We start from the raw sequence: 72,089 nt of genomic DNA on the forward strand, positions 1-72,089 counted from the left end.
AGTAGTATTTCAATATATATAATGATTAAAAGGAAGGAAAAGTCGGATCCTAACTGATTGTATATAATGTAATCCCTATGAAGGCCCTAACAATTCTTTCTCACTTAAAGTCGTAACCCAAAAAGAGAACAAATTAAACTTCAGATACGTATACAATACTGAATCTAATACAAAAAATACAAAACATAAAAATAAATTATATATGTACGAAACCTAACTAACTATATTGATATTACGTAAATATACGTATGGTAATGAACATTGTATAATAAAGATATTTTATACCATGTTCTATATTTGGTTCCATTTATATATACCTATGCATAGATATATATAATTTAAGGATTATAGTATTAGTTAATACTACTACATATAAAACACAAAAGTGCATCAATAATGTATTTTTCAGTATTATTTAACTTCATTCTTAAATATTTTCTGCAGTCTAGTTTGCGTTATTTTATTCATAAGTCTCAAATAAAAACAATTATCGTTTATATGTCATTAGAAAATTAACCAAAAAGCAGCGACCACAATGTAATTGAGAAACAGTCCTTAGCCGTGAAAAGGTTGAAAGCCATTCGGTTATGACTATTATCTCACATACTCAGCTACTTCGCATACATGGAACATAGCATTCGAAATATAAAACTCAATATTTACTACAAATTCATTCGTGTAACAAATATCTGTCTTTCTACACCTATGGCTTTAAAAAAAGATGTTATTTATCTTGCAGTTTATCGTTAAGTAATACATTTTCATTGTACAAAATTGCATTCATTCGAAGAATTCAATTTGTATTTTCCTCTGTATAAAACTGAACGTAGAGAAGTTAGATGTTTAAACAACCCCCGCATCTTCCCAAGACCAGGAGCAAGATTATCCCTTCCTTTTCAGCACCCCTGTGAAAAAAGGAGTTCTAAATTTACCACCTGACCGCATATGAGGGTATTTCCCTGCAAAGTATTCGAAGTGAGAAATGGATCTGTAAGAGAAAATAACGTTTAAAAAGTCAACTTTTTCAGGGAAGATTTTGAACATAATGATGAATGAACTGTATATTTTGAACAAAATCTTCGCTGCGCATTGAAAAATGTATTGTCCGAAAACAGTAAACTGAATTTATTTTACGAAGAATAAAGTTACAGATTACATTTATTTTACGAAAAGTACTGAATGTGCATAATTCTGAATATATTCAGAATTCTGAATTCTGAATATTCTGAATATAATTCGGCATAATTATCTGAATATCTCACTTTTTGATATCTTTGGCGCACTTTTTCCTCCATATAAAAAGCTTTCAAAAAAAAAAAAAAAAAAAAAAGAAAAGAAAAGAAAAGAAAAGAAAAGAAAGAAAGAAAAAATACGGCTTAGAATTGCAGTTGCCGCCTCTCCTTTCGAATTTTTCATGCTTTGTGCCCAGCGGTTTTATTTAAGCTTTAAAATTCTACCTTCAGTTTTATTACTGCAGCATTGTCCATTTTCATTGGAGAACAAACCCAATATGGTTGTACTGTATATTTTCCTGCGCTCTCCAGATATGCAGTCCATTATTTGTGAAGACAGTTTAGATCACTTATTAGCAATTAGGGACAAGGGCTTAATTTCTAAAATTAGAAGTGCCGAAGCCTATGGAAGCTCGTCAGTAAAGAGGAACAAGAATAAATAAATAAATAAACAACCCCCGCATCTTCCCAAGACCAGGAGCAAGATTATCCCTTCCTTTTCAGCACCCCTGTGAAAAAAGGAGTTCTAAATTTACCACCTGACCGCATATGAGGGTATTTCCCTGCAAAGTATTCGAAGTGAGAAATGGATCTGTAAGAGAAAATAACGTTTAAAAAGTCAACTTTTTCAGGGAAGATTTTGAACATAATGATGAATGAACTGTATATTTTGAACAAAATCTTCGCTGCGCATTGAAAAATGTATTGTCCGAAAACAGTAAACTGAATTTATTTTACGAAGAATAAAGTTACAGATTACATTTATTTTACGAAAAGTACTGAATGTGCATAATTCTGAATATATTCAGAATTCTGAATTCTGAATATTCTGAATATAATTCGGCATAATTATCTGAATATCTCACTTTTTGATATCTTTGGCGCACTTTTTCCTCCATATAAAAAGCTTTCAAAAAAAAAAAAAGAAAAGAAAAGAAAAGAAAAGAAAAGAAAGAAAGAAAGAAAGAAAAAATACGGCTTAGAATTGCAGTTGCCGCCTCTCCTTTCGAATTTTTCATGCTTTGTGCCCAGCGGTTTTATTTAAGCTTTAAAATTCTACCTTCAGTTTTATTACTGCAGCATTGTCCATTTTCATTGGAGAACAAACCCAATATGGTTGTACTGTATATTTTCCTGCGCTCTCCAGATATGCAGTCCATTATTTGTGAAGACAGTTTAGATCACTTATTAGCAATTAGGGACAAGGGCTTAATTTCTAAAATTAGAAGTGCCGAAGCCTATGGAAGCTCGTCAGTAAAGAGGAACAAGAATAAATAAATAAATAAAACGATTGTTAAACTCATTAATAATTTTAAAATTAAATGGTTAATTATTATCAAATTAATTAATAGCTATTTAATTAATTTTTATAAATTGTTATTTAATCAGTAATTATAATTTAATTGATAATTATTACATACTTAATTATTATTTATTGAAATAATTCAATAATTAAAGATTAAAGTAATTAAATAATTAAAATTAAATTAAATGTAAAGAGATAAATTAAATTTAATAAGCGTTTTTTAATATAATTTTATTGCTAAAAATAAAATTTTCGAGATAAAGTTTCTACTGAAATCGTTATTCAGTTACATAAAAGAAATGCATTTAGGAAGTGCTTATTTAGGGCTCCGGCTAGAATTATGATTTATTACAAAAACTAAGAAGCACCGGAGCCGGGCCAATTTTAGCTCTGATCGTAGAGGTAAAAAAGTTCTTTTATCATCACAAAAATTAAATAAACTTTATAGCTGATGAAAATTAAGATAATGTTAAAAATAGAGCAAAACAGAATGAGGGCGTGAGGGTATGAGTGGGTGGAAATATAAAATGAGGAGAATCTTGGTGAGAGAGAACGTTCTGCTTGACCGCGGCTCTCTGTTGATGTAATTATAGCCATCAAGCAGATGTGTGTCAGGGGTAAAATGAGTCCTGAATCTGATTCCTAAGGATGAATATAAAGTTGCTGGTGGTTACACTTTTCACCCCCCCCCACCGTATTTGGTTACATTAGTGGATACTGTGGGAAGACGACGTATAGGACCTGCTTGAGCAGTTTATCTCAGTATTTCACTCTTGTTGTACTTGCTGTCACTTAACGCCACATTTAAGAATACAAATTTTCCTTCCTGCGAAGATAACTAACTGTAACCATCGATAACAATACACTAGATACAATGGCATGGCGAGAAATTTACGCGTTCCTAAACAAACTCACCCAAATTTATTGCCCTTCTTAAAGGAAAAGGTTTCCGCATGTGAGTGACGGGACTTTACTTGAACGTCTCATGTTCTCATGAGTTCATATTTCTAGGGAAATAAAGTATTGCAACGTCTGCTTATTGTTAAAATAAAACGTTAGGAATTCTAAATTTTTTTTCCCTTGAAATTGTGGCTCGGTTTTGTAAAAAGAAATACTGGAGCTCATCTTATTTAGGGGTCCGGTGTGCTCCGGCTAGAATTGTAATTTATCTTAAAAATTGAGAAGTACCGGAGCCGGGCTCTGGCTCAATTTAAGCACTTATTTGGGAAGTGTTAATTACATCTGCGAAAATACATCAAGAAGTTTCGTTACTCTATTTCGCTTATTTTGATTCCTTTCCTCAAATCAAAATGTTATCAAAAAGATTCCATTAGCCACATCGAAGGAGCATACGTAGATGAATTTGAAATAGACTTGTCAGTGTAATATTCTAACAATAGTGAAATAAATCTTCATCGTAAGTGATATAATCGCAGTTCCATATTAACGTGTAAAACGAACTCTTAAGTACTTACAGAGAGCAGAAAAGGACGATTTCTGCAAGTTGATGAAGCTAGGACATTTTTTGTCCATCCTTAAATTATCAGATTTCTGGGAAATGACTCCACCAGTGGACGAGTGATTAAGACCGCTGAATAACAGTAGTTCGAACCCACGCAAAAGGTCTAGCTACATGGCGTTTTTTACAGTTTCTTCCCAAGTTTAATATACTGCAAGTTTTGCTTTTTGCTACCAGAAATCTTTGAGAGTGTGACATCACTGACTCATATTCTCGTAATAAGCAACTAGTACTATTGCCTACTCCTTTTGTGACTTCGTTTCTACCACTTTTGTAGGCCAAGTCAATCAACTCAAGCTTTGGGGAAACGCATAAATTTATTTGTTTGCTGCCCTTTAGTTCCCTGTGTATAACGTGAATACTAGCCAGTTTCCGTTACAAAGTCCTCCATTAAGGCATCTTTTTCCCTGAGCAGATATCCCTCATGTGCTTAGCAATATACATATAATTTAACTTAATCCTAGAAAAATGAAGAAATATTTTTAAAGATAGACCAACTCAAACGTTACTGGAGGTTATCACTAAGTTCTGAACTTCTGTGTTGTCAAAAACTTCGGTCTTGCAATAAAAACTGATGCATTTTAAGGATGTGTCATCAAATTGGGAATAAAATCTGGTAACTTTTTAATTTAACCATATTAAAAGGGCTAATTAAATCCTGGTATCTTTCAGTATCTCTCGGAATTAATCATTAAAGCTGAAAACGCTAAAGCACGGATCCTCAAACTTTTTCTTACATCTTCGCCTTATAAAGAAATGTTTTTTATTCATTGGCCCCCCTTACATTTTTCTTAATAATATACAGTATATAACAAAATCATAATACAAATATTACGAAATAAGTAACTTAAGAATACCAATTAGATTAATGTCAATAAAAGTTTTTTTAAAAAGTCTATTTGATTTATGTTAAATTATTTTTATTGCTATTATTTTTAGTTTTACAAATGTAAGGAGTTTTTTATAAACAAAAATCACAGATTTTAATTGCACAAAATTTCGATTTAATAAATGAGTAATTTAATTAATGCACTTGAGATATTGATGCAATTTTTTTAATATTTGGCATAAAATTGGTTAATTTAACTTTTAAATCACCTCGTAAAAAATATTCAGCCTGTTTCTTGTTTACCATTTTAGGTTTGCATTCTTTATAATTTTTTGGGGGGAGGGAAGGAGTGTTTTCTCGTGTTCTCTCATTTTACTTTCTATTGCATAAAAAAATTTATATATTTAAAAAAAATATAATATTGATTTTCAAAATATATTAAATAATTTTAATGTTTTAATCTATTTTTCTTCTTATGTTTATTTTATACGATTTCTCTCCTTACTATATGACGCAATATTGTATCGCTGAACAATTAATTATCAATTTTATTAATAATTTTTTTGTAATTAATGAGATCTTGGTTATGCCAATCAATTGCTGATACATATTCGACTATCGAACCCCAGTCGACGCTTTGACCATCACTGGCCATCTTTAAAATTTCATCAACCCCATTGGGAAAGTGTGCTAAAGGAATCAGGATTACAAGCATTGGTTAAGAAACGCAGTACGTGAATGTGATACTATGCGTCGCCTCAATATTTAATTTAATAGAAAAATAATACCGAAAATGAAGAAAATATCCTAAAGATATTATTGTTATTCTTTAAAGACATTGCTATACATTCATACAATAAGTACTTACATACACATATCAAATACATAAGTATGGATGAAAGGCACACAGAGCTAGTGGAAGACTTTCTGCATGTAGCGTGAAAGACATCGGGATATCTTCATAGGATGATTTGATTATTTTATTTCTTGGACGTTTCTGAGCATTTCCTAGACGTTTTGTTTCGGAAATATACTAATTTGCTTCTAACCGATGCATTCCTTGGACATTTGTACAACAGTTACTTAAATTTCCAGAGAAATTTACGAGAACTTCTAGAGAGCTATATATATAGAAATTTTACTTCTCTGTTCTAGAATTAACAAAATTCAGTTAACAGGCTCCTGGGCTGTAAATCGAACTTATACATCATGGCATTTTCTTGCATACCCCCGGACAGGGATCGGTAGGTTAAAAACCTGACCCTCTACCGACAGTGCTAGTAAGGCAAAAATAAAGTACAGTATTTTGTTGCAGACTTAACAATAAGAATCACCGAATAGAAGACTGAAAATGGAGGAAGAGTTCTTCGAATTTATCATCGCGTTTTGTTGCAAATGATCGAAGTAAAAGGAAACGCCCGAACAGGGACTCGAACCCTGGACCGTTAGGTTAAAAGCCTAACGCTCTACCGACTGAGCTATCCGGGCTCAAATATTTACCTTCTGATACAAAATATAATTAAAATAGACCTAAAGCTATCCTTAAGCCAGGTTCCTCTGTGTTTTTCAGTTGTGAATGAAATCGTAATTTTAACTGAAACTCAAATGAGATGAGCACTAGTTTTTTTATTTCAGAACCTATTTGCAGTATCACTATAAAATTGATCATTTATCATTAATTTAATTTACTAATATTTTTATTGCTCTAAATTTAATTGTTCATTTTTTAAAATTTTATTAATAATTATTTTAAATATCTATTTTATTCACAGTTTTTATAAGCCCTGAGTGTTTACTCTTGGAATGATAATAATATATTATTATTACTATCATGCTAAGTATGAATTTGCAGAATATTTTATTACTTTTTAAAAAATTTCAATGAATATTCCTATGATCTACAAATGGTATTCTGAAAACTGAATATTCATACTTTTTCATGTACAATTTTTTAATAATAGCGCAAATTTTGTAATATAAAATCCGATATTATTATTTATTAAATTTTATTTGATACATTTAAAAAATAAGTTTAAAAGTTTACAATTTCATGCATTTCTGATATGTGTAAGGTACAACTTTGATAACCCCCCCCCCCAAAAAAAAAATTACGCGCCAAATCTGGCACTCTCTACGGACTTTTTAAGGTTGCTGTTTCTTATTTTGGCGTTGCCAATTTAGGTTTTTAAGCTTTTAGGTTTTTGCTGTTGCCAAATTTAGTATTTTCTTGTATTTTGTACCATTTTTTGAGTTTTTTTTTTTAAAGTTTTGTGGCAACAATTTTTGGATTTCATATATGTTTTACCGCCATTTCATTCATTCGCCATTTCTTTGTGAAGTGATCAAGCGGATTTCTGACTTTCTGTATTTTGCTGCAAATCTGGTTTATTTTCCAATTATTTTTTTTTTTCTATTAATTATTTTTATCTTTTAGCTTTCAATATGCCTACTGTATATAGTGTTGTTGAAAAGTTTCAGGGAATTTTGAGTCGGAAAATTGATAGTTGTGCTTCATTTTCGTCGGGTAGGCCGACAGTTGGAAAACCAGGTATTGTTAATTGTTTATTTTTGCATCATTTGGCTCAGGATATGCAGATGTTAATTGATTTTTTGATGGAGGTTGGATTGTTGAAGGCTGCAGTGTGTAAGAAATGTGGGTCTGGTATGAAACAGAAGTTGAAGAAGTCGTATTCGGATGGATTTATGTATGTTTGTAGCAAAATGGTAGGTGGTAATCAGTGCAATACTGAAATGTCGATAAGGCATAATTCTTGGTTTTCGAAGTCTAAGCTTAAGTTGTTTGAGGATTTGTTGATCACGTATGAGATTTTGAGAGGCACTAAGACAAGTAGGATTACAGAGGAGTATGGTTTCTCTAGTACTACTTTAGTAGATTGGAGGCAATTCATTAACGAGACCATTTTGAATTATATTGAGGAGAATTCTGAGAAGGTAGGTGGTGATGGTGTTGTTGTGGAGTTTGGCAAAAGGAAGTACAATAGGGGTCATAGTGTTGAAGATCAGTGGGGTTTTTGGTGGTGTTGAAAGGGGATCAGGTAAGGTTTCTTTTAGTTGCTGTGCATGATAGGTCTCAGGAGACGTTGTTGTCGGTAATTAAGGAATGGATTAAGCCAGGTACGTCTGTTTATTCTGATTGTTGGAAAAGTTATGATTGTTTGACGGATGAGGGTTTTGAGCATTTAAAGGTAAATCATTCTTTAACATTTGTAGACCCCCGATTCCGGGTGTCATACAAATACAATTGAAAGTACGTGGAGGCATGTTAAAGCTTCTTTGCCTACGTACAATCGCAAGGCAGATTATAAATTTTACCTTGCGATGTACATGTTTCGTAAATCATGTTTAGCGGCTAATGTTGATTGTTTCAATAAATTTATTGAAATTGCTGCTGTGGTAAATTGGGAGGAATTCAAAATTTCTGTGTAAATAATTCTTTTCATTAGATTGCTGACACGTATTTTCAATTGTATCTATTAAAATTTTTGTGTTGTTGTATATAATATGTTATTCAGTGTCATTTATTTGTATTTTTTAGGTATTCTCTTTTTTTTTTTTTTTTTTTGTATTTAATGATTCTGTATTTTTTATGTACTAATTATTTGTATTTAGCGAGAATCCATCTTGGCGAGAAAAAAAAAGGCGCCAAAAACAGGTATTTTGCTTGGCGAAAAAAAAGTCGCCAAATTTTCGTTTTGAGGGGGTATATCAAAGTAGTTCCTAAATTAAAACGAAAAATAAATAAAAAAAAACGAAAAAATCTGAAAGCTTTCAGATTTTACATTACGCCCAAAGGGGCGTTTTTATAGCATTTTGTGTGTTACCATTACTTATTAAATATCTCTCTATTAGATCTCTTTACACTAGTAGGAATTTCGTTGTACAGTCTTCTTATTAAAGCCGTATCAACGAAATCCCAGAAATCGTTTATTTTTATTTTATTCTTTAATATGAAATATAATATTTGTAACCTTTTTTCACTCTTTATGGGACATGGGTGTTTTTCTTATTATATATTCCATATGTCTCTAGACGATAAAGATTAAAATTCGCTTTAAACTCTACAGTTTAAATTTTTGCTTTACCATTTTCACTTTTTTATTTTACAATTACTATGCTGCAATAATTAATTTTCTAAAGATATCGCAAAACAGTTCAGTAATTTTTCACGCGTAATTTACGAAATTTATTCTTGCTTTCACCCATTAATCCTTCACATTCCTTTGAATTTTAACACAAAAGTAATTTTAGATTCATGCAGCTCTGAGAATTTTTAAAATTATTAATAATATAGATTATTCTAATGATTAAAGACTAAACTTTTATAATAATTATATTGCGGTTTTGTAAAACTTCTGCCAGAAATGATAATTTCTATTGGACACTTAGGTGTAAGGAATAAGGGCATTAATGTGTAATGGTTTGTATATGAATACGAGCCAGTTTCTCTTAAAGTTCTCCACAAACGTATACTACCCCTTAGGCAAATATCCCTCGTGTGCTTTACCCTATTCAAATAACCCAACCCAAACTGTGTAGGATATTGACAATCATTCGTCAGGTCTTTTAAAATTTTTAAATTTTAAAGCTGGCTTAAAAAATTCTTTAACATTTACCGTTTGGAACAATATGCTTGCGTAAAGTTGGATTGTTTTTCACATAGCAAGATCCTTTGGTAAACTGCATACTGTCCATTGAATATTTCAACAACGAGAAAATTTACAAAATATTATAAAAAATCATTCACGGCTCTGAAAGCTCAGTTTGTAGATAAATAACAAAATATCTAAGTTTCGATACCGCTCTTGACACAACACTATAGGAAGTTTGAAATTTTCAAATACGAAATCTATTGGCTTAAAAAATATTTCTAATGTTAATCATTCCGAAATGTACTCAACTATTCTAATTGCAGAAAATCTAGAACGTGTTGATAATCTTTTGCACTGTCAACTTTCCTGCGAACAGATACTGATCGGAGTTAAATACTTTTAAAGTTATGAAAAAAAAATTTTTTTACTGTATAGATTAAATTTGACAATAATTATTTGTCACGCTCTTTATTTCAATCATTTTATTATCAACAAGTGACTCATTACGAGTGTTTCTATTAGGCCTACTTTAATTTCTACCCATTTCTTCGCAATATTTTTCTTTTTTGAAATCTAAATTTTGGTAAACAAAAGCAACAATTTTACCATTGTTAATTACTAACCATTCAAACAGTATTTTGAAATAATTTTTGTTTTTCATTCAAGCCAATCTAGTATATGATTTTCTTCCTTTACTCCATTATTTCTTCATCTTCAACGATGATATGAGTAGATACAGAATCACTTTTTCACTGTTTTCCAAAAAACAAGTTAATAAATTTGACTACTTTCTTATTTCTGATGGATAACAATTAAAATAGAAAATTTGCTAAATATGCAAATCTTTTGTTATTTATACGCTTTTATAAGAAACAACTAGTTTATATGCATGTACACAAAGCTAATGAATTACTTTTGAAATCAGATCTGTACCACAAGCAAATTAGACAACTAGACATTCATATTGCTGTCACTTTGTGAAGTTGAGAAATGAATTAAAATTTTTTCAAACTTTTGCGTCAACTACATCGGCAAATTGATGATTAGTCACTTCCTATATCATTTGGGTTAAATGACCTCAGTTTAAATTTTAAATAATATAGTACTGAAATCATATTTTAAAAGAACACAAACAACAGGGTGAAATCATGATCTGTATTTAAATGACGACAATTCAGATAAGTTAATAATTTTTTATGTTTTTTAAATAGGTAAAAAATTATCAAAAAACTTAAATTTTTATCTCGCTGGAAATCATAATGAATAAGCTAAATACAGTCAACTTCCGATTAATCGGAATTTGTAACCAGGGACTCCCAATTTTTATTTTGCATCGACCTCCCTTAATGGTTTTCTTTACAATATACAGTAAATAACATAAGCTTTATATAAATAACTACTCATAAATAACTTAAAGATAACAATTAGACTGAACACTGAAGGGTTTGAAACATAGTTTATTAAATTTGTTTTATTATTATTATTATTTTAATTTTATAAATTTAATCAGTTTTCAGAAACAAGATCACACATTCATTTGCATACAAGTTTGATTTTAATTAATGTGATAGCTGCGCTTGATGTATTGATGCTTTTTTTTTTTAATATTTCACATAATTTTGCGTTTCATATTATTCTTAAATTGTCTTATTAAAAAATATTCAACATGTTTCTTGTTTTCTGTAGTAAATTATTGGCTTGACTAAAGCTTGCTTCCGCTGTGTAAGAAAGGTCAATCATTCTGTTTCTGTAATCACTTTTATCTTGGGAAATTTGTCTCAGAGGATTTTTTACATTCCAAAACTTTACACACCCATGTGTTTCGAATAACATAAACTTAAACATCTTCCTTCAATGCAATAAATTTTTCTTGCATAATAATTTTAATATATTTTCCTTTATATTTATTTTGGGATTTCATTCTCAATATACGATATAGCTTTATATCAATAAATAATTAATTATAATATTTATTAATGATTTTTCTAATTAATAGGCTGCTGATAAATTAATGGAATTACACCAATCAACTGTTGGCGCATATCCGAATATCGCCCCCTTGATCATCATTCACCCCTTTCAAATTTCAACTACCCCAAAGCTACGACCCTTGTTGGTAATACCCGGTCTAAACAAAGCTTATTACAGAACGATGGAACAATTATTATCACAAACCATCAGAATAATTCTATGGGAAACGTGAAAAGAATAAGAAAATGCATGGAACAATAGCAATGATAATAAATCATGTCGCAATGTTTAGGAATTGTTTTTATCCACAGCAGTACGTAATTTCATTATACATAATCTGTAATACATAAATATTGTTAAATCATCTATTAAAAATATATTGCTAAATCGCAAAAATAAATTTCGTGTACAACGTATTTCGTACAATCTTCTGCTTCCAATTTATCGAAATACAAAAACCCTTTAGAATATTTAAATACAACAGCCAATTAAACATTTTTAGCCCAAAGCCGCCTTATCCCAGAATTTTGAATAACGTAGTCTTCCACCTGAATATGGACACTTGGAAGCCTGAGTTAATAATTTCAAACTTGTTTTATCGTGCATTTCATATTTTGTAAAACTTTATCCAATTTGTGATTAACAGATTCAATGATTTCAAAGCGAGCAATGGGAACACTGTATGGAAAAAAACAGGGCACAATATAATAAATCTGAAAGCTCTCATGTTTTTATTTTTTCTCTGTTTTGAACGCTAATTTACATAACTAATTGAGTTTATTCTCTATATTAAACAGCCTAAAAATACAAGTAAGCTGTTAATAGCATGTATTATCTGCTAACTATAGGCCATTACTCTTTCTCTACCACCCGGTCGAACTACCTGTGTTCAACAGCTTTACCGCTCAGCCACTAGTGGGTCACATGACTTGAAGGGAAATCGAAACATAATGGAATGTCGTCCATATTTCTATTTGTAACATTTCAAAATTATACTGCTCCTATATTTCAAGAAAGAATGATGAACATTCCCGTTCAGGCATTTTAGAAATTTTTAAGTCTTCTTCTCATAATTTGCTTCTTATTGACTGAAAAGTGAACAACAACCATCGAATTATTACTATTTAACAGAAGTAATAGTTAATAAGTTTATCTAAAGTACATGATTAAACCGTGTTGCACGATATAGTGGTTGGCAGTGATTGACAATCCGATAGGGGCAAGGTTCGACTACACGTGTGTTGTCCTTTCCCCATCTTCACATAATATTGTAATCCACATCTCCATCATAATATTGGTTTACCCTTGGTCTATGCTTTCGGTGAGAAAACTAGCTTAAATGTCCAAAGAGTCTGGCCATTTACAGGAAAGGGAAGAAAATACAACCATTATTCATACTTCTAGCGATATATAACTGAATTTATATCAAGATTTAAATTAGGCTCATACATGAGTTTTATCTAAATTTTTGCAGCAAAATATTACCTGTAGATTGACTTTTATTTACGTCATCTACAGGTAATATACGGTAAATTGTAAAAATTATGCAAAAGCAAAAAACAGAACAGAATGCAAAAAATAAATAATAATTGAATTTATGATTTTAAAAATAATCTGCTCTCTGAAAAATTTTAATTTTTGGAACATTTTCAGTTCTTCTAACAATTTTTTATGCAAAAAAAACCATAGAAATTATCAAACCAGTATAACTGCTTGTTAATTGCCAAATATCATCCTACAAATTAGATGCGGAAGTTTATAAAACAAATAATTTCATTTGGGAAAGAGCGTGATTGAGCTAGATGTGTGTTCCCAAATGGAGACAAAACATCCAAAGAAACTTTTAGAATTCCACCCATAATTTTTTTTTTTTTTTTACCTCGAAAGTTACACAGTAAAAACTGACAGACACAAAAATATTTAGCGTATTTCTAACTATAACTAATTTCAGCACATAAATTTGGAACTCCAATGCTCCATAGCCAGCTTCCACTAAAATATCTTAGCCTTGAAAAATTAACAAACAATAGATAAATTTTCTGTCTTCAACATACAAAGCTTGTCCTGAAGATATCAACATAGCTAATAATGAGCACCAAAGGAACAATTTGGTAACTACAAACATGAAACAACTGGCATAATAGAAAGTTTAAAATTTATCTATACTTTCTTTTAAGTACAGCTCTATGCATACAAAAATATGTGAAAACTTTGAACATTTATAAATCACGAGGTTACACTAATAGGGCGCAGATAAGGCTTAACTTGGAAATTACAATATTTTTGTCAAATAAAAGATGAGAGTGAAGCAAGTAAGAAGTGGAACCAAATTAGTTTTGGAATTTCTAAAATACAAAAAGAAAAAAAAAAAAAAAAAAAAGAAGAAGAAGAAGAGAGAAAGAAAAAGAAAAAAGAAAAGAAAAAAAGTAAACTATGATTATTAATTTTCATTTTTGACATGTATCAGGAAGCTCCATCCATATCTTTAGCTCATTTAAAGCAAAGAAAAATGTTCTACTTTCTACAGCACTTTTTCATAATTAACCAAACCAAATAAAAAATTTAGTTGTGATTGTCTAAGTATTTAAATATAGACAGAAAAATCATATTACATAACTTATATTATTTTCAGCTTATATAACTTACATTATCATGTATCTTATATTACTTCATATCTGTATGAAATTCAAATTTATACAAGGCATCCAATGCTAAATCCTATAATGGGTTGAAACTAAACCCCTTTGAACAAATTAAAAATTTTTATATATGTCTCTATGAAATTTATTACTGCAAGAAAAAGGAGAAGGTAAATAAAGCCTTGCAGTCGAATAATTTAAAGATTCAAAAACTGTAAACTTAATAGATTAACCTGAATTCATATCCAAGTGAGTGGTTTGACTGCACATAGATGTTTTCGTGGATTACCCCTAATGAATTATCGAAATATGAAGCAGTTTCCCTTAAAACATGCATAATAGTAGACAGAATAGCTTTTTATTTATGGGAACAGAAAATATTCTTGAAAAATCTGAAAATTTAGCTTTAAAGATACTTATTAACAAGAAAATATGAGGAGAATAGAGAGGAAAAAAGTGTTAATAAATCATATTGTCAAGAATCAACTGAAAAAAAATAATTTTTCAGAAAAATACTTTTTTATAACAGAAATGAAAAAAAAATTAATCTCACAACTGAAACAGAGTTTCAAAAATTAAACGAGATAGTTTCCAATTTCTATTTCTCACTGGAAAATGAATATTACTGAATTAGTGTTTTAAAAAGAAGCAGATTTCATTTTAGCACTTGAATATCCAAATGCCATAAATGCTCCAGATATTCCATCAGAAAAGTCTAGTTTTAAAAACCATGCCATTTTAATAATTCTGATTGCTAAAGCAAACCAGATTTTTTCCAGACAATGCACAAATACAATATAATTCAGACATATCTGAACACTGAAACTACATTATTGTATATTCTAAATGTTGCTAATTACTAATGTTAGTTTAAAAAAGCTTCAGGATAATATTTCAAATCTTCACTTGGTCCTAAAAAAATTCAGATACTATTATCTGCATAGAACATAAATTAGTAGATTTTTTTTAAAAGTTGATTTTATATCATTAAAAGCAAGATAAACTATAGAAAAAGCATGACTACTAATGTAATATGTTTTATATTAATCATAGTAATTATGTTAATGCATTGTTTCAGTGTTTATTGTTATTAAAAGAAATATTTGTAATACATACAATGATTAAAAATATGATAAGAGTTATAACATGATTTAGTATAGTTGCCTTTGCTGAATATAAAAGTGTAGAGATAGTTAATCTGATTATATATGGGACACGAATTCACTTCTTGGATAATAGGTTTTGTATATGATGAACACACACACATACACACACAAAACCTGATTTCTTGTTGCCTAAAATTCCCTCTTTGATGTTATGATGCAAACTTATTTTTAGAATTAATTGTAAATATATAAATGTTGTCCTTCAGTAAAATCTCGGTCTTCCCTGATAAAAATGATTAACATTCCTAAATGAACATAAATAATGATTAAAAGAAATTGCATATATGTAGCTAATGGCATTTAATTAATTTTCCTTAGAAAGTCCACCAGAAGGCACTTTTACCCTTAGACAGATAGCTCTCACACTTTACCATGATTACCAAACCATACCAACCATCATCTTTCATTACTTCTTTCTGAATAAGAACACTAATGTTTGTTACGAGACAAAAATCATTCACAATATATTACATAATTTTCATACATATTTTGTTACATTTACTAATACTTTAATATTTTCTCAATTTTAAAACTGTCAAAAATTTATAAAATACTTTTCCAATCAACAAACAGTTTTAAAAGGGAGAAAAACCGATGAATGTTTTCATCGCAAAATTAAAGCCATGTCTGCTCTCTTGACTTGACGTGGTGATAATAGATAAAATTAATTAGATTACTGTAAAGTAGACTGGGGCTACCTGTCTAAGGGAAGGAAAGAAAGTGTTCATTAAGTACTTAATGCAAAGTTTCATGTTTTCATATTGTGCACAGAGAAAACCATGAAAAATCGCATCAGCCAACTCATTCACACATTTGATTTGAATCTAGGCTGAGCAGCAGCATTCTGTTTTCTTATCTGCTCAGCTACTGGTGTGCTGCAACAATAGAACTATTTCTGCAAGATTTAAAACTATCCATGGTTACTACTCATCCATTTAAAAAATTAAAACTTGTAAGAAGTTAAAAATGAAGAAGTTTTGGCAACATTTATGGATTATAAACATACACATAAAATATATTTATAAACTTTTCTGTACTTTGCATGAATGGCACACAGTTGGGCAAAAGCCTCAACATTCTTCAGGTCCACTGTGTTTTCACTGATATACATTACTTATGAATACACATATATTACATATATTTTTCACTTTGTAATATTGAATATATTAAATGATATATTCAGTAATTTATTAAAAATATGCCTTATACTGAATGAGTCCCTGATTGTTGATTAATAATATAAATCTAGACAAGTTAAGCTGTAACATTCAGTATATTAGATATATCAAATGAATTTCTGATTTACAGTAGGTTTATCAAGATTCAGCTCTGCTATAAATCAAAAAGCATGTTTATGAAATATTATATGAAATTCAATGACAACAATCTTATTTTTTATTATTACTAAGTGTTAGAAAACACCTGTAACTTTATTGCATTCAATAAAATCAAACATTACAAACATTTACTTAAAAGAATATGTGTACATGTCATTATCTCATAGCAAATACTGTGGAAAACATGAGTAGAATACGAAATGAAGCACAACACAAAATTAAGGAATGTAATACATGAACAACAAGCTTTAACTACAATATTAACACCGGTAAATTAAGCCACTAATAACCATTAAACACAAAATTGCATTGTTCTTATCACAGACAAATACAGTGGTAACTATATACAAATGACACACAAGGATAGGGAATAAAGAAAAAAGAAATAGCATTCAGAAGGATAAAGTATGCACCTATTCTGACTAAGATATACATATGTTAGTAACTACATAAATAATAAAGATATTTTCTGCATTATGGCTAACTTAAAATGTTTACATAAGTAAAAGATAATAATTCTTTTATAGTGATAGTGAACACAAGTTTAACATGTGAGAAATAATTTACAGATTGCATTGCCTGCAAACATGTTTAATTAATAGACCTCTTCCTTGTGTGTCACCTTTTATACAACACAAACACGCAAGGCAAGTCACCAACCATGCAAGCTTAATTTTCATATGAATATGGTTACAGTTACCAGCATCTCTTATTACAGCTGCAGTTTCCAAAGGAGTTATTTTAATTTATGCTTATTCAGTCTCCCATGACAAATTTCATTCTTGATAAATATGTTAATAGAATGTAATTTTTTTCAATGCATAAAGAAGTTTTATGGAAAAATCTCTGGAATGTGACAAATATGGAAACTACACAAACACAAGGCAAATTGCCTCATTTTTATAAATGTCTGCAATTTGCTTGCTGTGCTCCCAAGGAATATTATTATCTGATAAATTTTGAAGACAACAAACAATAGTTCACTAAATATCCAGAAATAAATTAAGAGCATGTGGACACTTGTCAAAGTACAAAGATGCTCTCCACACCACTTGGTGCGAGTCTCAGTATATCTTAAACTTGAGGCTTAAGTTCTCAAATCACGTTAAGAAAAACTTAAGGTGAAGAAGCTCAAGCAATGTTTCAAATTTTACGTAGTTGTCACCAGATGCTCTTCCAGAAGATAACATCACCAAATGGAAGAAAAATGCAGCAATAATTCAGAAGATGACAGGTATGACATAATACAGAACAGAAGTTAATGCATAGGTTACAGATGTGAATATCTAATCCCACTGGTTGATGACAACAGGGAAGATATAATGTGGACGTCCAAAAGAAGGAGCATCTCTAGGAATGGGGGGTCCTCCAGCATACACTCTGGGCACTGGATGTACAACATTGCCTTGGCTGATGTGTGTGAAAAGGCGTTTCAACTGCTCAAAGGTAACAAACATACAGATGTTCCATGATCCAAGGCGAATAAATGATGGCATAAACCTAAAAATAGTTTTAAAGTGAGAATTATGGCAATTTATGTACATATTATTTACAGTGAAGTTGTACTGAAAAACAACTATTCCATCTGTTACACCAGTTTACATTTACTATTTTTTCCCCAAAAAATTATTGCTGATGTAAACTGATCCTCGAACAATGCAGGTATTGATCTCATGTGCACACCCTAAAAATAATTAATTACCTACTGTTGACATGCAGCTTTACCAGTTAACATACATTATTAATTACTTTATTTTATAAATATTATACATGAATTATGTTCAGAAAAGCTACAGACTTTATTTCCTAAATTATTACATCATGTTTTTCCAGATTATTTTAAAAACATTTGAAAATAAGGTACTATTCGGTTTTGAAGGCCGTAAAAAATCGCCAAACTATTGTTGATGCCAATGCTGCCAAAAATAATTGCGGCAACCCTAATAATTGCAGCAAGAAAGGACGTATAATAGTAAATAACTATCTAAGTTTGATGTTTTAATTTAGATGAAAGGTTAATTTCATATAATACTTTTTTATTATTATAATTTATATGAAAAAGGCTAAACATGACTGAATAGAAGCATAAGAGTAAATAACTATTTCAAATCATTATTATAATTTATATAAAAATTGCTAAACATAACTGAATGGATGCCTGCATTGCTATTTCGCTACGGAGTCATCGCTAAAGCATAATTTCATCTCGTTGGTTGTTCAAACATAACTTTCTATAATGAATGATGCCTTTCTTTGAAAAAATTCTCGGTAAAGTGCAGAATTGCCCACTTATTTGTTTGCCGCTTTTTACAAGGGTAAAAACAATTGGATTTTTGTCAATTTTCTTTTACTTTTTGAGTGAAAATACGTCGATGTGTACGTAGATAAAGTCAAGGGTGTGCGCAGAGCCATTTTTGTGCAATTCTGAGATTTTTTTCTTTTAAAGTGAAAATAGGTCAATGTGTACATTGATGCTAAAGCAAAGTTTAAAGAAATTAAACATTTAGCAGTAGTAGCAATGAAAGCTCTCTGAGTTATGTTGTGCAGACATTGAAGACAATAAATGATTTTGAACTTAACCAATTTATTAACAATATAATATAAAATAAAAACACAAAAAATAAATGTCAACAATATTAGAGTATTAGGAAAAACACAACATAATCATCATTCATCAAATATTTTTACCTGTACTCCAAAACACTGGCATTCTATACAAACAAACACACACAAAAAAAAAAAAAAAAAAAAAAAAAAAAGAAGGTGTCCTAAATAGTGACTATGCAGCCTAAAAATAAAGCCGGCTACCCATTCAATAAGTCCATAAACAATGGTCAAGAAAACACCTGAAAAATTTAAATGTGAAACCACTTAAAACCGGCCTAACTTCGTTTGCACAAGGAGTCGTCGCCGCTCACGTATTTTTAATTCCGCCCTCATTGAAGAACCATGGACGCCGCCCACGGCATTTACTCACAGGACAGCCTCGAAGAATTTTAATCTGGAACCATCAAACCGGAATCAAGGCATTCTTTCACCGGACTGCATGAATCCTTTGAAGGGGCTAGAAACCGCTCACTCACCAGCCGGGAAACCAGGAACTAGAAGGGTTGAGCAACTTGGATAGCAGATGCAGGGGGTGTGACCAATGTCACGTGATGAGCGATAAGACATCTGGTTGGCGATGAGGTATCCAGGCATCGTAGCGCTGTAAATCTGAAGTTTTACAGTAGTTATACATAAAATAGTACTAAATCAGTTCATAAAAGGTGTGTGTTACAGTCATAAATGCAAGGGTTGAGCCAGAGCGACGCGAGATACTTATAGCAGAAGTAGGAATGACGTCATCTCACGGCAACCAATCAGCTATCGGCACGAATCGGCTTTTCAGATGACGTAAATCATGTTTCGTTTTTGCATCTCAATTAGGTTGAAACAGTCCGTTCTCAATGCAAACAGTGGCAGCAAGAAAAGAAGTAGAAGTAACTACTATATTATATTAAAATAAGGACTAAACTAAATAAACATTTCAAGGAGGAGAGATGATGCATTAAAAGGTTTAAAAATAAGCTATATTTTCCAACAAATGCCCCCCAGATCATCATCTCCGACCTGAAATAAAAACCGAATGCCAGTATCTTTACAAAATTCAAAATAAGAATAAATAAATATCACAATTTCATTCAGAAATTTTTAAGAAAATTTTTCTTTGGGAAAATCTTATCCCATTATTCAAAAATTTTACCGTAGCAAGAAAGTCCAACATGTTACAAAACAATACAAAGTCATATATATGATCATACACTCAATACATTTACCCAGGGCCCTGGTCACTCATACAACATTCTACACTATACAATTTCACATTTACACACATTTAAATACACACAAAAACAAATTTCATAAGAAAATTGTTCCACAAAATTTTAGCAGGTTATGCTTAGTCAGCGGTTTTGTCATGGGATCAGCCAGATTATCTTTACTTGGGACGTATTTTAAATCAAAAATTTCCCTGTTTAATAAATCACGAATGAAAAATAGTTTCACATCTATATGTTTTGTCCTTGAGTTTTCAATGGGTGATTTTGTAAAACATATAGCAGCCATGTTATCAGCAAACAATATTGGCCTCGAAACATAGTTACTTGCAATTTTAAACTGAATGCATTCATCCAAAATGTTTTTAAACCAAACTAATTCTTTTTCTGATTCAGTCATGGAGATAAATTCAGCCTCCATAGTAGATAAACTCACTCCCCTTTCTTTAAATGTACGCCAAGATACAGGTGATTCTCCCAACAAAGCTATTTGTCCACCAATAGACACCATATTATCCCTACTTGAAGCAAAATCCGAATCTGAATATATATTGAGCTTCAGTTCCTTGCATACCAGCTTGAGTTTGTGTTGTCTGGTATTGGAAACGTACCCTAAAATTTTAAGTAATCCTTCCCAGTGAAACTTACCAGGATTGCTTTGGAACTGAGAAAATATATTAACAGCATAAGCTATATCCGGACGAGTACGATTGCAAAGAAACGAGAGACATCCCAAAACATTTCTATAAGGATAATTCATCATTTCAGTCGTTTCTTCTTGTGTACTGGGACTTTGAGTATTTCACACCTTTAACTATTGGAAGGGAAGTAATTTGTATTTTAAAAGACTTAAATCGATTAACTATGTCTTCTATATATAATTGCTGATGAATTAAAACACTATTTTTCTCATATTCAAATTCCACACCCAAAAGCTTTCTTGTTTTACCTAAAATTTTCAAATCAAAATGTGAACTCAGGACTTTTAATATCCTTTTGGCCTGAACTTCACTTTTCCCAAACACAACTATATCATCAACATAAACCAACAGAATGACAAAATCTTTAAAACGATAGACACAATTACACCACTCAAACTTGATAAACCCTAGGTTACATAGTGTTCTATCCAACTCGTAGTACCATAATTGGCCACTCTGATGCAAACCATACAAGGCTCTATCTAAGCAACACACAAAAGTTTCTTTATCTCGCTCCACAAAACCCTGAGGTTGGGACATGCAAATTTCCTCTGATAAAGGAGCGTAGAGATAGGCACTTTTCACGTCACATTGTATATTTGCCCATCCAAGGTGTGCAACTAAAAGGGAGAAAAAGAGCCTTATTACTGAAAAGTTGACTACAGGAGAGTAGGTTTCATCATAGGTATCGTATTTAATTTGCCGATAACCCTGAGCCACTAAACGAGCTTTAAAATGAACAATGTTTCCAAGTTCGTCACGTTTAATGTTGAAAATCCACCTGCAACCTAGTGGAGTCTTGTCTTTAGGAAGTGGAACAAGATGCCATACCTTATGCTTTCGCATGTTGGCCATTTCCTCTTCCATTGCCTCTATCCATTTAAGCTTTTCTGCAGATTTCATTGCCTGGTTATAAGTGTTTGGAATTGAAACATCTAGTCAGCTATCTCGGGTATACGACGTTGAAGGAGTACCAGTTGGGTCGATTTCACCACTATAAGTATTGCTTCCCTTGAAATCAAACAAGGTAGGATCATACTGAATATTATGTTCAGTGCAATACCTTTCTACATCATTTGGTGATCGTAGTCTTTGATTAGACCCCCTCTCGGTTACAGCAAAGCACACTACGGCTATTGCCTACGGGGAGGGAAGCCTTCGTGTAGGATTTTTTAAAGGGAACTGACTCATATGCAAGTTACACACGGGAATAACAATGAAAACGCCCATGCAGCTAGCCGTTAGCCGGGAATTGAACCCCGGACCGAACTATTAGTGCTCAGCGACTTTACCGCTCGAGCTCTGGTGGGCTCTTTTTTTCTTTTCATTCGCTGTTTAAAAAACGGGTGTTCACGATAAAGTAAGCACATGTTTACTTGAATTAAAATGGGTTAGACGATGTGACTCTTCCTACTTTAATCTCACTTAGCTTTTGATTTCTAATATTGATTCAATGTTTTCTGTAGACAAAGTATTCTGATTAGAATAATAGATTTCAAACATGTTCAAAAGGTGTGTATCTGAATATAATTAGGTTTTTATAACATAGGGCCCATTTTATTAGTTTCACATAGTTCTAAAGCAATTGAACCACAGCATCGTTGTTTTGAAAGAAAGTAAAAATGCGAGAAATGTATAATGAATATTAATATACAAGCTTTATTAAAAGTAGTCAGCCTTTTAAAACGTGACCGTCTATGCTTTTAGAGGATTTTTGGAGCTCTGTGCATTTGCTCTGGCATCTTAAAAAAGTGATGTTCAATATCAACGTATGTTTATGCTCTCAAAAATACAGGTTTCTTTCAGAAAGCGACCTCTTAGAAGTCGTCAATAAATGATTCAGTATAAATATTTTCTAATAAACCATAGAATAAATTTATTTTAACGTCAATTTAAAAATGGCTGCTTGTACTAAGAGTTAAGAGCAATAAGACTCTAATTTTTCTTTCGCAATTAGCTATCATGCCAGCTGAATTGTTTTCTGCATAACCTTTATTGTGTATAATTGAAATATTTAGCTATGCATTCAACAAATATACAACAAATGTAAGACAAATCATTAAAAAAATTAAAATTTGGAACATTAATGATAATTTTTTTGTTATACATAAAATATTATTAATGAATGATGAATTTATATCATATTATATATAAATCAAAATTTAAACTCCTATTCATTTATAATAAATTGAAGAAAAGCTATAAAGTGAATTAATTTTTAAAAACAAAACGAAAATTAAAAAAAAAAAAATTGTCATATACCTAGAATCTAAAAATGACGAACACTGAATTTTACGACTCGTGTGTATGGGTGCACTTAATTACGGCAAGGCACACTATGGCTATCTGCCTAAGGGGGGATGCCTTCGTGGAGGACTTTCTAAGGGAAACTGGCTCGTATACACGTTACACATGGGGAAAACCACAAAAACACCCATGTAGTAGGACCGTTCGTGGGATTCGAACCTCAGACCGAACTAACGGTGTTCAGCGACTTTACCGCTCGGCCGCTGGTGGGCCGTTTTATGACTCATATAATAATAAATGCATGTTCATATTGTAACAGAAATTTTGTTAGAAGTCTAGCATATGTATAGTTATTTGTGATCTTTTAAAACTGTCGTAACATAATGCATATTTATCATTATCGTGAATCAAAACAGTATGCTTTACATCCTTACAAATATACGTGATAGATTTTAATATTTATTTCTGCATATACTTACGTTTCCCAAAGACACGAAAGCAAGTCAAGCAGATTTTTGTTGTATTAAGCAGACTTAAGTTCTCTGTTAGCTAGTGTAACATAATTTCGGATGTTAGTGTAACATAATTTCGGACTCTATGAGCCTTCCAGAATTATTAGCAAAATAGTGGAAACGTCTTTACAAAGTGTTTTTATAAGGAAACAACAGATGTATACTGAGCAGTGATCAACTGATATATTTCTTAAATGATTTGGTTTAGTTGATTATGACAAAACACACTGGGGCTATGTGCCTAAAACGAAAAATGCCTTCGTAGAGCACTTTCTTAGGAAAGCTGGCTCGTATGGTACGCGGTAAGCTGGCTTGTAAGCTGGTACGGGGAAAAAAACCACGAAACGCTTATGAAGCCAACCAGTTTGCCTGAGATCGAACTCAATACAAATCCCAAATAGATGAGAACCAATGAAAGTAAATGAGATCGAACCAATACTTTCCCAAATACAAATACTTTCTGTATTTGTATTTGGGAAAGTTTTATGGTCATTATGAAAAAGTGAAAATTTGATATGGATTCCGCATGACTTCCTTCTACGACTATTTAAATTATGCTTATTTTTTCTGCACTTCATTTAAACTTATTTCCTCGAATTATTCTAACTCAATTAAGCGATACCCAAAGGCAAGTTACAAATGGCATCAAACATTGCAAATTTTAAAACTAAATTTCCTGGTCAATCTTTGTCCTACAGGACTCAAACTTCTTGTATTTTTCTTTTTCATAACGAGTATAAAGGTTTTCCAAATATAAATATAGAAACCAGAAGACGACATTAAAAGTTAGATTTCATAATTTGCCCAAAACTAATTCTTTTTTAAATTTGACATTGACAAAATATGAATATTTTCGTCATTTAAAATACTTCTGTATTTTTGTTGCACCGTATTTAAACTTGCTTCCTCGAGTTATTGACATTAAATTACATTAATTCCATTATCTATCGGAAAATAATTATAGCAAATCATCTATTTACGACATCTCTAAGAGGTCACCTTTTAAGAGATCTCTATTTTTGGGAACATAAACAAACATTGGTAGTGAACATCATCTTTTTAAGACCACCACATGTAAAATCCTCTAAAAGCATGAATGGTTGCATTTAATAAGGACCCATTACTTTTAATAAGGAATGTAACATTAATCTTAATTATACATGTTTTTGATGTGTGTGCCAAAATAGTGATAACGTACTTCTGTTGCTTTAGAAATGTGTGAAATTAAAAAAATGGATACTATACAACAAAAATGTTATTATATTCAGATAAACACCTTTTGAACACGTCTGAAATTCATTATTCTGCTCAACATAATTTGTCTGCATAAAATATTAAATAATATTAAAAAATCAAAAGCTAAGTCGAAGTAGAAACAGTCATCTCTTCTAAAACATTTTAATTGAAGTAAACAGACGTTCGCATTATCGTAAAGTAAACACCTATTTTTCAAACAGCGGATGAAACGGGAAAGAGGGAATTGTTGGGGGAAGGCAGCGAACGAAATAACACTTTTTCGAGCTGGGGATTAAATGAGAAAGGACGAAACGATACAAAGCCAATAAGACAAGATCTGGTATTTTACTTTATTATTTAATTAGTCATCATAAATTTAAAAATTATTTTAATTTTTATTTGTTTTTACATTTTTATTAAATTGTACTTATAAGTATTTTATATTTCAGTTGCTAATTATTATGTTACTTTAATTATTCATTATTTTAATCACTATTTTTTGTTATTTTAATTATTAAGTTTTTTAATAAATAATTTTTTTGTTATTTTAATTACTAATTAATGTTATTATTGTAATATTTATTTCCATTCTTTCTTTATTTTCATTTTATTTTTTCCTGACGGCCTTTCGTAGGCCCTTCTGACTTTAGAAACTAAGCCCTGACAGCAATAGAAAATTTAATAATGAATCATATCCAGTGCACCAAAAAATAATAGCCAAAATAAAGTGAATTATTTCTACCCAAAAAAAGGCGACGGAAAACTAGAATAGCTCACGTGATTCAATACAATGCGACGTTTCAAAGCCCTTTTTAGGGCCGTAGACCGATAAAATAGGCTCAGTATACGGATACCGATCGATTTTACCGAAAGTAACGAGTAACGATACGATAGTAACGAGTACTGGTTCACCGAGTAACGAATACATACGGGTACACAATTTCTCGTTACTTCTACAGCACTAGGGTTGAGCCTTGGATCTTGGATCATATCTTTACTGCTGGCTTTACTGGTAAGAGCTACTAGGAGCTCTTACCAGTATATTATCATTTTACCATAGGCCATAAAGTTAAAAATTTAAGAGGTGTATTTAAAATACACCGCGCCCGAAGGCGAGATCAATAAATGAGAGAACTCATAAAATAAGTTTTGCTAAGTTGCATATCATGGCATAGCATGGGTGATTATATACGTAAATGGTGGCGAGAAGCGAAATGAAATTCTAAACTTCTGCGTGAGTCAAGAAGAGCAGGAGCACGTGATCAGCGTCCGGCATTTAGATTGGTCGAGGACTCAGAGTTCGAAAAATGAAGTTTTTGGCAATAAATAAAGTTCAAACATAGTAAAAGCAACATCTATTTGTGAATTTAAGAGTCTTATGTCTTTTGAAACACTTGAAAATCTTCTAAACTTGCGATATAATCATTAAATGAATAGGAAACTGTAAAAGGTGAAAATGAGGTCATGTAACTCACTAGGGCTAATGAGTGAGAGTAAGCACTTGGTGTTACCACGAACTTTGATTTTAAAACACACGATACGAAATATTAAAAATAAAAAGTAAACATCTTGGTTAAATAAGTAGTAAAACGAAGAATTCATCGATGAAAAATAAAGTCCTAATTTTGCAAAGTTCATCTTTCTTGAATAGTAACTGCAAAGGAATAGTAATTTTTATATATATATATATATATATATATACACATTATATACACTACCACCACTTAGAATTGTGGTGGATCGTTCGAGGTCTTTTCACTACGTTCTCAATAGTAGGGTCATAGTCTGTAAGCGATTTAATAGCTTCATAGGGAGAATTTCTCATATCTTCAAAGAAGTTGTGTGCAGAAATTAGGATTTGGTCGTGAATTGGATTGATATCCAGGTCTTTGTGAATTTGAGAATTTCGCACGAACCAGGGTGCGTTCACTATGCTACGTAAGATTTTGTTTTGGAGTACATTTAATTTTTGTCTGTCTATTTTTCGGGCAGTAGCCCAGGCTGGAACTGCATAGAGGATTATTGGTCGAATAAGTGAGATGTAGATATTTTTCTTGGTACGGAGGCTTAACTTAGAGTTTCTTCCAATTAATGAGTAGAGAGCAATGAAAGCAGCGTTAGCCTTATTTGTAACATATTGAATATGATCTTTGAAATTTAGGGTTTTGTCAATATAGACACCTAAATATTTATAGGAGTTGGCAACAGGAATATCTTGGTTATTGAGTCGGATATTTATATTCACTGGGATATTTTTTCTGTATCTGCGAAAGAGAACTACGCAGCATTTATCAGTATTTAGTTTGATTTTCCAGTCTTGACAAAATTTGTTAATAATGTTGACTTGGAGCTGAAGTTTCTCTAAAGCATTATTTGGACTTCGTGAACTGGTGAGGATGACTGTGTCGTCGGCATATTTGAGTATATTAGAATGAAAAGGTAGAGGCATATCATTTATGAATATTGTAAAAAGCTTCGGTCCTAAAACACTGCCTTGAGCTACTCCACTGTAAATCACTTTTTTTGAAGAGATTGCTTCACCACAGCGCACTTGAAAAGTACGATGTTTAAAATAAGAATGCATAAGCTTAATAAAGCTGTTTTGTAAAAGGAAGTTAGATAGCTTATGAAGTAAGCCAGCATGCCACACTCGATCGAAAGCTTTTTCGAAATCGAGGAAGCATGCCGCTACTCCGTTCTTTTTTGTAAATTCTTGGGCAATAAATTCAACTAAATTTAATATTTGATGTGTGGTATTGTGGCCTTTGCGGAATCCAAATTGATGCTTGTCTATTAGATTAAGGCGTTCTAGATGATTGGTGAGCCGAGCACTAAGTACTCGTTCGAAAACTTTTCCAAGCACTGGCAGAAGACTGATGGCTCTGTAATTATTTGCTAGCTTTGGATCTTTTCCTGGTTTCGGGATCGTAACAATGATCGAATGTTTCCACTGCGATGGAAAGTAGCTGAGTCTAATACAAGCATTAAAAATATTTGTAATTAAGACTATGCATCTTCTAGGTAAAGCTTACAACGCTTCATTAGAAATCATGTCATATCCTTTAGCTTTGCGCTTCTTCTTTCTTATTTTTTAATAATTTGCTGAACTTCGTTTGGAGATGCAGGCATAAAAAAATTAATGCTGGGACTGTTGAGGATGCTATTGACAGAGTAATTAATATCTTTTTCGTGATCAGAATTTTTATTTTCATGTTGTTTAAAAATGTTTTCTAATTCTTTTGCATGAATTTCAGCTATGGAGTCTTCGGAGTGGTGAATTTTGCCCATGTGATACAGGGGGTGAATTTGATTGGGTGAAAGATTTCTGAGTGATTTAGCTACTCTCCAAACAGAGTTTGGGTAAAGATCCATGTTTTCTAGGAAATTATCCCACGAATTTGATCGATGGGTGGTGATGTCTTCTTTTATTTTTCTGTTTAAATAATTAATATGACGTTTTTCAATAGGATTGTGAGTAATATGCCATCTTTTTCTAAGTCTATTTCTTTCTTGTATAAGGGATTTAATTTCTTCTGGGATGTCATAAGGATTTTTATTCTTGACTGTATAGGTAGCATTATTGATAGCGTTTTGAATTTTGGAGTTTAATCTGGTGATTTCCAGCTCAATATCGCAGTCGTAACGAAGTGTGGCTCTGCTGTTAACAGAATTTAGCTGTTCGGTAACCATATACCAATTAACTTTTGTATGAGCTTTAGGGAGAGGGGGATAAAATCCATAGAAGTTGAAGACTATAGGGAGATGGTCAGACGAAAGTTCTGGGAGAACATCAAGATTAGGAATATTAGGAAGGTTTTTCATCAAAACTATATCTAAAATATCCCCTAGTCCGTTGTGCGTATAGTGCGTTGGGTGATTGGGAGCAATGAGATTGATGTTACTATTGTGGATGAAGTTGCTTAAATTTTCTCCATTTCTATTTGTGACTCTACAGTTCCAAGAGGAATGTTTAGCATTTAAATCACCTGCTATTAAGGTGGGGTAGTTATTTTCAGTAAGTAGTTTCAGATTATTGAGATCAAGAGTGCTGGAGGGGGGATTGTATACGGAGATGAAAAGAAAAGGTTCTCTAAAACCACTATAGATAAGTACTGCAGCATTTTCTATAGTACAAGCGGGATTTAAATCATATTTGGCTGTTTTGATATGGTTTTTAATGAGAATTGCGTTTCCTCCCCCTCTATTATGTCTTCTGTCTTTTCTGTAGATGCGGTAGCCTTGTATTTTAAATTTGTCGCAAGAGCGGAGATGGGTTTCATTTACTAGCATAACATCAATGTTATGTCTAGTAAGAAAATTCGAAATTTCCACTTGTTGGTATCTGATGCCATTTGCATTATAGTAACAAATCTTTAAGAAGCTATTTGTAGCTGAGATAAAATTTATTTGACTATGAGTTTGATTAAAATTCATAGTTTAGATTTGAGAAATATTCGAAGGCCACCATACCGACCTCTAGTTTGTCTAATATTGTTTTTGCTGTTTTAAATTTCTGAAAGAATTCTTTAACTTGAGTGAATTGGATTTTTATCCAGTCAAAAAAGCTAAGTGGGTTTGAGTTTGTGTCTTCTGTTTTACTAGTGTTTTCATTTTCCTTGGAAGTATTCCATGCATTTTTTGGTTTGAGCTCAGGGAGTGAAGGAAAATCCTTTTTGTTAAATTTAAATTGTTCTTTTTTCTTTTCTTCTTTGAAAGCTTTAGATTCTTCGATTTGCTTCTGAACATTATAAGGATGTTTACTGCAACCTTTGAAGGAAGAAACGTGATTTTGCCCACAGAGGGCACAGACAGGGAGTTTGTTGTCATTTTTTGTTTGTTTACAAGTGAATGTTTCATGAGGCTCTGCACATTTTAAACAGCGAGGTTTATAGTGACATTTGTCCCGTGTGTGCCCGTACCTTTGGCAGTTATGGCACTGCACGGGTCCAGGGCGAGCTTTAAAAGGCTCGATGAAGACATCCAGACCTCTGAGTTTCTTTAGATCATATATTCTTTTACCTTCTTTATTTCTAGTACATTCTGCTATAAAAACAGGAAGTTGAACTTTCTTTCCTTCAATAGTGTGAATTACTTGTCGAATTTTTTGAATTGGGATACCTTCTTGGGCAATTTCGTTTTTGATTAGTTTCATATTAGCTGTTTTTGGAAGTTTTTTAATTATTGCCTTGATAGGCTTTTCACTGTTGAGTTTATAAGTATGAAAAGGAATAAGTAGTTTAGTTAGGTATTCAGTAACTGTGCGGTAGTGGTCTGAGTCATAAACTCTTATGGTCAGTGTAGCTCCCCTTAGGTTTCCACGATATTTTTTTATATTTAATTGCTCTTCAAAATCTTCTTTCATCTTATCCCAATCCCCCGTGAAGTCTGCTAAGACTATAGGGGGAATGTGTCCTGCTTTTTTGTTGGGTGTAATAAATTCACCTTCCTCTGCTTCCATATTGTCTTCAGGGTTTAGTTCCTCGAATTTATTTTTTTGAGCTGGTTCTTCAATTTCGGAATTTGATAGAGTTCTTTTATGAGTTTTTCTAGGGGTTATGTATCCTTCTTTATCTATTGTGGTTTTCTTTTTGATTCTAGATTTTTGACTAGCAGTAATATCAGATTGATTTGTTTCCTCTGTTGGATTATTTAGGGTTTCTTTTTGTTTCATTTCATTAATGTATAATTCTAAGATTTGTATATCCTTTTCCATAGCATTGACGTGGGCTAAGTGAATTTCAGTTGCATTTTTTGGATTAAATGAATTTTGATAAGCATGAAACTCAGAAAGCATAAGTTGCTTAAGTTTTTCTAAGTTATCGCAGGTAACTTCCAGATTTCTGTGATCACACACAGATTTGATACGGTTTTCAATCGCCTCCTTGTCCATGATATGCATGAATCCTAACTTTTAACCTAATGGCGAAAAGAATAAAGAAAACATACTTATCGTGAACATCAAGAAGAGACGACAGCAACTCAGGATCAGCTTCAGTAGTGAGAGCAATGTCGTTTTCCCTTACTTCACAAAATCGCAAGAAAAGCAACGCCATAGACAGAAAGAACAATTTCTTTAGAGCGACACGAGATACTTATTGCAGAAGTAGGAATGACGTCATCTCACGGCAACCAATCAGCTATCGGCACGAATCGGCTTTTCAGATGACGTAAATCATGTTTCGTTTTTGCATCTCAATTAGGTTGAAACAGTCCGTTCTTAATGCAAACAGTGGCAGAAAGAAAAGAAGTAGAAGTAACTACTATATTATATTAAAATAAGGACTAAACTAAATAAACATTTCAAGGAGGAGAGATGATGCATTAAAAGGTTTAAAAATAAGCTATATTTTCCAACACACATGGATACCGAGTATGTGCAGTTCTTAAAAACGCATCAAGCAGTAGGTGATTCTGCACTTTACCCAAAATTCTATTGCAGACTTTTCATCACGGGTAATTCCCAAATTGTTAAATCCATAAGATATTAAAAAAAAAAAAAAAAAAAAAAAAAAAAGGATTTAAAAATTAAACTAGTATTTCAATGGAGTCTTAAGAATTATGTAAACTTGTGCAATCTGAAATCAGCGCGTACGCTAGATTTGGCGCGCTGTTAAATGGGCATGATTGCTAGATTTGGCGCATACATTTTCGCTGCAATTTTTTTACGGTCCTCAAAACGGAATAGTACCGAAAATAATTTATGCTACACAGTTCAAAAACATCAGCCGCATAAATATACATATTCATCCTTTCAATGACAATTTGTAGTCCTTAGTTATATCATTAACACCAATACAATTTCACTGTTTGTTCTATCCATCTTTCAGTACTTGGAAAATATTTAATAACTGAATCACTATAACGAGAAATATAAATTGCATAAAAATATTAACTTTATATACAGGTGTATTTTCATAAAATTTGGAGTCAAATATCATATAGCAAAGAATGACAACTTGAAGAAGGCAAGATTCAATTTATATAACTCTGCAGTTAATTAACAAAATAACATCTACAATGCAAGCAGCGTAGAATAAAATGAATAAATTAGGCTGCCTAAATATAACTTTAATTATAATCTTAGTTTTATTCATTCACCTAAAAGATTATGAAGCCACTATCATTTATTCTAAAACTGAAAATTTTTTATGCCGAACTACTCATTTTCTGCCTCAATAATTCTCATTATCTAAATTTCACAGCTACCAAATTTAGAAAAAAGGGACAAAGCTATTTTCTGCAATATCTAGAATGTATTAAATATGAGAAAACAGAAATTGAAACATTTTCTACCAGGCAAACTTTACCATAAAAAAAAAAAAAAAAAAAAAAAAAAAAAAAGAGTTTAGAAGTTTTTAAGAGAACTTTCAACTGTTTTATTCTTTCAGGTCTATTTAAATGTTAATTAGGATATTCTTATTACAACAACTAACAGTATAAAATATTTGAATATTGGAGAATTTTAGAGAAATTTTCATTCTTGAAGCATGATCGTAACACTTTTAGTGAAATATGACAATAAACTCAGCTAAAGATACTGTCAAACATTAACTATGATACACAAACACACTAACTATGGAAAAACAATTATATTTTCTGTGATTATGCATACCAAATAATGAAGTGGTTAATGTATTTTATTCAATACAGACTCAGCCAATGGATTGGACGTAGGAGGTCCGGTTCTGTAGACACCATGATCACCAGATGTCACACTGTTGAATTTTTCCCTACAGGGCCATCTCAAGGAACTGGTGTATCGAGATGTGGTGACTACACAAACGAATTTAGTTGCTAGTCTGCATGCTGTTTGTACTTCGGTGGACACTGCTGCGACATGTGCACTCATCCATTCCACAGCATGCTCAAGCTTACCTACAGAGCCGGATTTAGATTTGATAAGACCTTAAGCTATTTCAGATATGAGGCCCTTTATCAGTATGTAATACTATATTTACACTATATCTAAATTTTTTCTAGAAGGGCCCAAGAAAGTGGGGGCTCTAAACTATAGCTTGTGTAGCTTATACGTAAATCCTACACTGCTTGCCTCAATATGCACGGCGGATACTTTGAACATCTGCCTTTATAAATACTGCAGTTGATGTGCCAAAGTGTTGCACCGGCTGTGACATATTTTTCTCCTAAAGTATGGATCATACAGATACAGTTCTTAGAAAATTTTTTATGTACTTCCAACATGGAATCTGACTGTGTAGTCTGAGTGCTGTTTATAGGACACCTTGTATTTACATCACTGTGGTTTGACTTTATCTAGCTTGGGTACCGATTTCTCGGAATGATTGAGAAAATGCACATTTTCAGCATTTAAGTCAGTTTACTGCTCTACCTTTTTATACAGCTTCTATATTGAATTACTAGTGCACATAATTTGCATGTGTGCTGCAATATGCATGTCCTATTGAGATCTATGCACATGAAAATTTAAAACAAACTGTATGTTTTCCATGGTGCTCCATTCTGAATAGCCAGCAGTATATTATGAGCCATAAAAGATCAACTTCAAAGGAAATCAGTTGTTTTAAGTATTAAGTTTGTAATTTAAACATTGGAAGTAATAAATTTTAATGTTTCGGTAATTTCAGGCCATTTCAATATCAAGAAGATTTCATGAAAAATTATTGCTTAAAAACTTAACCCCCCTTAAAAAATCTAGCTTATCATATATTCAGAAACAATTTTAAAAAGTAAACACATACCCTTTATAAAATGCAGTAAATCCACCTTCCTTAAACATCTTCACAGCACAATCCACAGCACCAGAATATTGACCATGATGGGAATTCATAAATCGAGTCTTCACCACATCCACGGGCGATGCCACCACTGTGGCACAAAAACCAGCCGCAAATGCAGAGGTAAAATGACAGGGAACATTATCAGTCATAAACTTTCTAGCCAAAATGAATTCTTTGATCATGTCATAACAAACAAGTTCTGCAGCATTCACTATAGCATTACGAGTGATGTTTGGCAGTGTACCTAAAAATTGCATATAAATAAATCTAATTAATTAAAACGTGTTCCATATGTAAATGATTTTAGTATCACAGAATGACCATGAAAAAGCTAAATAAATATTCTGATGCCTATAAATAAAGGTCTGATACATACAATCATCAAGCATACAAATAAAATAAAATTCAGCCATCAATGAAAATTATGGCTAATCTTTGGAATATGGTAACAGGTCATTTGGCGACATTTTGTTAAGGCGATAAAGGTTACTAGCTAGGTTTAGCAGTGTACATGGATATAGCAGGGTTGCCACACTACCTGGAAAACCGGAAAAAGTCAGGGAATTCGGAAACTGACCAAAAAATTCAGGGAAAAGTCACGGAATTTAAGTGTTTTAGTCAAAATCTGGAAAAGTCAGGGAATTTCATACAACGATCCCGCCAAAAAAGGCGAGTTTTGCGCCGACGTCGGAAGAGATCACTTTTTTGGCGAATTGTGTATCACGTGAGTGTCATTCGGGCAGCTGGCATAGAGCCAATTTTTGCAGCTCCAATTTGATTGTCTTTTTAGAAAGGCAAAGCAAGTTTCCCGCAACTTTTGGTTTCCAGTAACCTCGAGAATCGCATGTGCAGTGCATGAACTAAAGAAACTACCTGTTCTCGTATAAAACAAAATGGGTTTAATCCTAGTATATGGTACCATGAAGGTTAGAATTAAAAAAATATGTATTATAAAGAAGGACAACCTCTCTGCTACAGACGTGGCTCTGTTCCATCATAGCGGGAAACAGCTGAGCATGCACGATATATCTGTCGCCAAAGCTCGAAACTGGTGTCGAAGTTCGAAGGTCACGTTATCAAGAGTTCATAAAATGAATATCGTTTAAAATGTCTTTAAACTCTAAAGGAAAAGAAAATATTTTTTGGCGCAAGTAAATTAATTCATGGATTAGTTATTTTGAGGGGGGGAAGATCTACGAAAATCTGTTTTTAAAATTATTGCGAAAAATCCAAGAAAAAACGTTCTTTGATAAAACGTTTCTTCTTGGATTTTTCGCAATAATTTAAAAACGGATTTTCGTAGTTTTCTTTTTTGTCAAAGAACGTTTCTTCTTAACACGTGTTTCTCAATTTCCTGTACACATCGCGGAGAGGGAAATTCTGGCCGTTCCGTCGTCAAATCCCTTGGCAAATTTTCCCTCCGCTTTTTACATAGACGTTCTTTGGTGAGAATAATCTCCATGTATGGTACAGCGGGATTTGGCGACATGATGATGAGCAGTAAACGGGTCATTTTGTTCTTGGCGACAATTTTCAAAATCATGCGATGGCCGTATCGTATACTAGGATTTTACCGCAAAATCTTTTTTTTTCGACAATTTTCAAAATCATGCGATGGCCGTATCGTATACTAGGATTTTACCACAAAATCTTTTTTTTTTTTTTTTTTTTTTCCTTCCCCTCCTTTTTAATAAATACCTTGTCATTTTGCAGTAAAATAAAAAAATAGTAATCAATCATCTAGGATAACCATGTAATATAACTATATTCGCTAAAATATCGTTGATTATTCTAATTAAATTTTTAAGTAATTATCTTTATTTTTATGTTATTCATATCATTTAATGTTGCTTCTTCCCTCTAAATTTATTTATCATTAGTAAGTAATATTTCCAAATTTCAGGAAATTTTCTCTGGCATAATTCTGAAATTAATTCTAGCAGCATGATGACATAACGAAATTTAATGCACATATTTTTTCCTTATGTATGCTGCGAAATAAATATAAAATACCTCAATTTAGTAAAAAAATATCATTAAATAGATTTCTTTCTTTCGTTTAGCTGCAGAATGTCTGCAAAAAAAAGCCTTATTTTATTCCAGATTGTGCAGATTCTAATCTCAATCTTCAGTGGAGAAAACAACTCCTATTATAATTATATTTGTGTTTTCAAGTGTTAAGGTCTCTTTTAAGAATACACCTCACACAAATTAAATTTACCTAAAATCTAACCTAACTTTTAACATTGCGTTGTGATTTATAAGAACCGGATTAGCCTCGTGTTGAACTGGGGATGATCATGAGTAATAATTAAATAAAATGTACAGTTGGTTATCCAATGTATATATCTTAAATTTTATTAAGTTTTTTAAGCGGAAAAGTAAACAAAATTATCAAACAAAGTGAATTTGCTACACAGTACAAGTAATACCATAATTAATTTACCTCTTAGCACAGCCAAAGTACGTTACGCGGATAGACTGGAATTTTCTCGAAACATACCTGGAAAAGTCGGGGAATTTCATTCTCCTGTTTGAGTGGCAACCCTGATATAGTCAAGAGTGTGCACAATGCCATTTTTGTGCAATTCTGGGATTTTTTTTAAGTGAAAATAGGTTGACGTGTACATGGATGATACCATGTATGTGCAATTCGTAAAAACGCGGCAAGCAGTGGGCGATTCTGCACTTTGTCCCAATTTTGCACCTAATCTTCGTCATGATTAAGCACTTTTGTTCCATAAAAATTCTAGCATAAGCATAATTCGGCTACCAGATTGTTGGAAAAAATTTTTGGAAACGTTGAGTAAAAAAAAAAAACATGCTTTTACTTCGTGAAAACAAAATGGCGTCCAAACAAAAACTAGCAGATTGCTGTAGCAGGGTTGGTCGCCAAATTTTCGCCAAAAAATTGCCAAGTTACCATAATCCAAAGATTAACCAAAATTATTTATATTTACTATTCCAAATCTGCCATCTGTTTTTTTCCTATCATTAACCTAAATATTTCAATCTCTCCTTTATGAAGATACTGACTAGTTACAAAGCAAACTTTAATTATATTTCAAAGACAGGTAATTGAAATCATATACAAAGATTGTTTAAGCCTGGTTTAAACATACTGACCTTTCCATAATCCTTTCATTCCTTCTTCAATTGCAATGGTCCTGTAAGCACTCATTGTTCCCACATAGCGTTGTGCAAGTCCAGTCACTTGAGCCTGCATCCTGACTTTCACTACATCTGTAGGCTGAGCAAATACAACAGACATGCCTCCTGTTGTCACACCAGCTAAAATTCGAATTCCAACATGGCCAGGAGATACATAACTAGATGCTAAAATTAAGATAAATGTGTTAAAATTTGCATTACTTCAATAACGAATTTTGAGAAAGAGAACAATAATTTAAGAGAGAATTTGAATCCCTCTTAATTTTAGAGACAAAAGCACCAAAATGTTGAAATTTGAAATGAAAAAGTACAGTTTCAACAACTGAAAATAATAGAATTTCAAATATATGCTGGTTTAATTTTTATACTTGTCTTTTGAATGAGTGAATCAATAATATTTTTATCTTTCTGCAAAAGATAATTCTCAGCCCTTTAAAAAAAAGAAAAAAAAAAAAAAAACTTTTTACTATCAGAATGTATCTGTAATTTCACATCACAACAAAGCTCACCAATAGAGCATATTTTGCTTCAATTGACTCATTTGATGACAAATATGTTATAACAATCTCTCAAAAAATGTCTTAATAATGTTAAGTATGGATTTAAATCCCAATCTTTGGAGCATTTACATTACTAATTCAACTGTTATTAAAGAGTACATCTAAATCTTATCTCTTTTAATCCCTTTGAAATAGTAGTAAAGTGCAAAATAGGTAAGTGCAAGTGCAGAAAACCACACTACAAACTTCTAGCAAACTATGTATGTGTGCTCTCCAGTCATGTCTATTTAGAAGATGAGATGAGTGATCCTGAAGCACTATGCAAATCAGAGAAATTTTATGGGTACTTATGTGTTATACAACCACCTTAGAAGAAGTTACTAAATTTTCAGAATCTGCCAAAATCGCGCAACCATGTGCATAGCCATTCTTCAGGCTATCTTGCTCATAACAATCCTTTAGTCAAGCAACAATGCCTTTTTCTTATTCTTTTCCCCTGCATTCCAAGTTTCAATGGTTTTAAAAAATATATTGTGATATTTTTCATCTTAAACTTAATTGTAGATCATGAGCTAGTGGAGTTTGCCAATGACTGAAAAAACCCACAATGAAGTTTTTGAAAGAGTACAGAATTTTGCCACAAAATCTCTTAAGGCAACATCGAGAATATGCATTTGGTAGATAGCAGCCAGTGTTGCTGAGGTCTGTACAATGCAGAGTCTCTGCAATTCTCTGAAGTTTTTTTAAGCAAAAACAGATCATTGGGTACTTGAGAAGAATAACAGAGCCCATCCACCCCCCAAAAATACAGAAAGATTTAGAGAAGAGGGTGTTTTACTTTTTTTAAAGATTTGGAGAAGAGAGTTAGTGTTTGATTTTTTTAATGTTTCACATAATCCTTACTTAATTTTTAAAATTTGTAAATTAAATTTTCTTTTTCATATGTTTATAATGTCTGCCAATTTATGATAAATAATGATAACGTGGGTGTCTTCTAAATAAATTCTCAAAAACCATCAACTAGCATTTGATAAGTTTACTTTTTCATTGGTAAAAAAAACTGTCAAATTGTGGAAAGATGGCTGCTTAAATAAGTATGTACTGTTTTATGTTGAAGTAAATACAAAAGCAATAGTGATTTCTAAAACAAAGCTCAGCATAAGATGTACGTAAAAAGCAAGAATAAATTAGTCTTTATCTCAAACTTTATCTTACATACTAGTTGAATGCAAATTATACTTAAACCGGCATCTTCCGACTTGTTCCTTTAATATGAATAACTGGTTAGCCTACTTTTAAACTAATTATTATTATTTTGATATATCACTTGAACAATCAGACAAAAGCTACACATTCTCCCACTCTCTCACTGAAAAGTTCATCTAAAATACACAAAAATATGGTTCTGAAATAACCAAAAAATCACATTTAAAATAGGAAAGGGCTGATAGAAGATCAAAATTTAAAAAGAGTTAGAAACCTTTTATCATTTCCATAATGATTTGCTACAGTAAGTACACTAATTATTTTACATGATGTTTTAAATCACAGTTGCTAATATAAATGCTCCTTTTTTAATAATGTTCAAAGATAAGAAGAAATCAACCAAAAATATGCCTCAAACTTTTGGTTCAAACCTCTGACATCCACAAGCTTTTGCTACACTAAATAAAATGAAAGACTGCAATGAATTTGGATTAAATACGCAGTTATGGAGATTTTTATGGATTATATTGTTATATACAGTCTATTATAATGTTAAAGTTTCCTTTAAACATCTTATTAAATTCAATGGTACTTAAAAATGAGGGGAAAATGTATTGCCATTTATATTTATTTTGGAACATGTATTATACATATAATATGTGCAATTGTTTAAAGTAAAAAAAAAAAAAAAAAAACCCATGATATTCTAGTAAGTGTATTCCTGCAAGCGTTCATCTCAACATAATTCCTTCTTTGGCAAGGATGTTTTATCTTACTTTAGGAGGTTAAAATGAAAGTTTGTAATACATCTTATTTATTTTAAAACTTTCTTTGAAATTATCTTTTATTATTTTATAGTGAATAGCTGTCATAAAATTCCACAGTTGTTTCAAATTATATCAGTACGTGTGGCATCTTCCTAATCTTTAACATATTTTAGCAGAATTCATACTACCCATGTGAGAACATGTATTATACAGTATTCATGTAGATTTTCTGCAGATTTGGTATATTGCTATTTTAGATCATATGGAATTATGGTATTATGCATATAATTTAACCTAACATGGATAAGAGACTTCAGTTTGTATTATATTACACTTGAAGTGTTAAGGAAACTACAGTTTTTATTATATTACACCATTTTGATAATTCTATGAAGTATAATGTGAAAACAGTTAATTAGAAGTAGAAAATTATATTATAGTAAACGGCTGTTAAAGAAATTACTTCATTCATACAGTCACTGCTTTTTAAATATTGAAAAAATATGAACTTTTCATACACTACTTCTTTATGAAGTTATTACAACACAAAAAACTCTACTACAGAAATATAGTATATAAACAAACCTAAAGCACTGTAATGATTCTTCACAGAATCATACAATCCTATTCGCACTGAAGCAAAACACATTTGTCGCTGCAGGCCTGCACAAAGGCCATTATACAAGCTTTTTGGACCTTCTTTTTTCACAATATGAACTATCATTCCAAACATGCCTTTATTAGATGAAAGGCCAGCCTTGACAAGATGTGATTTGACAGGTACAGTACCTTCACCTTGTATCTGTAAAAGACATCAAACTTCAGAATAATGTTAACAGTAACACAGATACTAAATAATATGGAAAGAATTATAAATAAATTTATAAAGTGGATGTGTGAATTGAATTCATCCTTTTAATAACTAATATTTAATTTTGTATATTGATTTTAAATGAAAAGATTTAATGCTATTTGAAGATGTTCAATGATGCATTTATTGCATGACTTTCTAATATGCATTGGTGGCTTCCCTTAAAATCAATATCAAATAATGCCCGAGTTTTGCCAATTGTTAAATTACAAATATAGTAAACTCTCTCAAATTTTAGAAACTTTACAATTTTTTTTTTTTTTTTTATTTTTTTTTTTTTTTTTAAGCAGTAATGTTATTGAAAAGAAATTAAACTTCTCAGGCCAACACGAAAGTTTACTATAAATGTATAGCTCATAAATTGGAAATATACGAAATCTTCAGCCTATTACCAAACAAGGTACTTGCATATTAACGCAACCAGGCCAAAATTCGCATAAATCGACAAATTTGGCGACCCTACTTACAGCAACCCTACGTGTGTGGAAATAGACGAAAGTTTATTTGTAAAAAAAAAAAAAATAACACTGGGCGTGTACTACCACAGCAATGGGTTTTCGGCGGAATTTAAAGAGAAAAGAAGGACTTTTTTGGTTACTGTACCTAACAGAAGTGCCGTTACCCTCATGGAAAAAATTTGCGAAAATATCAAGGAAGGAAGCATCATTTATTCGGATTGCTGGAAAGGATGAGTTCGAAAATGCTGGATTTCTGCATGGAACTGTTAATCACAAATATAACTTTGTGGATCCCAACACGGGCGTTCACACACAACATGTAGAGCGCATATGGGGCTCAGCCAAATGGCGCAACAAAAAACAGAGAGGAACAGACCGTCATCATTTTGACTCATACCTTATCGAATTTATATGGCGCCAACCTCAAGCTGTTAATGGCGAAAACGGTTTTCAATCAGTGCTAAAAGCAACAGCCAAAAGATTTCCGCCGAAAAAATAATTCTGCAACTTATTCAAATTCGAAACCGGAAGGGTTTAATTGCTATTTTATATTTTAAAACAAAATAATATAAAAAAACTGTATTAAAAATTATCTGTAATTAATAAATGTACATTTTCTTTCTATTCATACTTTTTTACTCAAACTTACAAATAGCGCCAACCTGGTTGCGATAATACGCAAGTACCTTGTATCCTTTCCAGCAACCCGAATAAATGATGCTTCATTCCTTGATATTTTCGCAAATTTTTTCCATGAGGGTAACGGCGCTTCTGTTAGGTACAGTAACCAAAAAAGTACTTCTTCAAAAAAGCAATTAAAGTATTTCAGGGCATTCAATCTAACAAGTAAGAAAAATAATTTCTTTACGAAAAACTATGTATAACACGTAGGGTTGCCGTAAGTAGGATCGCCAAATTTGGCGATTTATGCGAATTTTGGCCTGGTTGCGTTAATACGTAAGTACCCAGAACAAAGCATCATATTCAAATGACTATAACTCAGAAATTCCACTTTACAAAAACACACATACACACACACAAAATAAATAAATAAAAGGGAGAGAAATGGGAAAAAAGACATTTTTTGAATGAGAAAAATGACAGGGAGATTGCATTATAGTTTTGCTTAACATGGAAATATTTTAGTAAAATCTCATTTTATGACATCTGTGAAACATCTTTACGCAGAAGAAATAATGAACAATTCATAGTCTTTTTGTTACCTGTAATCTCACTTTTGCAACATCCAGAGGAAATGTTATGATGTCTGCAATACATGCAGCAGTTCCGGCACTTACAAATTTCACACCCACAGAAGGCTCTTGACGTAGAGCTGGCAAACCAACCATTCTGCTCAAATTCTTTTAAAAATTTTAAGATATGAAGAAACTCACAATTCCTATTGTTGTAGTAACTGAAAACAAAAAATACATAAATTAAAAACACGCCTAAAAAAATCTGAAAGCTTTCAGATTTTACATTATGCCCAAATGAGCATTTTTTTAATGTTTTATGTGTTACCTAAATTGCATATCATGTCCTTTGCACTTAAACCAAATTCAATCCAACAAAAATATCACAAAATAATTTTAAAATGAGCATAACTTTAGAATTTCCAATACACAATCTCGTGCACTGGAGATAAAAATGCTTTTTTCGTACAGTGTTGCCATTGCTCACTTTGAAAGCATCGAGTTTGTTAATAAAAAATTCGTTCAAGCGTTACAAAATATGAAATCAATAATAAAACAAATTCCAGATTCCAAATTACAGCTTCCAAATGCCCATATTCGGTGCAGGATTACGTTTTTCAAAATTTGATGGCTATAGGTACCGTTGTTTTATCACTATGCAAGAAACATATATGCATTTATGCAGATTCTTCATTATTTAATTTCTTTAAATATAACACAAGGTGATAATATTTGGTGGCAACAATTTGAAAAGTGAAATGGACATTTAAAGTAATAAAAAATAAACTTACAAGTGTCATCTGATAAAATATTTTACAGTTAAAATATTCAATTAACAAAATAACTTATCACTCATTTTCATATTCAATCATAACTCTGTTCACATTCATTTTGATACATACACTAATTACAATTATTAAGAGTTTCAAATCACTTAAGAGACTCTAATCACTTTGAGGATAATAATAATTATATTTATAATAAAGTCAGCAGTATGTAATATTAGTAAAATTGACTAATTAATTTATTGTTTTAATCTGATTGCTGTGATACTGAAATCTTTGCAATTTAATTTTTGCAAGTGAACAGAAAATGGATGTGACGGCAAATATTGATTTCAGCATCTATGAAAATTTACTAAGGGAAATCAGAAGTTCTTTAGATTTTTGCACAGTTGATGATAATGCAATCTAAAATGAAGATTTTGAGCAGATTAGGATTTCTTGCAAAACTATGTAAAATATTCTTTTCCTGCTATGTAAGTTTCCTTTTTCTTGGCATTCCATCTATTCACACAGGTTATGTGCAAGAATATGTGTGAATGATAATTTAAGAATTCTCAATTATTTTTGATTATCCACAACTTCTTGAAAAGTAAAATTAGCAAAGCAACAACATTGTGTTTTTCATGGATTTAGTCAATAACTCAAAAGTATTCACGAAGTCTTGCACTATGTGGCCAAAATGTATTTATATGTCAATCCAGAAAAGCATATGCATGTAGCAATAGATGAGTCCAGAATTTCCCAGCTACAATTTGACAGTCATTTTTTCTGATTAGTGTTTGTTTTTGCATCAAGATTTTTTGTCCGTGTAAGGAACTGTAAGTGAATTGAAGAGTTTGGCGGCTAATGAAAAAGTGTAGCATTTCTTCAGAAATTTGGACTTTTGTCCAACAGTAGAGAATGAAAGAATTTGCATTCCATTGACTTCTAAAATGACTATGGACTGAAATTTTTGCAATTCTTTGATTTCCTTTTATATTGAAAACATATCTTTAGGCACATGGGAAAAATAACCGTGTGCAATGCCAAATTTGTGCTATTCTCTGTTTTTATATATATATATATAATATTTATATATATATATATAATGAAAACATCCAAGGAGATACAGGAGAACAACAAAAACACCAAAAATAAAATAAACTGCTTAAGTATTTCTTGAAAAAGTCAAGTGTTCCTTGTTATTTTTAAATTTTATTTTATTATGGTCTTTTATGGAATTCTTAAATGTGCTCAAATTTTAAAAATGACTATTGCCTTTCGAGTATAAGCTTGGTGAAAAATAGTCACAACAAGTTGTCAGTTTTTCACAGGAGGGTATAGATAATCAGAAAGTACTGAATTCTACAATTTTTCAAGGATTTTGATGCAATGATCTTATAAATATGATAGTGCTGAAAACTGTTAGAAAGAATAATCTTATTGGAGAAATGCTTGCACTGACAATCAAGTAGAAAACACCGGAAGTCCACGATACCAAGTGAAATTTGAGGTTTTATACAATAAGGCATTGCGTTAAAATCCAGAAACTGAAAAATATAGTAATTTCTTCTAGATAAAATCTAAAACACATCAGGTACATAAAATTCCAATTTATTTCTACATCTTAAGACATTCTAGATAAAATCTGGATTTCTATTTGCCTAAAATAACATCCCATAGCAAATCTTTTTTCCAGCAAAATTAAATACTTTGATATTTTACACATTTATATTGCTCCTTACAGTTTTATGATAAAATAAAATTATGATCCTAATACACATATAAAATGAAAGCAGAATAATATTGGGCCCGTTTTAATACATCTATAAAATTCTGTTTAGTGCATCATATAAAATCCTCACGACATCCATTTAGCACATATAAAAATTATAACTTACATTAAACTTGTTGGTAGCTGCTTGGTATTGATGACTGCCGTAAGGAAGAACTTAAATCAACTCACTCTCATACTACTATACAAATTAAAAATATCCCGAGCTTTACTACTCCAGTGTACTGGAATTTCAGCTCCACGACTGACTAGATGTTTTTTCAGTTTTGTTCGGTGACTTTCGTCGTTCATAATAACAATCTGAAAAGAGGTCACATGGAATTAAAGTTGTACTTCATAATAAAAATTTCATATATTTAAAATAACTAGAAAGATACTTATTTGCCATCAAATAAATTTGTAAGTCAAGAAAATTTAGATTTATGAATAATAATTAAAAAGATATGTTTCATAATTACATAAGAAAATTTCAGCTAAATCCAATTTATGTTTTCTTCAGATAAAATTTTAACCATACCACCTTATATATATATCACTTTAAATAGGTTTTAAAATACACAAATATATTGTTTTTTCATTCTACAAATTTTTGTTAAAAAAATTGTGCATGTGTACTTTTCATACTAATGAAATGAAACATATTAGAAATAAATAATTAATGAAAATAAATTAAAGATGGTTAACACTTTTTATTTAACAAAGTATTATTTAGAAACTGAATTTAATTAAAATTTAACTTGTCTTAATCAGCACTACAAGATACTTAATTCTGATGATTTATAGAACAAAATTATTTTTCAACAGTTCATCTATACGTTATAACTGTTTTAATTAAAGAAAGAAGCTGTAAATAACTTTGGACAAATAAATACTTGAAAGAGATAAAAATAAAAATTAATTATAATCATTAGATTCAGAGAAATGACCACCAGAAGAAAAATTTTACTAATTACAGTATACTGAAACGATAACATGGAAAAAAATTAACTTTAAGATTACAGCCTAATAATCAGACATGTCTAGGGATACTGCATTAGTATATATAATTTTATATGCTAATTTTCAGATCTGTTATTAATCAGGTGAAATGTTTAATAGTTACATATGCTTAAAAATCTACATTAATTAAAGAATGACAAAATAAAGAATATCATAAAGAATGCTATTTATGATAAGCAAAAAATATAATTTTCATAAAATTATTTAAATTATTGTCATCTTTCTCAGAATATTAAATATAATCTAAAAATGAAAAGGGCAGCAACTACTTATTTTCTGATTTTAACTTGGATATAAAAGCTAAACAAATAAATATTATAGTAAATAAGCAATCAGAAATTTTGATAATAGAGGGAAAACATAATATATGAGAACAATGAACTTAATTTTATTTATCAATAAGGAAGAAATTTTCTTACAAAGTCAAAGACTTTTACAAATTCTCTTATCAAACCGATGAAACAATGATCAAGTTAATACCATAACTTATTCCTTACAACTACAGAGGCAATTAAGCAACTGTGTCATGAAGGGAGAGTGGAAATTTAAGACTTGTAGAAATTTAGATCATGCCAATTTCTATTTTAAGAATTCAGTGAAAGAAACAGAAAGTGATAGGGAAGAAAACTTATTTAAGCATTTGTGTAACAGAACATGGCAGAAGTTCAAAAAAACTTCCTTCTTTCCATAATTACTTTACAATACACTAATCTGCATTTATTATGCAATCATGAACTAAAGTGCAATGTACTTTTACAATGCCTTGATGAATGCCAAGAATCAGAACAATTTACAAATAAAAACAAGCATAAAAAGAGTTCTAGCTTAAAAATAAATTTTACAGTTAGTTAAAATAATAAATAAATAAAAACATGTAAAATTTTACTTCAAATATTTAATGAGAAAGTAAACTATAAAATGCAATGGAGAAATTTAATATCTACCTCTATATGGTAATCAAGCAAGCAATTAAACTGAATTTATAAGATTTAAAGCATTACAGATACTTACAACTTTCCCTTAATTGAAATTTTGATGAATAGCTAAATTTTAAAATGTAATTTAAGCTTATTTAGCAAAATTGCAATGGAAGTTTTCATTTTTATATATACTCAGCAGCAAAATAGTAAATTTCATACTTTTTAATGTTATATAAATGTAACATTAAAAATAAAAAACTCTTTAATGTAATATCTATTTATATGAAAGGAATAATCTAAAATTAATTCTTAATCAATTAAAAATGCAAAACTCAAATATAGATGATTTATTTCTGTATTATTATATCATTACACATGCATTTTGTATATATTTTAAATGTGGATTAAAATCAAATACAATGCAATTTACAGACAAAATACATCAGCTTTCATATACCATAAATTAGAGCCAGTATTATACAGATGCAAGCACTTTAATAAAATATACTTCCTTTTTTTTATTCAATTATATATCACAGTTGAGATACGGCCAACATATTTACTACTATGGACAAAATTCATTAAGTTTAAATTTATTAATTTATAAAGAACTCATTAATTTTAAATAAGCAATTGATATAACTTTTAAAGATACTGTTGCATCAAAAAATAGCTATTAAAAAAAAAATAAAAAAAAAAAAAAAAAGAGAGAGAGAACGAAAATGTGAAAGGGGGGAGAGAATGAGAGGTTTTGAAATATTCTTAGCATATTCATACAAATTACAAAAAAAAATTTCCAGATTGCATGCAACTGCATCTTATGTTATACGCAAAATACTACTTTAGTTTGAAGTTAAAATAATTACAAAACAGCAATTTAATTAGTGGAAATTCTATACCACTTATGAAAATATTTAATATAACAGAATAGCGACTTTTTCACATACAGCATCAACAGAAAAATGTTTCACAGAATTCAGAGTTTTTTTTTTTTTTCACGCATATATTCATGTGTGAATCTGCTATTTCTGAACGCTTAAAAGATAAAATACAGGTTGTGGAAGAGTCATCTTCTGCAATATTTACTAGATAATATTTTAGTCGAGATTCGTAAGGTAGTATATTTTTAAAAGATATTAAAATAAAATGCATTAAGGATATGAACAATTAAAGTTTTAAAACTAAACAAAACATAAATATATTATTAAAGTAGAATAAATATATACCACGGCAGATTGCTTAAATAATTAATCATGGAAGTTCAAGCTCAAAAGAAACAAAATATTTCGTTTCGAATAACAATGAAATACATATAACACGACAGAGTAACCTGCGGCTCAAAGAGACCTATAATATATATGACTCCCGCGTCAGCTGATAACAAAATTTTAAAAAGAAAAAAAAACGAGTAGACACAGAGAAAATTTCACAATACTCACTCGCTCTTTTTCCATTGAATTCTGCAACACAGTAAAGTCTCCGTTTAGAGATAAGGAAACAATATCCAATCAGAATGCATCATTTCGAAGGAGTGACCTTAGTAGCCAATCATAATCCTAGATAATGTTTTACGGAGGTTGAAGTCAAAGTAAATAACAACGTAAAACTGTTATTGTTTATCAACCTGTGTTTTTGTTTGGAAGCCTATTTTCCACGATAAAGGTTTGCTTGTGATTCTTTTGTTCAAAAATTTTCCAAGAAATATTTACTAGTCGAAGCCTTTCCTACTGACCTTTCATTTCAACTGCCAATTCAAAAAATAAACATTAAATTTATTGAACCAGAGAGGTGTTTTAAGAAGCCGAAATTTTGTACGCCAAGGTATTGAAATGAAGCATATGAAGGAATTCAGAAGATACAACTATACTTCGGGTCAGTCAACTCATTTTAGATAGTGTAATTAAAAAAGATACACTTTTTTGACGGTTTAGATTAGCATGAGTGAAATAGAGCAAAGCTTCATCTGGCACAGTTTTTGCATTTGCCAGATTTTGATAGAATATAGTCAGATGTAAAAGATTCTAGATATTTATAAACCAAGTGGGGGAATTTACTCCTATCAAACTCTTGGCTTCCAACACTCAGTCACAGCACCATATTATTAGTTACTGCCTGTTTATGTTTTTCAGTATTTCGAACTGCAGTAAAATCCAAATTTCCAGCATATAAAATTTTATACTGTAAGCAGTTTTATTTTTAAGGTCTGAAATAAAACTCCAAGAGTTCTATGCGATATTTTCCCTGATTTAATGTTTCTGCTTAGTTGGTTTTCGACCTTAGAACTCGGATTCTGTTATAACTTAGTATGGACTTTATGAAATTTCATTAATCTGTTGAGTCTTTAAGGTAGATATAAGCAAAAAATTTATATTTAAAGCTTTATTTTCTACATTGAGAAAATTTTTTAACGTGTCAGTCTTTAAACTGTCAATCTTTAACCTCTCTTCTACTAATATTTTCTATGATGTGAATAATGCCTATTCACGTGAAGAATGATTTTGTGAATTTTTAAGTTGATATAACCCCGAGGATAATAATGTACTAATGACGTCAGTTAATTTAAGGATAAAATTTACCAATACATGTGATGTGTACAACAATCTGTGTACATCAGCTAATTTTTCAATGTTAAAAAGTTGCTGGAATTGCGGTAAACTATGTCAAGGAGGTTCCTTCTGAAATGAGGTAATTCTACTAAAATCTAAAGATAGATTTAATACCATTATTATAGATAATTGTAAAAATTTATAACTTGCCTCTTCATGCTCTAGTGTTCTTTGAATTGTTCGAAAATCAACGAACACAATTTGCATATAGCTCGGTTAAAGCTCGGTGAAGTTATCAAATCACTCATTTTCTTGCACATAAAAACCATTCTTCCTTCCGCAAAATGGCTAATTTCTTACCGGATTGAGCATATAATATGATAAATAATTATGTATTTAAAACTTTCATTAATCATCAAACAATATGCTTGTTAACCATTGGAAAATGTAAATGCAACAAGCGGAAATTTTACACTTACCATGTAGTAAACGTACCATTTTGAGAAAATGTTAATAGCTTTTCTCCCAGTTACGTCACTCGAGGAAGAAATCATGTCTTACAGAAAAGGTTTTTTTTTTTTTTTTTTTTTTTTTTTTTTAGAAAATAAATACTACCTTTTAGTATGTAGTATATCACATCATATATCAAATTCAAATAATAACATCAGGCTTAAATCATCAATTTTTGAGCAATTAGTGCACTCAAAATGTATTTTCAGACTTTTAACATTTGTTTATCACTGTCTTTTATTCAAACATTTCAAATTTTAGGCATTAATTATACTCGAAATGTGCTAAGCGGAATTCTGAGCCCAAGAAATGCGTGGGAACTTGTCAGCTTTTTAATGGAATTACTTTCATGGCCTAAAGAAGTATTTCTCATTTGAAATTTTTAAAAACATTATCTTCAAGGCTGTTTATTCGTGTTATAAATTGAGAGGTGCTCAATTTATTGAGAGGTGCTCAATTTACTTTTTTTCAATTTATTGCACGCCCAAACTTTTTTTTTTTTTTTTTTTTTTTAACTTTAGGGGAGCGTCAAGTTCATGCGCGTTGTCTACGCTTAAAGTTTCGTTGGTATAAATGGGCCCTAGGCGCTTCATTTCCCGTTTCTTAATAGCTCCTGTCGGTGGAGGGAATATTAATTTAACTATCAGTTCGTACGAATACTGGATTCTTTACATTTAGCGTCAGCTCCCTGAATTGCCATTTACATGCGCATGAATAGCGCTCATAGCATATACTCTACTGCCCATATGACGTGTTGCTATTCAAGAGATATTTCTCAGTTGCAGCTGCCAAAGAATGAAGTTGAGTTTAGAGTTTGTAGTTGACGCTTCAATCCATGTTAAAGGCATAAAGATTATGGAAGATTCGATGTATATATTTCAAAATACTTTGAATTTAGGCAGATAATGCTCGGAAATAAATCAATTTTGAGGTGCAGAGAATTTCAAAAAAGAGGAATTCTATCGTATCTTTAGTTTTAATCAATAATTTTTAATATAAACATTAACTCCAAAATAATAAATAAATCAATTTTATTATTGATTAGTAATTTAATGAATTATTTATAAGTTATTTATAATGGTTTACCTCAAATGCGTTGCCGTATTCTAAATAATCCATTTCACTCTAATGGTAGTGAAATAACACCAGAGAGATAAACAGATTACTACAAATTAATTATTAATAATGGTCTAATAACGGCATTATTTTCGAAATATACTTTTAAAAATAACATAATTAACATACAATTTACCCTTTCTTTTGTAGGTATTGGAACCGAATGAGATTTTTTTCGCATTTTTACCGCAATTGCTTATGGATAATACTATCTATAACGACTATTTTTAAAGCAAAGTATATTTACAAACGATGTATTCAATGAAAGGTAATAATTCAATTTCATAAGAAATGAAAGCAATTTTTAATGTGTAATATTAAGGTAATTAAAGGTGCCTAGAACATATGCCCAGAAAGAACGGTTTAAATTTTAGTATCAAATCAAAAGGAAAAGAAAAAAAAAAAAAAAAAGATCACAACTGGCTTAAGGTAAAGTACAAACGCAGAAAAAAAAATTTTTTTTTTCCTTTCTTCGTATTGAATTGGATGAAAAATTCATAAATTCTTGACGGCGTATTAAAAAGTGATTTTTGATTTCCGAAAACCAAACTTATCACTATATGCAAAGGCCAATTACCTAAGTCAGTTGATATTTACATTAATGATAACCAAGGTCGGAGTTTGAAACTTTCTTTTCCGTGGTTTACAAGATTTTCAACTTTTGAAAAAGTAAACTTTTGATCTCTGATAATAATTTACAAAAGCCAAAAGCTCTAACTTTTAATTCCGCAGACTTGGAGGAAAAACCTGCACCACTGATTTCGATTTATACAGATTTATTCAAATACAGACTTTCATCTACTGTGTTTTGCCCAAACTTTTTGGCAAAATTCCTTCCTTAAAAAAGAAATATAAAATTAGAGGTTCAGTCTGTTTAAGTTTTATGATAGAATATTTGAAACAAATATCTGTTAGCGTTTTCTGCTGGTAAACTGTTACTTTACATACATCATCAATGTCCTGAAAGTATCAGTTTCCATGCAATTATAAATAAAAATACGAAATATGACACTGACTTAATTTTCAGAAATCATTCATGTCTCGAACCTTCATCAAATGATTGGTTTTGTTATTTCTTTCAATTTCTGAATTATTTGCTGTACCAAATTAGAAACTTCATAATTTAAAGCAAAAACACTTTCGCTGATCTGCTCAGTAAGGTAATTTTATCGATTTAGCTGTAGTTTTTGATGTTATTGCGCAGGACTTAACGTTAGCAAATGTTTTTGAAGCAACAATTTCTTACAATTTAATTTAGAGTTTGAACTGTTTCTTCATTAAAAGTTACAGAATCAATATCGTATGTATAACGGAGAGGGTGAATGCTTTTAAGACAGCAAAAATTCTTAATTGCAAGTATCACTATCAAGGGAGGGGGGGCCCTTTAATTTTTTTTTATATGATATCGGTGAGTTTATTCAAAGCCTCTTCGAAAATTAACTCCCCGTATTAAATATTTTACATTTGATAACGCTTCTGTTCCTCTTGAAGTTAACGGATTTTACTCTTCTTTAAACACTGTAATCTTTCGCTTATTACAAATTTTTCACCAGCTTAAGTGGGTAGGAAACTAAAGCAAATCGTTCTAAAACATCTCCCGAGAATATTATCGGCTTTTCATTTTCGGGGTACAGACACTTTACTGTATCAAAAGCAGTTACATCGATGTATTTAATGTCTTTAGAAACGTATTCCCTCTGCTCTCTTTAAATTTCATGAAATAGTATAAATAATGCAATAGTCATCTTTAGCAACCGACTCTTTAGAAAACTGCAACTGATAGCAGTTACAAATTCAATGCAGTTTTCCATTAATTAGACAGAATATTTCCATTTTTATAAATTTTGCCTTCGTTTAGGTATGAAAGCTGAAACTTGTTAATAAAAAGCTTGGGAAAGCTTTCAAAATTAAAGTTTTCTGTTATTTACTGAATTGCTTCCTCTTTTAGCATGTACATTTTGTTGATCCCATGATTTTCAATTATTTTATCTTTCCCTTGCATTACTGAGTAAATGTGAGTTCTCTTGCACTTGCATTCAATTGAAGCTTCCTTAATGTTTGTCACCAATTCGATTATCATTTTGATAACTTTGAACTTGTCCTTCGACAACATATTTCTCATTTTCTGTTTCATGACAATGAAGAGATTTTTTAAAAAAAAAATAATAGTTAAGATTTTAAAGCATTGGAAATTTATTCTTCCAGAACATAATTATCTTATACAAAAGAAAATATTAGATAATTCGCAATTAAAAACTATGAAAAAGAAAGTTAACTTGTTTATGTATATATGTTATCAAAATTATAAAATAACATTTCATTTAATGCTTTCCAATTGGAAACAACCATAAATGAAATAAAATAAAAATATATACACATCAAGGCAAGGAATAAGTAATTATTTAAAATTGAATCAATAATGTTAAAAACATTTTGAATGATACAAAATAAGCAATTAAAATTAATTAAATAATAAATATGGGAATAAGAAAATAAGTAAATTACAATAATAAAATAAGTACGTTACAATAATTAATTAAGGGAATAAGAAAATAAGTAAGTCTGATTCAGCCTAAATCTTTCTAAAGGGTGTAGACCAGATCAGAGTGCACCAAATGGTGCCCAGTGGTGCTCATAGTACGTACCCTGCCTGCCATTCTCTAGATATGCCACTGGACGAGGTTGTTAAATAAACCTTTCTTTATCTTAATATTAAATTGACTTTATCACTCAGGTTCTACTATTATCGATGCAGTTTTAGATAATTATTTATTCCTTGCCTTTATATCTGCATATTTTTGTTTTATTTCATTTATGGTAATTTCTAGTTAGAAGGTACTAAACATTTTACTTTATAATTTTAATAATTTATGAATTAAATTGTTGCTGCATTTGTGCAAAATTAATCATTACTCTTGGAATCCCCAAAATTGTTTTAATTCTTAAGTAAAATTAAATTTCACATAAATTAATTTTTCTTATATGTATGTAAAGAAATTTTGCAAAAATGATATGAAAGGAAAAATGTGCTTCTTTCTAGCAAACTTATTGCTCTTCAAAGGTAACGAAGGCACGAAGAAACATATGCAACGTAGCTGAAAATTTTAAAATAAAGCTACATTCAGGCATGCACGCACAGTGACAACGCTGTAGAACCTGGAAATATGAATCTTGGATGAACGGACTGAAGAATGATTCTCGTGATTACCGTTCTCATAAAAATTTTGGTTTTTAAGGTCTACTTCCTCTCATCCTGATTCCAATACAAAAATTTAATTATTTTATTGTCTCCCACAAGATCCAACTTTGAGAATATACATATATTAAAGTAATATAAGTAAACAGTTTTCTTCTTGTGGCAGGTTTCCATATAATAAAAGTTCTAATGCAAGCAGGTTTTATCGTTATAGCTTTACCTGTTATTATGTACCTCTTGTGACTGCTAGAAAGCATTTCTTTTTCTAACTTTATAAAATACTTTTTCTTTCTCTCTCTCTCTTCTACATGTAGCTGTTCGAATGATATAAGGATTAAGCCAGTTAATGTTGTAGTACACCATCAATAACATGTTTTATTTGAGAACGTTTTCATTGTACACAATCAATGTGATGAATAAAGAACACGGATATGAGCCTAATGATTCTCGAAATCTTATGTACTCGTATTTCCATTTAAAAATAAGAAACAATGTGTTTTCGGCCTCTTTGCTATGAATTTCTTCGCATACCTCTGTGTCCGCTTTTGTCAGTGAATCTTAGCTTTTGGTTCTGTTTGAAGGAACAACATCATTGACTTCAGTTATTATGTCAGATGTCTACCCGATTAAGACTTAGATGTTGCGTTCGCTGCATTTACGCTAATCAGAGCCACGTAAAATGACTGTATCTAACTTCTCGTGTAGTGGTTTTTAATCATTTTTGCCCCATGCACCTTTGACCATAGCTAGATGATTCCTCCTCCTTTACAAAAACTTATACATTTATAAGGTATTTCTCCCGCCTTCTTAGCATGCCTTCGTAATGTAGTGGTCAGCACGCTCGGCGCGTATTCGAGAGGTCCGTGGTTCGAGTTCCGGCGAAGGCATTGCTCATTTTTCATCTCTCCTGCTTCAAAAAGAATCCTTATAGCTCTACACACTGACTTATAAGATTTAGATTAGAGTATAATATAAATTAAACAACAACAACAAACAAAAAAATGTAAAAAATGTAGGAAAATACCAAAACCAGAATAAAAGTATTTTTTAAATCCATAAACTAAAACTAAATACTTCACAATTAAATAAAAGGCTGATCACATTCCTTCCTCTGAAACTATGAAATTTTCCCTAAGAAAGGAATCCCTCCCCTTGCTTGAGAACCCCTGCGCTAGCGGAATGTGACCCATGAATTAGGGTAAAAGAGCACCGATATCGCTTTTAGAAACTTTGTGTCAAAACTAAAATGGTGTCTGCTGGTTGCAGAGTTTGGACTGTAAATTTAGGTTATAGATCGGGAGTCTATACTATGTCCATCTGTTGAAATCTATTCTATCATCTATTTCAAATGGGAAGATGAGTAAATAAAACTACTTCACCGTTCTTAATCTTAAATCAGCAGCATGATTTTCTCACACTCTCAATTTTTTTTGTCAAATAGAAATGCAATCTACTATCTCTCTTTTTTCTATTGCCAACTATTTAAATAGCATAAATGTAAGAAGCGCATACTTGAAATTGTTGAAATCAGCTACTGTGTACCGTTTCGCGCTTGCAGTGCTTTGTTATGTTCCATGCATTATGCCTAAGTGTAGATGATATGTGAAATGCTAGAGGTTACGTGTTACTGGAATACGAATTAATTTAAACCTCTACGTCACACCGTAATATTTATCACCATGTAATAAATTGGGAGAGTTGAGGTGTAGTCGATGGATGCTTAAAGAAACAGAAACGCCTAGACGTGGCCGAATTCAATATTTTCCTTTTTATTCATGATTGACACACATTTTTCGTCAAGCCAACACAAGCAATATGGACGTTACAGCGTTCTATTTTTAAAGAACTTTCACATCTTACCGATAGACTTGTGAAATATATTTTTTGAAGCGAGCAAGCAGCGGCAAGTTGCAACAGCGAAGCGAAAAGCGTGAAGTGAAGCATTTGTCAGAAAGCGTGGGAGAGAGCAGTCCAAAAGGTTTGAATGTTTAATAGAAATCTTTAATCTGATAGGATAAAAGGTTTCTGCAATGCACCATTACGTAAGGTTTTTATGAAGAGGATTAATTTTGAAATGACGCATTCTAAATTGATACACTAAAATTAGATATCATTTTTATGACAGAAAGGGGAAGTACCCAAATTAAAATGAAGAATGGAAGGGAACACTGACAATTAAAATTAAGAGTTTCCTTTGCATATTTTTATTTTATATATATGTGTGTCTTGTGTGCGTGTGTATGTGTATAATCAAGAGAAAATAAATCAAAAATAGGTGGCCCAAAATTGAACAGGGAAAACACAAATCAAAATTTAGCCGAAAACAGAACAATTCAATAAAATGATATAAAAATAATAATGTGAAAAGTAGTTAAAAATTCTTTGGTCTTTCTCAAGGTGCAGCCGAGAAATTTTCAACAAAGCCGCGTTTATGAATGACATCTGGATGATTATAAAAAGAGCTAAGAAAAAACAAATTTTAATTAAGATAAAAAGTAAGATAATTAAAAAAATGTAAGAAATCCACACACAAAGAGATATACACCAAAAACGTAAAAGCTTAAATTAATAATTTAGTAGAAGTAGGTGTGTGTGTGTGTATGTGTGAGTGTGTGCGAGCGCGTGCCTCTACGCTACTTGTTCTTTCCTTCCTGAGGCAAGAATAGGCAAAATGAAACTAATTGCGAAATTGAAAGACAGAAATTTGAGATTTAGTTCAAAACTGGTAGACCCTTTTGACATTAGTTTTGATTATCACTGAACAGAGTCCTATTATTATTATTTTTTAATTTTCATTTTTTATAAATGCGTTACCTAGTCATTCATTCTTGATAACTTATGCAAAATATAAAAACCTCATTTTACCTACTATACATGACTCTTTATTTAGATACAGCAGAATAGCGAAGTCTTTTTAAACAAGTTAAACGAAGGAATCTACCAGCAGCAGATTAGTAGAGTCGCTTGAAGTTGGTAACTAGGTCTGGGTTCATCTCCTGGCAAATGGGTGGGCTGCCTAGAGTTTTTCATCCTTTTCCGATCTGTAATGTTAATATAAATCAGTTCCTTTGAAAAGTCCTCCACGAAGACAGCTCTGTTCTTAGTTGAGTGTAGTTTAAAAATACCATTTCGAAAGTCAATTGCTTATTAAGTGATGGAAGCATGCTTTGCTATTTACTACAATTTTCATGTAGAAAACAGCATTGGTTATAATGAAATATTCGTTATAATGAAAAATAATTTTTATTTGCAGTATTTAAAACGTTGTTTAAGAAATCTGCAACATCAGCAGTGTTTACATTTCTTTTTTGGTTGGCAGCATTCCAGTATTTTGAGCAAAACATAAGAAGGGGGGACTGATAACATTCATTTGAAATCGCGCGTTAACGTTATGTTACGCTATCGCAACTTCGTGCGTAAAATACCGATAGGAAACATTCGAAATTTCGAAATGATTGTGTAAGAAGGTCATAAGCTTTCGCTAAGACACACCTCCCTCTTGTCAAAGAAGGAAGTTCATCGATTAATGATGTTTTAGATGGCAGGAGACTTTTCTAGAACATTATTACCTTGAAAGGGTTAAATCCTCTATTGCTAAATCGCATTAAAATCATTCTTCTTTCGGGATGAAATGTATGAAATGCAAAAAGGATGTGCTGTGAAGTTGATCAACCAAGTCACAGCTGACAACAAAGTTAAAATAATTAAACTAGAATTTTCTCTATTCTCCTCTAGATCTTTACCGTTCTTATTTATTATTTTAGCTTAGCTGTCAGTGGCAATTTATAACCTTATCTAAAATAACACAAAAGAAATTACTTGAAATTAAATCATTTACTGGTATCTATTCTTGGTACAGCAACTAAAATTAATTTACAGTGAAAATGCTACTGCGTTTGCCTGCAGCTTACAAAATACAACTATTACATAACAAGTAGAAAAGTGGGCAATGTTTCACAGTATTTGCATTCTTAGCAGAAGAGATGAAATTTAGATACTTTTATAATTAATAAAATAAACTCGCTTACTGCTCGACATACAGATTAACTTATAATTATTACATTATATCTGATTGCTATGGTACCTTGACTGCTGCTATCATAACTTCAAGAAGACATCTTCCTTCCAGTTAACTGCTGTTTGCTGATATTCAAAATCATCATCCTCTTAAATAAATTCGCATACTTCTGCAGTGCTCTGAGCTGGAAATGAAACAAAATTATGCATCAAACAAAAATAAGTGTTAGTGCAATTAAAAAACTGAACTGTTAACTTTTAAATATTTGTGGTAATTGAATCAGCGGAACTCGATAAAAAATTAGCTTTTTGAAAGAAGCAAAGCGATATTATTTCCTCTAGGAAATTTGAATAAAGTTGTATTTATTTTCTGTCAAACATCCTTCTTTTGAGAGTTTGATGGCCTCTATGGCAAAAGATGAATGTAAGAGAATTTAAGTTTTTAATAGAAATGCTTATACTATATTTTTTTGATTCCATCCCTAGAGGGAATTTATTTTACAATAAGCTAAAATGAGTCTCATAAGAGAGCACTTTTAATCTGTTTTCTCATGGAATTAATGATTTTACTTTGTTGCACTGGAATCTTACCTTCACGTGATTGATTAATCCAATAATTAATACGTTCTAAGTGAAGCCATGTAAAATGAATGTAATAGGCAGCAGAATTATAAATTAGCATAAACTTGAAAACTAAATATGAGCAATATTAGCGTACAAAATCCCCAACAGTAATGAAAGTCAACTGCTGTAATTACTTATTCAATGCCTAACTTATTTAAAAAAAAAAAAAAAATTAAAAGCAGATGTTTGAAGATTGCTGGATTTTTCCATCTTGTTTTCCTCTAATTTGTGATAACTGGCAATTGTTTTAAACGATTTTGACGAATCTCAGGCTTCTTTCCATTCTATATTCATTTATCTGCATATCAAAAAAGTTAGTTTCTTATAATCATCATTATGCACTAATGTTTGTGAAAATTGCAACAATGTGAAGGAATTATGCAAATTCAGCCAAATTTACAGGAAACGTAAAGTTATAATCTGGCGATGAGTAAGACATGCAAAGAATTAGAATTACGAAACGATTACGAATGTGTGGAATGAGAAGCAGCCGCTTGTTCCATGTATATAAAGGAGAGTAAAGTTGCACTGAAATCTGTTTATCCTCCTGTGTCTGGGATGAACGCTTAATTAGTGGCCAATATACCTCGTGAACAGCAGAGGGTGCCATACCAACAACTAACGGAGTTCGAATGATGCTGCATCGTCGGAATGCAAGAAGGCGGACTTCCGTATCGAGCGATCGCAGCCCGCACGCAGCATAATGCCACAACAATGATGCTTGTTTGGAAGAAATGGACAGATGAGAACAAAACAAAGGGAAATCCTGGCAATAGGGCACGCAATAGCTCAACAGCGCAGGACCACATACACCTAATCCGCATGGCTGTGACGGATCGTACAGCGTCCTCTCGTATGTTAGCACAACGTTGGAGTACGGCTACAGTTGTTGTGTTATCTAGCTCCATGGTTCATCGTCGTCTTCTGCAGCATGAATTGCGTGCAAGGGTTTTTCTACGCAGGATTCCCCTGTCGCTGAATCACAGACGCTTCCGACTTCAATGGGCACGGCAACACAATGCGTGCGTACTTGTGGCAACAAGTTGTTTTCTCCGATGCATCTCACTATAATCTGGAGTACAATGATGGAAGAGTACGCGTCAGACGTTACAGAGGCAAACGACTGCTCCCACAGTCGATTATTCTGCGTCATACCGCGCATACGCCTGGTCCATGGTGTGGAAAGCTATTGAGTATAATTGTAGATCCAGCTAGTGCCAATTGCGGGCAATCTCGCTAGTGAACGCTACATAAGAGAATTTGTAGAGCCAGAGGCCCTTCCCATTCTTCGACGCATTCTGGGAGCTGTATTTCAGCAGGATAATGCTCGTGCATATGTTTCTTAGATTGCACAAGCCTTCTTTAGGATAAAACAGGTTTCGCTTCTTCCACAGCCTTCTTATTCTCCGGATATGTCGCTGATTGAGCATATTTCGTCAGTGACTGGATCGTACAGCTGGTGGGGCACACACTAAGATTGAACTTTAGTGTCAAGTCGAAGCCATATAGAATGCCATTTCCCAGGATTACAGTCAGAACCTGTATGATTTAATGCCACAACCTGTACTGGCTCTCATCACTCAGGATGGCGGACGTACAAAGTACTGATTTCTAACGTTCTTTTTTTTATCTTGTAAATTTGGTCGTTTATTTGTACCACTTACCACTATCAGTAATAAGTAGAATAAATTTCGTTCATTTCTGACAATTCCTTTATGGTGTTGCATTTTTCGCAAACGTTAGGGTAACTGATGTAATAGCTTAAGTCTTTTGCAGCAACTTCTTGGTCGTAATATTCGCTTTATATTTGCACTGTTACCTTCTTGCGCATGATGCTCTTCTGTTTGAAAAAGAACATTCTCGTTTATTGGTTGTGGATGAGAAATGAGCAAATTTCTTATACCTTAGTTATACACTTCATTAAATTTTTACAGTTATGCTGATTTCTGACAAATATTTTAATTACTGACAAGGCTGATATACTGACAAATGTAACCATTCGTTGCAGAGAAAAAATTTTATTTAACTTAATTATGACAAAAAATTTAACGCATAATATCGCTTCAGATAATTCAACATCCATTGAAGCAGAAAATAGTAATACACTCTGTCATAAAAAATATATATGCACCTAGAAGATACCGAACCACGATCACGAAACTCAGCAGAAATGTAGTCTGGTAAGAGATTTGCAAACGATTAAAATTTCGACCCCAATGAGACAAGGGTAAGCGCGCTATACGCATATGAAATGAGAAGCTGGAAAAGTTTATGGCCGCCAATGAACACAACTTTCTTGATTTCTCTGATCTTCTTACAACTATGAGGATGAGTCCAAAGAAGGTTTTAAATGCCCTTTTACTCACTCAAAGAAATAATACAGTCTGCCCTTCTCGGACTTAGAGGAAAGCCTCCACTTGGGCTTTAACTTCAAGTTAAAGCTGAAATGAGAACTAAACTAATAGAAAATGAGGAACTAAACTAATTTTGACTAAAATTTACCGGAAACTGTACAGAAAAAAATTAACCGAGTTGGCCCATAGTTAAACCTCACCGGCGAATACTAACAGGTAGGTAAGATTACAGCAGAACATAGTAAGATGGGCTTAAAGCAACGGCGTGGCGCGAAATCAGAAACTCTTCCACGGAAGTGACTGAAATTCCCATTAAAAGGCTAATAAAAGAACAATTGCATGATCAGAATAACAAAAGTAACATATAACCAGAATAAACTCAGAAAATAAAAACATAATTTAAATATCTAAATCATTTCTTTAAAATCAAGCAGACTTTTGGACTACTTCACGATGTATTTTGGCAACGTTATATATATATAATTCAAAACATAACCAAAGCAAATTCAAATAGCATATGTTCAATTCTAGAATAATACAAAGGCACAATGCAAAAATTAATTAAAAAATGAAAGTTGTACCAGAATTCACAGACAAGCCAACGTTGTGAAAATATAAAATCGTGAAAAATTACCACACACTCGATAAGTGAAGAAATAATAAAGGCAAATTAAAAGGACTGTGCATCCTTAGCAGGAGGTCAGTGTAAAAAAAAAGGTAAAAGAAAAAGTCCTGTTTCTAAACCGACAAATGCACAAATATATGAAATTAATCTTAAACTGGCGAAGAATAAATTAAATCAATAAGTGCATTTATGAATCCAACTCTTACAGGATGGAATGAATCAGGTACCTTTTCCAAATGTGAATACACGAATAATTTTGTACGAATTTCATATTTGTACCTGGCTGGTTCGTCTTGGAATTGAGAAGCAGCTCTCATTAAAAAAAAATTTTTTTTTGTATTTGCAGAGTTTTTTTGTTATGCCATTAGGTTATTCCAAAGATGACTACATTATTTTAATTTACATTGATATTTGCAGTTTATCCTCAGTTCGATTGAGCCTAGGTGTGAAGTTTTCGTGGTTTTCTGAAGGTTTAGCTTTCTTTAGCTTAGCTTTCTTTCTTTTACCATTAGCTTTCTTTCATGAAAGCCTTTCACGAAATCACTCCTTTTAACAGAGATAAATCTTGAATGCTTTCTGATAAACAGCGCAATCCATAAATGAGATTATAGAATTTTCATGAATAAGTAAAATTTTGAGAAAATTCATCAATTTATGTATTAATTTAATATATCTATTTTTTGATAGTGTTGCCGCAAGAAAAAGAAGACCGAAAAGCTCACAGCACCCGCGTGGACCCTTATATCTGTGCTCTTTTCGGCTGAGTTGGGCTACAGTCATTTGCTGTGTTGCACTACAGCCTTTTATGGCACATAAGTTCTAGTTTTATGCTTTTACAGTAAGGAAAATGTTCTATCAGGGAAGGAAGGGTACAAAACCTCCTGAATTCCAGCTGTCGTGATGCTCTTAGTCAAAACTGGGATAAAACTATGCAAATAATCCATGGACGCTTTGCTTTGAATTAATGTATGAAGGAAGCACACGCAAGTTTCTCATGACGCTATCTCTCATTTTTAATTTGATAGTCTCTGTGAGTTTTGACATAAAATTAATTCGGTCCAATTCTACATTTTTCACGCTATTATCAGAATTCGAGCAGAACAATTACTATTAAGCCTATTCCCGTAAGAAGTTCACTCTTTCTTCAGGAACATAAAATCACTGCATTTAACAAGGTTTATGCTAAGATTTCGTTCATTTCAAAGGGATAATAGTGATTACTAAGATTGAGAGCTTTCCTGGGATAATATTTAAAAACTATTTGTATTTGCTTGACTTTTTTTCTAGTTTTTAATAATTAGTTTGGTTTATATTTTTAATTTGATACGCAGGATATGAAAATAAGAGATCTAGAATTTCTTATTTCCATCCCTAGAGAGGAAAATAGCTTAAAAACTTCTAAGTCGATATCCGAAGTTATAATACCTTCCTTTTCTCGTCAAGTTCGCAGAACCTAGTTTACATTTATTACATTAATTCTTTCTCCTTTGTAAAATACATCCTTATTGAGTATTAATGTATTATTAAATTCTGAAAGACGTAATGCTTAATTTGAACCAATTTCTGACGCAAGAACTTGGCACTTTGTGTTCCACTTCTGTCTACAACCCTCAAGTTAATACAGCTTTTTTTTTTTCAGCTCAAAAACCGGTTTAAACTGGTTTAGCTACCGAATTTCAATATTACGACCTCCAACGAAAACTGGAAAACATATTTTTTATTTCTCACGTTTAACTACTACAAAGAGAGGAAAGGGAAAAAAACTTTAGCTTCACCGTGAAAGACGAATTGATATAATAATCACGGATTAAATCATTTTATTTGCTGTGGGTTGTGCATGACATAACTTTGCACGTGTTTCTAGAAATTTGTGCCCTTGGAAAATGATGACCATTTGCAACAGGCTGCGTTCGGATGATCCTGGGAACGTTTATTTTTATCAGTCCTCTTTCGACACATAAGAAGCCACGTTTCAATGAGGAGTCAAATAAAATATATAATTGGCAGCTTCTTTACATACACCTGCGTGCAGTCAATACCCTTGAAATTAAACTGAGAGTCATTAAATTTATGCGGGTGCAAAGGATAGAATAGTTTTGATACCAAGCAGCCATTAATAAAACATTATAATATATCACCGATACGCTTCCCGAGTTAAGAAATATTGCAATTAAAAATTACAATTGCAGTGTCATGTTTGAGTACAGTACGAGAAGTTGTGTGATCTCTTTACTCAGTAGCAATTTTAATTTTTAACTCACAAGAAGCACTCAGCTGCGTTTCGAGTTCCGTTTCAAGGCCACCATATTTCAGTGTCGCTATAGGTACAGTCTTTTTTTTACCTATCTTTTATGCAATGGTGAAGGAGGCTTGTTCTAGTCCTTGTTAAATTTGTCTCTATCGTGAGCCCATTTTTCTTTCTGTTGTCTGTTTGTTTACTTTAAGAAAAATAAATCTTGCGTACTATAAATATTCTTCTATGAACAATTAATTTCACATTAAAGCATGAAATAAAACATTTGCGGAATTTCATTGAGATGGCTTTGACAAGAAAACTGCACAACAAAATTCTTAATAGTATAAAAAAAAGCTAAAAACAGTATGGTTTGATTAGGTTTATCGCAAGCGCTCGAGGGAAGGGGAAAAAGGTCTTCGTGGTGGACTTCCTAAGAGAAACTGGCTAGTATTCATATGCCACTTGGGGAAAACTGTTATTGTTTCCGACAAAATTTTTTTAAAATTAAATAAATAAGCATATTTAAATAAATAAATAAGCTCTCTAAAACGACTACCTGCATTTCCAGGTTACTCTGATGGTCTTAAAGAGATCATATTTTCATTCTATGAATTTTATTGTTTACAAGAAGTCTATTAACGTCAGATAGAAAATTAGCATAAACCCATATAAACCAACAGAAGATTTATTATTACATTGATACCAGTAAGAAAACCAGTAAAAGTCAATATAAACCAGTACAAACCAGTAGAAAGTTCTGACATTGATGTTGGTTGTATGGGTGTCAATTGATACCAGTAAGAAAAACCCACAGAGATCAATAGAAACCAGTAAAAATCAGTAGGGACCAACAAAAATTCTATAGCTACCAGTAGAAAGGTTTTACTCGTTTCTATGGGCCAATTTGAAACCAGTAAGAAAAACCCACAGAGACCAACAGAAACCAATAAAAGTCAATAGCCATTAAAGTTTTACTGGTTTCTGCGGGGCATTTTTAGCAGGGAAGCTACGAAAACGCTCATACAGCCAGCCCGTCCACCTGGAATCAAACTCAAGTCGAACTAACAGGGCTCAGCGAATTATGCTCGACCGCTGGTACTCTCAATCCACTTGCTTACTCTCAACCCACTTGCTTGTATACTATTTCTTGATTATCCATTATGCTTATTGCCTAAATTCTAAAGCCAAATATATATTCAATTCTATAATCACCCAAATCAATGGGTGATTATAGAATTGAATATATATTTGGCTGTTTGGTGTTATATTAAATCTATAACACCCAAATCAGGCTTCTAGATACTAAGGCGAATCTGGGTGGATGCTATTTGGATTAAATATCATACAACAGGTCCAGCTCAAAATTCAAAGTTTGTTGTGATCTGGGGCATTCTAAAGATTAGTAGCAGGATTAAACTTAGCTTACTTTTCGATACTTCAACTTCTTAAACACTGCTATTATACTGGTTAATCTTTAGCTATTTTGACAACTTAATGAATTTACTAGTTTAACTCTCACCAAACATTAACATACAAAAATTTCAGTAATCGAAAACAATAGCAGGTTATAACTTAATATTGCTAGCTCCTAGGTGTAGCTACACATAGTAACATATCAAAAAAATATCTAAGCAGTTCCGAAAGGGGTAGACGCAACAGTAAATACACTGTTATTTGCTAGATATTTTAACCCATTTATTTAAATGTCTTCTTCTCGTATACTGTTATACTGCTTATAAAATGACGTTTGTATATGTCTGGCTTATAAAAGTTGGTCAGATGGATGAGAAAAGTGAGAAAATAAAAGGACAGAGTAACTCGAAACCTTAGTCTTATAATTGAAAAATAAATAAATAAAACCGTGTATAAATAAATAAATAAAATCATGCATATTTTCCGTAATTTCTTTTCTACTTTTTCTTCCACCAACTTTTAGAACTCAAAACGGGAGTAAAAATTTTATCGCCTAATAACTCAAGACTTTTTTCCTCCATTCAGAGTTAACCTATTTCAAATAAATTTATCTACGGTGTGAGGAATTTCGTATAGAATGAGATAAAACTAAAGCTATGAGTAAAGGAAACTTATCACAAAATGTTACAAGAAGTTTGAAAAGGAAATTAAAAGATAGAGACACATTAGGAAAGAGTTTTAAACAGATTCCCTGTGCAATTTATCATCACTCGAATCAAAGATAAGCTTACAGCAGAAGGAAACTATTTAGAATGTTCGGAAGAAAGAATATAGAAGACCATAGAACAATGACGAAACTCAAAGGCAAGAAGTGTTTGTGGAAGCGTGTTAGGAGAATTGAATTCGAGAAAAATCTGCACCTCAAGCAGATCGTGAATTTCAAAATGACTTAAAAAAATTATAATCCTCTCATTCTGAAATGCTGTCATAAATTGTTTCAGCTACATTGCAAGCATCTTTCGTGCCCTCAATGAAGATCATTGAGACCGTACGGTGTAGTTATGTAATACTTCGAAACGTGCAGAGAATGCAGTGTCTTTGACAGATTGTCTGAAGCAATGAAACTACGTTTAAGAAAAGCTTTGATAATTATTTTTTTCGGGGATAAAATATTTCTAAATTTAGAAAAAGTGAAAAAAAAAAAAGAATGTTAATAAATAATTTTATAAGTAGTCAAAATGTATATGGGAACCTTTCCTTCTTTCTTCATTGCAAGAGCGACTTCATTCACAATTTCATGTGAAATCTGTTTTCGTCCCCTTCCGCGCAACACACAGAACTCCCCAGCCTCTTCAAATTTAGTAATCATCTTTCTCCACAGAGGTCCTTTTCATAAGTCTTTCGAGGGTGGATGATCTCGCAACGCAGTTGAAAAATTTCTGCCGTTCTGATAAAACAACTTGATCAGCAAAGCTCGATCTTTCTTCGCTGAAGGTATGGTGAACACTAATTCTCTTTGGAATGCTCTGTACACTGCATTTCTGTTAAATAACTAACTTAAGACAAAATGGTAATGAATGATATATAAATTCGATAAATAAAACGTTTCTACAATTACGATGCGCTGATGTTCTTAACATCACGGATTCCCGAATTATTCGACTCCTTGTGCTAGATAATATTGGATAAATTATGTTGTAGTTTGAGGCAAAATTACTCGATGTTTAAATATTTCTGTAGCAACAAATGTTCAAAGGACTGAATATTCAACAACATTATTTTTCTTCAATCCCTCAGAGCCTTTTTTACATTCTCAAATAAATTCCTCTAGATCTATTAGAGCTCTGATTGCATTTCTAAATTAGATCGCAGCTTTTAAAATATAGCTGTTCTGTTACATATAACATGGTTACATTTTCACATGTGTCTCATTAATGACCTCTCGGGAAAAAACAAATGTAGATTCAAGGAAGACAAAATGAGAAAGAACGCTGGATTCACAGCGGCTTTCTTATTGTATTTGCTACTGTTTAATTTCTTAATATCGGTAACATCTGCTAGCGAGTTCTGTGACTGCTGCATATTAGGGTAGCAAGCAAACTATCTGCTGTTAATCCTAATAGAAAATTGAGTTTCCTTTCACATAGAATTAAGGAAAACTATTAAATTTCTGTGCCTTTTATTCCTATGTGGTTGTTCTGTTAAATACACATCAGCGCAATTTCTACGGAAATAGGGAGGGGGTTATTTTCTCTCCTGTTATTTGAAGGATATAACTATAAAAGTGTGAATGGAGCAACTAGAATGTCGAAGTAGAAGACAGCTGGAAATAATTCGCATTTAAAAAGCAGGAATTCAAACCTAACTATACAATGTGCATAATAGATTTGTTCAAAACCTCGAGAATGTCAGCAACAGGCTATTTAGAAGCCTCCCTAAAAAAACCGCAATTACATATGATGTTATGCTGGAAAATTACAAAATAAAAGAATTATGCTAGATACATATATAGGGTATTCGAGAAGAATTGCCGTGGAAAATACATTAAGGAAAAACATTTCTAATTTCAAACATTTATTGAAAATCCAAAAACAAGAGCAAAGTAATATTTTATAGATGGTATAAATTAAATGAAGCCACTTCAGCATCAAGAAAAGCCTCCAAACAACTTCGGAAGTGAAAACAGGTACACTTTATATCCTCAGTAGACAAATTTTGAAATGCCTGTGAGATTCTATTCATGCCATCTTTATTGATAATTGGCAGTCTTGTTAACAACTTTTTCATCCATATGCCACATGTAATAATAGTAAAGAGTATTGCAGCCAGGAGAACGTAGAGACCACATACCATGGGGAACAGATCAAAAAATGTTTTCTTCAAACTACTCCTGGATTTTTCTGAGCATGTGCTTTGCTGTAGAGTCTTTCTGTGTCAAGGTCTTCAGTCTAAGGCCTTACTACTGTTACCGAGATGTTTAGATACGCATTTTGTTGTTCTTTACCCTATGCTTAACTCAATTTTTGTGTCTTGGTGTTCATATCAAAGTCTGAATCTCTACCATTACTTCCCAATTCTTTGAAACGATTTCTGTTCCTCTGAATGGCAACTTATCTAGATGTTTCTGCTCAACAAGGTGCAGATGGAGTAGAACATTCAATTTCCTTCTCAGGCCACTCATAATGGTCCAATCTGTATGCGGTCTGCGTTCTTCAAAATCTTATTCATAACTAAGAATCTGGCATAAAGGCATAAATAAACAAAACAAACAAAAAAAAAATGCTTTCTGTAATCTCCCTGGTTCACGTCAGTTCTACTAATGCATTCTGAAGGGGACGTTAACGGCAGTATGCTCCCTACCAGAGTCTCTGAATTTCCCTTCCCCCAATATGTCCCGATCTCTTTTTTTAGTTCATTTCTCGTTTTCAGTGTATTATGTTCACTTATTGTCAGGAGAGATTTCTTAAGTGGATAACCTTTCTAACAAAGCAATAAATATCGTAGTGGGTCCAGAACTGTAGCTAGAGTTTGCAGCGCCCGGGGATAGCTGAAGATTTCAGTCCTTCTCCTGTTTACCAAGAACGGAAAAAAAAATTCTAACATTTCGTAACCTCAATTGGGCGCATTCTGGATGCTGCGCCCGGGAACAAGTGTCTCCCTTTGTTATCCTTAGTTATGCCATTGAGTGCCCCGGATAACTAGCTTCCCAACATTGGGGAAGATACTCAGCGAACAGACGCTGGAATGTTATATGCTGAATAGTTATTTATTATTAATGAGTTCTTCCACCACTTTTGCAAAGGGCGCGATAGTCAGTGTTAAATTATTTCCATTTGCTTTGTCACACTTTAATAAAATCTTTACGTAGTTCCTTTTTTAGATGAGAATTTGAAATAGGAATATTTGTGGAAAATATGCTTATTTCTGTAGCATACTATTTAACCATCAAGCATGGATATGAGTGTCAGTGTAGTCTGGTATCAGTTAACTAGGACAACCAAAATCCTGTGGGTCTTACTAAGTCTTACTAAGGTTTATAATAAACAACCATTTTATTTAAGCGGAATTTTGAACCTAAAAGCAAGACTTGTGCTATAATGACCACAGCTTGTGGAATGCAAATTGAAATATTAACAGTCAATAATTTAAGTATTTAGGAGTGGTCTAAAACTACGCAATTAAACACTAAATTAGAAGCTAATTGAAAAAATTTACCGGATCATCAGATTTAAAATAGCGGTGGCCAGAGACTGCAAAGCCGAGAAATTACAACTGTTTGCAGTTGGCAGAAGCTAATCATGTAGCTCGCAAATGCCAGGAACACTCTCTCTGAAGATTCAAAAACCATAGCTTCACTGAACTAATTTGAATTGTGGAGTAATACGGAAAAGAGAAGTTATAATAAAGACCAAAATCAAAATAACTGTAAATTTAAAATAATAAACTTACTAATTAACGATTCATACATAAATTTATTCTTAATTACAGGTAGATATACGAGTATATACTTGTATAATAAGAAGAATACTTCAAAACCTTTCGCTAACATCATCAATAATTTCCTCTCGACCCCACCTGTGAGTCATAAACCATACTTTAGGAATCACTGCTCTATGGACTCGAAGTCTGTACATATTTACTTATACATATGGGGACTCCAGAGATGCAGAACTGTTCGATTCCAAGTGTAAGACATGAGAGTTTAACTGTGATAATATGAACTATTATCATGGAATTTAGTATTTTCGAGATTATGAAAAATGATCTATGTGTCTATGTCATAACGGTCATATGTGTCTTTTAAAACATATATGAACATTCTCAGGACTTTGACTATTCAGTGGAGCCTATGATGTGCTACGCCAATGAACGAATAGCCTGTCAGATGACTAAGCAGATCATGAATACTTTAAAAAATACTTTAAAATTTATTTCATGTAGTTTGGATGATCACATACATGAAAAGGAATAGAGAGAGTGAGCTGCTCTGATGCCTTCAATACCAAATATTAGTATTATTTAAGTTTTACTGCTACTATTACAGCAACAAGTTGGAAACGTTATAGCTTAAATATTTTAGAAGTGCTCTTCTTAACCAGTGTTACTTGCTGATGGAGCTACTTTAGTTACTTTTAAGCAGAATTTTAGGTATCTAAAACGTATTTCCTTATAATAAGAGACCCCTATGTTTGTTCTAATTATTGGCAGCTTTTCTTACGTACAGTACACATGTAGTTCCGGAATTTGCCTAAGAAATAATATAATTACGTTTTAAGTACTGCTATATGAAAGTGCTGTGCATAATTATAAAAATGCTTTCAATTCATTAAAATGTAATTACGTTTGCGGTTAATTACTTCTTACGATAGTCTTCATTTATGCAAAATTATCATGTAAAGAATTCAAGTAGAATGTCTATAAAAATTTTCTGAATTTTGCCAAAATGTGTGAATCATAAATATTAAGCTTGTACATTCTTGTAGTATTCATTTCATTGCTAGTAAACTGTAAAGCGTACTTGCATAAGGAAGTATTTTGGTCTCAAAAGTGATAAAATTAGCTCAGAACTACAGGAGAAAGCTTCATGCATTCTACTTTAACTAAAAAGTGCAAAATATATTATATCTTTTTAAAATTATGTAATCTGAAAATTTGGCACAAAAATTCTGATTTCTTATTTTCGTCTAATTGCATCTTCTTGTTCCTGAAAGAATATCACTTTGTCAACATGAGTTAAACTTTTCAGCTCTGAATTACAAACAATAACAGCCTTAGGAGAAATTAAATCATGGGTTCATCAGTCTTATTAAATCATTCTATTGACTGCTAAAGACAGAATTCCCTGAACTCCTTACATCATCATGTTAAGAAAAGATGCAAAAAAAAAAAAAAAAAGGGGGGGGGAAGAGAAAACAACGTTTGGATTCTGTTTCTGAGAACTAATGCCCGCCTCATCTTTCGAAGTCTCATTAATGCCCACAATGCAGACACGTGATTCTTCTTCATTTTGATCTCTGAATTGAACAACCACGTTTCTGTCACGAGGGCCGAGACAGTTGTTTGCATGGTAATCTTTCTTTTTTAAAGTAGTTTCTTTTTTCGTAATTGTGTGAGACGGAGTTAATATCCGCATTAATATGTTCTGGTTACTGAAGTACTTCCTATTTTTTAGTTTCAATCAAACTGCTATTGAGAGTTTCAGTTTTCTCAACCCTGCTTCCTGCTTTTCAACTGCCAATCACTTTTTTGAATAACTACTTTATACACTGCCATAAAAGGATCGGCACTTGTTTCATACGTAATATTTTGAATGTCACTGAAGCAACACTGAAGTCTTAGCACTGATGTCACTGAAGTCTTAGCTCTACTATGTTTACAAATGGAACGCAAATAAAATAATTACATTTTTTACAATTGCAACTCAGTTTTACTATTAATTGTAAGGCTAATTCAGAGGGCGGTATAATGAAAATAGTTATATGTAGTCTGTAAACTAAAGCTTTTTCTAAATTCATTTAACATATTGTTGATTATCAGTGTCATAAGAAGTCGAGGAAATTCGATGCTAATATTATGCAACCAGATTTCATTTTCCTTGCTTTGAGATTATATTTAATATTTTTAAAACATTGCACAAGTTTGGTACGTAGATAAGACAGGTTAGCGAAATTGCATTTTCCACAGTTTCCGGAATAGAAACAATAAATTTAACTTCAAATATTTTTCTTGAAATAAATTTTATCCTTGCCCCAGAATGGAAGAAAGAATTTTCTAAGAAACTTATTTGCTGAAATTAAATTTCTTTCGTAGTTGCTCTCAAGACATTATGTCGCAAAAGCTAATGAAAAAGTCTAACCACATTTTAAAATTACAGCATTTATTAAATGCTACTTCGCCTTGATATACTACAGAGGAAATTTTATTAT

General features: G+C 31.7%; 1 protein-coding gene and 1 non-coding gene across 4 annotated transcripts; both read right to left on the bottom strand.

Moving 5' to 3' along the window:
• Window positions 1-6,301: 6,301 nt before the first annotated feature.
• TRNAK-UUU (transfer RNA lysine (anticodon UUU)) lies at window positions 6,302-6,374 on the bottom strand. The gene has a single exon. It is a non-coding gene; the product is annotated as a tRNA-Lys (tRNA).
• Window positions 6,375-16,660: 10,286 nt separating this feature from the next.
• LOC118199080 (dicarboxylate carrier SLC25A8-like) lies at window positions 16,661-48,081 on the bottom strand. Of its 3 annotated transcripts, none has more exons than XM_085820088.1 (7): window positions 47,966-48,081; window positions 44,714-44,907; window positions 42,079-42,269; window positions 40,112-40,328; window positions 37,009-37,218; window positions 33,844-34,126; window positions 16,661-18,109 (listed from the first exon to the last, which is right to left on the bottom strand). In XM_085820088.1, exons 3-7 carry the CDS (start codon window positions 42,202-42,204, stop codon window positions 17,896-17,898), a joined length of 1,050 nt encoding a protein of 349 aa, XP_085676214.1. In that variant the 5' UTR covers window positions 42,205-42,269; window positions 44,714-44,907; window positions 47,966-48,081; the 3' UTR covers window positions 16,661-17,895. The 3 variants fall into 3 exon arrangements, with proteins under 3 accessions (XP_085676214.1, XP_085676213.1, XP_085676215.1); XM_085820087.1 differs by lacking the exon at window positions 47,966-48,081 and adding an exon at window positions 47,753-47,906; XM_085820089.1 differs by lacking the exon at window positions 47,966-48,081 and adding an exon at window positions 46,026-46,156.
• Window positions 48,082-72,089: the final 24,008 nt, after the last annotated feature.

Source organism: Stegodyphus dumicola, chromosome 7 (genome assembly GCF_044657685.1).
Source record: "Stegodyphus dumicola isolate Sdum_Otavi_A_Nest chromosome 7, ASM4465768v1".
Classification (NCBI taxonomy): Eukaryota; Metazoa; Arthropoda; class Arachnida; order Araneae; family Eresidae; genus Stegodyphus; species Stegodyphus dumicola.

Excerpts from the sequence above, each read along its gene's own strand:
- LOC118199080 (XM_085820088.1), bottom strand. The coding sequence starts at position 42,204 with ATGGTTGGTTTGCCAGCTCTACGTCAAGAGCCTTCTGTGGGTGTGAAA. Across the intron at positions 34,127-37,008 it reads AATGAAAGGATTATGGAAAG|GTACACTGCCAAACATCACT; the intron begins GTCAGTATGTTT and ends TGCAATTTTTAG. Across the intron at positions 18,110-33,843 it reads TTTACTGCATTTTATAAAGG|GTTTATGCCATCATTTATTC; the intron begins GTATGTGTTTAC and ends AACTATTTTTAG.